This window comes from Oryctolagus cuniculus, chromosome 9, assembly GCF_051225735.1.
Source record: "Oryctolagus cuniculus isolate XC-2025 breed Fujian yellow rabbit chromosome 9, ASM5122573v1, whole genome shotgun sequence".
NCBI classification, from domain to species: domain Eukaryota; kingdom Metazoa; phylum Chordata; class Mammalia; order Lagomorpha; family Leporidae; genus Oryctolagus; species Oryctolagus cuniculus.
In genome coordinates, this window is record NC_142875.1 from 137643924 (window position 1) to 137706835 (window position 62912).

Consider the following 62912-nt stretch of genomic DNA (forward strand, 5'->3'; position numbering starts at 1 on the left):
AGGTGCAGTCCCAGGTGCTGCCTCCCCCACAGGAGTGCTGACCCTCAGGAAGCAGCTGACAGGCGTCCACCACCTGGGGTGGAGCAGCCTTGGCTCTGCCTGCAGGAGGGGGCTCCTCCCTCAGAAGCCCCCTCCCGCAGGCCATGGGGGAGGGGGTAGGGGCATAGAGGGGACGCCCTAACCAACTGCTGACCAGCTCTGCTGGCAGCAGGTGCCCGCGACTGCAGAGCGGAGGGAAGAGGGGCCCAGCCCCATGCCGCAGACCCTGCAGGGGTCTCTCTACCCCTCTCCTCCCTCCCTCAGACTGCTCAGCTCAGGGGTGGGCTGGGGGGAGTGGGCAGGGGCTTGCCCTGGGGCCCTGGCTTGCTCCCAAGACTGCTTGTCACTGAGCCTGTGGGTGCCCTGTCCCAGAACACAGGGCCCAGCCTTCTCGGCCACACCTCCACAACACCGGCCTCAGAAGAAACAAGAAAGACCCCCAGGGACCGCCCCTCCCAGACGGAGCCCTGCCCACAACTGCTGCTCCTCACCGAGGACCCAACCAGGCCACACACACGCAGTCTCAGTGCACGACAGAGCAGAGGCAGAGTCCGGAGTGCGCCAGGTGCGTACAGCTCTATTGGACGGCCCCGGACCCGCCAGCCCCGCCCATGCCAGGGTCTCTCCGTCCCCCACTCCGCGGTTCCACTCGGAAGTCCTCCTCAGCCACCAGTCATCACAGGGGACAGCAGCTCCACGCTGCCCACACCAGGGCCTCCAGTCCACTCCACTGGGAGCCCTGCCCAGCCTGCGGGAGCCTCTGCCCCGGCCTGCCCTGGTCTCCCCGTGGGAAGTGCCTGCTCCAGCCCCTGCTCGCGTCATGGCTCCAGCTCCCGAGACAGGCGGGATAGCTCCCGCTGGTTGTCGATGACCTTCAGCTGCTGGACGTACGCCCAGGTGCTGGCCGGACTCCGGGTGCTCAGGGACTGCTCCGAGCCTGGCAGGGAAGAGTGGTCAGCAAGGCACTATGCCACGTGATGGCGACCGCCCCCCCTCCCCCAGCAATCTCCCCCTCCCAGGACCAGGGGCAGTAGAACACCGTGCCTAGGAGACGGGGTCTGGGGGCCGGCACTATGGCACAGTGGGTTAAGCCGCTGCCTGTGATGCCAGCATCCCAAACAACGCCGGTTCGGGGCCTGGCTGACCCACTTCCAATCCAGCTCCCTGCTAACGCACCTGGGAAGGCAGAAGATGGCCCGGGTACTTGGACCCTTGCCACCCTCGTCGGAGACCCGGATTAAGCTGCTGCCTTTGGCCTGGCCCAGCCCAGCCATTGCAGCTGTTTGGGGAGTCAACCAGCAGGTGAAGACTGATTTTTCTACCTCCCTCTCCCTCTCTAACTCTGCCTTTCAAATAAAATCAAATCTTTAAAAAAACCAAAATAAAGGCAGGGTGTGAAGAGAGCAGATCTCGGGCTGCAAACATCAACCTCACCGGGGTCAGAAAGAGCCAAAGCCAGAAGCACTTGCTGTCTTTACACGTTTAACCCATGAGAGGGGTCCTGAGGAGGAGGGGTGTGTGTGAGCGACGCCGTGATTTCAAAAAACAAACAGGAGCCACTCAGAATTCAGGGAGTGGCTGCCCGGCTGGGAGGGGCAATGACTGGCTCCAGAGAGGCATGCGCTATTGGGACAGACGCAGACTGGGGGCGAGGGCTGAACCCTATCACACAGCGTGGCAGTTACGGACCTGGCGGGGTACCCTGCTCGGGTTTCAGTTCTGGTCCTGCTTCCAACTCCAGCTCCCTGCTGATGCGCACCCTGGCAGGCAGCAGTGATGGCCTAAGTATCTGGGCCCCTGCCACACACCTGGGAGACCCGGATGGAGCTCCTGGCTCCCGGCTTCAGCCTGGCGCAGCCCTGACTGTTGTGGCCCTTTGGGGAATGAACCTGCAGACAAAAGACCTGCCCCCCACCAGCCCCCGACCCCATGTGTCTGCGTCTGTGTGTCACTTTGCCTTTAAAATAAATAGATAAATCTTTAAAAAGGAGAGCAGAGACTAAACTGAATTAAGAACTGAGCAGGCCAGAGAAGGGTGGCCCTGGCTTCCTCGCCAGGCCGCAGGCAGCAGCAGGTACTTCCATATTCTGAGCCGGCTCGGAGGCCGCCGGGAAGGCAGAGCCTGGCACACCCAGGCACCGGGGCGCCCGCCCGGCCCCACTCACACGTGGAAATCCGCGACGCCTGGCTGTCCTCGTGCACGTGGGAAGCTCGGGTCCTGAGTGGGGAGAGGGGTGCTGGTGGGTGAGAGGGGGGAGTCAGGGGCACGGCTGAGCCAGGGGATGCTGGGGTGGGGGGCTCTGCCCAGGGCCCCAGCCCTCTCACCATGGCCGTGGCCTCGGCAGTGCTGCAGCACGCGCACGGCTCGGGCCATCATCCGCTGTGGGCAACACGGGGGTGTGAGCTGGGCCTGGGCTGGGAGTGTGGAGCAGGGAGCCCCGGCCAGGCCCCGGCCACACCCCCACGCTCACCATCTTCTCGAAGTTGATGAGGTTCTCCACCAGTGTGCGGTTGCCCTCGTGGATGAAGGTCATGTCTGCAAGGGGGGTCTGCTCACAGCCATACCCTGCCCTGCAGGCCCAGGCCCCCGCCCCAGCTCTCACACCTCCTGCAGGGGCTCCGGGAACCCAGGAGGCTCCAAAGGGGGCCTCACGGGCTGCCTCTTGGGCTCTACTCTTCCTCTGTCCCTGGGCCCCACCCAGCACTGGCGGCAGGAGGGGAGAGCTTGGCCTTTACCTTTGAGGAGGAGGGGCATGAAGGGGATGATGGGAGGGGAGAGCTTGGCCAGGGCCACACGGTAGGCTCGGTGGTTCCAGGAGGGGTCCTGTGGGGGGGGAGGGGCCGCAGTGGGGGGTCCTGCCCACCACAAGCACAGGACTCCCACCCCACCCCTCCCACTGAAGGCCCAAGGCCGCACTAAGCCACAAGGTTAGCCTCAGGGTCCAGCCTCACAGAGGGCTCAGCCCAGGCCAGGGGCTGCAGCCGTGGCTTCCGGATCTCCCACCAGCCCTGAAGACGCTCCACAGCGGGGGCCACAGGCGCCAGGCTCCTGGGGCACTCCTGTGTCTGCCCCCTCGGGGTCTCTGTCTCTGGTACGTAAGGCCCTGTGAGCCCAAGAGGCCAGCTTCCTTCTCAAAGGCTCCAGGGCTAAGCGGACCAGCACCAGCTCTGCTCTGTTCTGCCCACAGCTCTACGGAGACACAGAGCCTCCAAAATCCCCCCCACCCCGAGGCGGCTCCAGCCCCCAGCTCGGGCCTGCAGAGCGGGTATGCTCAGGGCAGCCGGAACCACCATTCCCCTGATACCGTCCACTCGGATCAAGGAGCAGACAGCCCTGCCACCTGCCCCAAGTGACCAGGACTCCACTGTGGCCACCGCGTGACCTGTCCACACACGCTGAGGCTGGGACTCCATGCTCTCTCCGGCGTCCAGCACCCTGCCAGGAGCCTGAGGGACCTCACAGAGGGGGAGGCGCCTGGGAATCCTCCCGCAGGGTTCCGGGGGCGGAGCCGACAGCGGCACTCACCAGCAGCCTCTCGAGGGCAGAGTGCAGCTTCCGCACCTTCTGGGGCAACCGCTGGAAGACAGCGAGACGGGAGGGGCCCTGTGGCGTCCACACAGAGCGGCCCCCTCCCCACACCCGCCAGGGCTCGAGGCCTCGCCAGGACTGTGCCTCCAGGGGCACCTACCTCCCAGGTGTGGGCCAGGCGGCTGATGGCCGAGTTGCTGAGACCAAACATCACGGCAAAGAAAGAATTGAGGTTCTTCTGCTCCTTGAGGCTGTGAGCAGAGGAGCAGAGACCTAGACACAGGGTCCCGGGCTGGACGGGCGGGGAGCCAGATTTCAGGACAAGGAGGCCGCAGGCCCCGGCACTCACTGGGCAGCCAGCTTGATGAACTTCCTGAGCAGCTGAGCCCGCGGGCCGGGCAGGAGGCAGAGGCACAGCTCCGTGGCCACCCAGTACTGCAGCTCGTTGAAGCGGCGCATGAAGCGCTCCAGGTTGGCAGTGGTGACGTCACGCAGGTGCTGGGGGCCCAGCACGTAGTGGATCAGCTCCACCTGGGGGGGAGGCGTGGTCAGAGCCACCTGGGTGGGGGAGGCATGGATCACCTCCACGTGGGCAGGGGGGGGCATGGGCGTGGCCAGAGCCACCTGGGCAGGAGAGGTGTGGATCAGCTCCACGTAGGTGGGGGGGAGGCGTGGATCAGCTCCCCGTGGGCAGGGGATGCATGGTCAGCCACCTGGGGCCACCTGCTGCCCCCCCCACCAGCATAGTGGATCAGCTCCTCATGGGCGGGGGGAGGCGTGGATCAGCTCCCCGTGGGTGGGGGGGGGGGGAGGCGTGGATCAGCTCCACGTGGGCAGGGGATGCATGGTCGGAGCCACCTGGGGCCACCTGCTGCCCCCCCCCTTAGAGGATCAGCTCCACCTGGGCAGAGGGAGGTGTGGATCAACACCCCGTGGGCGGGAGAGGCGTGGATCAGCTCCACGTGGGCCCGAGGTGGGGGAAGCGTGGTCAGAGCCACCCATGGCCACCTCAGCTGGCCCCACACCTGGTGGACGCTGTAGAAGAGGTCCCTGTCCTGCTCGGTCAGCTGACTGGCCAGGTCCTTGGCGCTCACTAGCTCCAGCGCCTCAGCTGAGCCCACCGTGGGCCCCAGCTGTTCAGGGTGTGGACTCTGCAAGCGAGAGCACAGGGTGGGACGAGGGTGCTGGGGAAGGTGAGCAGGCCACGGGGCAGAGGAGCCCTTAGGCTTCCTGACAGCTCCCTGATGCTGGGAATCCCCCGTCCCCACCCCCCACCCCCAACAGGGCTCCTGTCTCCCGGAGAGTCCTCTACCCAGCAAATCCCATTAGTCCTCACCACCAACATGCAGGGCCAGCAGCAGCCAGAGCCAGACCCCTCCCCTGACCGCCACCCACACCCCGTCCCGGTGCTTACCAGCTCATGCACTTGCTGTGGGTCGACCACAAAGAGCCGCTCATTGAGCCCCAGGGATGTGGCCACACCGCGGGCATCTGGCTGCAAGCCCACAGCATCTGCAGAGAGAGCAGGGGCTGAGCTGGGTGGGGAGGGGCCCATACTCACACTGCCCAGGCAGGAAGGGGACTCCATGAGCCAGGGAGGCCCCTGGGCAAGTGTGGCTCTCCAAATCTGAGCTTCCGAATGCAGAGTGGAGATGGCCAGACCTGCCTGACCACACAGGAGCACTTGGTAGGCCTGGAGTCCCTGATGTACGTGGAAGCCCCTGCAGGCTGGGAGCCGTGCTCAGGGCGTCCTGATGCTGCCCCCCAGCCCAGCACTGCAGGCTGTGGTCTTAGTCCCTGGGGGTAAGGCAGCTGCTTTGCAATTGTATTTCATGTACAGCTTGATGGTGGCACAACAGCAGTTCTTCAGCGTTATGAGTCACACACACACTCACTCGGGGGTTTGTAATAAAATATCAGCCACTGAAGTCTGTCCGTCATCACGGTCTGAACACTGGCACCGCCAAAGCTCCAGGTGCGCAATAGAACCCCAATGACAGGGTCCTGGGCAACTGCAACTCAACAGGTGGCCACTAGGGGGCAGTGCCCCACAGGAGGGAGCCCGCAGGTGGCCTCATCACCTGCAGGGAGAGGCTGTTGTCCCCTGCACCTCCCATTCTGCCCGGGCCCATACCCACTCGTCGTGCAGCCACAGCCTGTGCCCTGGCCTTGTGCCAGGCCTGTGTGCTGAGGGCTGGACACGTGCTCTGCCTGCTAGGTACACTCAGGCTCGGCAGCGTGCCTGGGACACAGCTCTGCTGTGGCCATGGGGCTGACTGTCCGGCCAGGGCACGTCTGCCCTCCCTAACATGCTGTGGGTCCACAGTGCCCGAGGGAACAAGGACCCCACGAGGCAGCTGCACACTCTGACCCGAGTCCCGGCTTCCTGTCCACAAGCCTCCCGGGCAGTCACCAGGGTCAAATGAGAGCAGTGCCCACGCAGGAGGTGCAGGCCCACCCGAGGACACCTGGGGTAAAGCATGCTCCCTGCACATCGCGGCCCTCAGCACAGACTCGGTCTGGTGCCCGCTCTCCCCCAGGGCTGGCCCACAACTCACCTCCTGCAGAGTTGACCTTCACCAACACCTGCCCCCTGGTCCCGCCGTCCTCCTGAGCCAAGGCCACCAGCACCTCTCGCACAGAGGCCGTCACGGGCAGCTGCAGGGTCAGCCCCGAGTGGTCGGGCCGGTAGATGTCGTAGGGGACTGGAGAGGAGGCCGAGGCTGAGCCGGAGGGGTCACCCGGCCTCCCCATCCCTGGAGGGTCAGGCGGCGGGGAAGGGGCCTGGGGTGCACTGTGGGGCGGAGAGGCCCTGAGCCCAGACACACCAGGCACACGCACTCGGCGATGACAGCAGGGAGTGCACGTCCCCTAGCCCCGTGGCCGAGCACCCACCTTTGTCCCCAGCCCGGATGGCACAGTTGCTGCTGGCCAGGAGCTCGTCATGGCCGGGGAGCCAGACAGGTGCGTTCCGGGCCTGAGAGGGAGAGAAAGCCTGAGGGGCGGACACCGAGGGTGCCTGGGGAGGGGAGGGGCCGGGTACAGGGGCCGCGCTGCACGCACACCTGGCGGCTCTGCCTATGTGTTAGCACCCGGACCCCTGCCCAGGAAGGCTGGCGCAGGCCCCAGGGTAGGGCGGGTGTGTGGCGCGTGTTCTTTCCCCCTGCCAAATCAGTGCTGCACACAGGCCATGGATAGGCCGACCTGCCGAGAAACCAACCCCGGGGGCGGAGCTCTGCAGGGGATGCACGGGGCTCGGCAGGGCTGGAACGAGGAGGCCCGCGTCAGGCAGAGCCAGTGGGGGACGCTCCCGGCTGAGTCAGGTGCAGAAGCCCTGAGGTGAGCCTGCGCCTGGCCCAGCAAGGGGCACGAGGCTGCACAAGCGCCGGCTGGGACGGGCAGGGCGGCCAGGTGGTGGCCACCCCAGACCCCTGTGTCTGCACCAGGGGGCTTGGCCATGGAGTGGCACAGAGCAAGGCCCGGGGCACCTGTCACGGCCCAGAGCATCCCCGGCAGCGCCGACGGCAGGCCCAGGCCAGTACCTTCGTCTGAGGAGAGGCGTTCCCGCAGCCGTTTTCCAGCCTGTGGGGCAGGAGAGGAGGTGAGAGGAGGAAGCCAGGCTCCCACGGCAGCAACGGCAGGCCCTGGCCCTGGAGCCACCCGCCCACCCTCACGGAGGCACACAGGCTAGAAACCAGGCCCAGGGCTCCCCGGATGTTCCAAGGAGGCAGGGGAGTGGATGGCGGGCAGAGACCCGGGGAGGCAGACGGACTGGTTCAGGGGAGCTCTGGACCCCCAAGCCCCATCCCCAGCCTCAGCCGCCCCCACAGGAATGTCTGGGAAGGCGGGGGTAACATCAGGGACTGTGGCACGGACTGGCACCGAGGGTTTCCAGCAGTAAGTGAGCTGGATGGGGCAAGTGAGGACAGCAGGTGTGCCGGGTAGAGAAGGAGCCAGTGGACGGCGTGGTGGTGAGAGGGGCTGGGGCACACAGTGGGAGGTGCCCAGCAGTGAGCACTCTCGTGCCCTTGTGCGGCTGGCGGGGGTGCCAGTCACTGGCTCAAGGGTCACCTGTGGTGTCGCCGCCTCTCTGGCCACTGCCCCCTCAGCAGGCTGCTCAACTGGACGTCCTCACTCACCAGCTCGGACAGTCTCTGTGAAGAGCAAGAGCAGTCACTGAGCCGCCTGCAGCCCCAGGGGGCCCAGCCAGACCCCTCGCGCCCAGGCACCTGGAGGAAGCTGGAGGCCACGGGGTCTGCGTGGAGCATGGGGCCGTACAGGGCCACCCACTGGCTGACCAGCCGTAGGATCTGCTGCCTCTTGTTGCACACGTAGGAGCTGCGTTCCTGCTCACTGCTGCCCGCAGGCTCCGCGTGGAAGGTGGCACCCGTCAGGAAAACCACGGCCCAGCCAAGGAAGGAGGCAGTGCCCCCAGAGCCCCCACCCAGCCAGGGAAGGAGGCAGCCCCCAGAGCCCCCACCCAGCCAGGGAAGGAGGCAGCCCCCCAGAGCCCCCAGTCCAGCGGGGGAAGGAGGCAGCCCCTGCAAAGCCTCTGGCCCAGGAGGGGAAGGAGGCAGCCCCCCCAGAGCCCCCACCCAGCCAAAGAAGGAGGCAGCCCCCCCCCAGAGCCCCTGGCCTAGCAGGGGAAGGAGGCAGCCCCCCAGAGCCCCCACCCAGTACACATGCACACACCCTGGTTGACGGGTGCCTTCTCCACGGCCTGCACCCCTCAGCAGGCTGCAAGGATATTGGTGCAGCAGCGCAGGGCAGAGCTGGGCGCTGGGCATGAAGACGCTGTGGGTCAGCAGGAAGTCGCTGAGGAAGGTCTCTGGGGGGGAGGGGTAGTGGCAGGAGGCTTCAGCGTCCAGCGCTGCGAGCGGGACGCCCTCCCCCAGCCCCCGTCTGGAGCTGAAGGTACCTGCAGGGCCTGGCTCTCTGGACCAGCCGAGGTCCCAGGTTCCCGTGCAGTGGCCTGGACCCAGGCTGCACCGATCACCCAGTGCTCCTACCTGTGGGGTCGTGGGTGCTGGAATCGGGCCGCATGGCCTCCAGTAGGAGCTCAAGGATCTTCTCTGGGGTGCCGGACATCACCGTGTACCTGGGGAAGGTGGGCCCTGCACTGACCATGTCCCACCTCCACTCCCCCACCCCAGGGCGGCAGACATCAACCATGCTGCCACCTGCCCCGCCCAAGTGTTCCAGCCTGGCCCCGGGGGTGGGGCGAGGCTGACTCAGGGGCACCTCCCTCACCGGGGAGGGGGGGGCAGCCTGTGTACCGGGTCCGGCCTGGGGTCGGGGGGCAAGCAGGGCCGGCGCCCTGGGAGGCTCTCTCCAGCACCAGCACCACCTTGCCGTGCTCTTCCAGCCGCATGGTCTTCGCTTCCACGTCCTGGAGAACAGAGCCACTCCGCCCTGTCCTCCCGGCCCTAGCTGCCCGGCCCGGCCTATGCCTCGCCCAGCACCAGGCCCCAGGCCCGGCTGGGCTTCTCCCCTGCTCCGCCACTCCATGGGCAGGCACCCAGGGCAGGAGGCACCTTGATGATGCGATTGAAGTCCTGCTTGTCCACGCGCAGGAAGTGACAGCTGTCCTCCCGCAGGACGATGGTGGCCGCGCGGGGGGCGTCGTTTACCAGGGCCAGCTGTCCAAAGTCGTCTCCCTCGTGCAGGGTAGTCACCAGCCCCTGCAGCCAGGACACACGGGAAGGGTGGGGGGCAGCAGCCTCGGGGCCCGCAGAGGCCCTGCTGGGGAGGACGAAGCCGGAGCTCACCTTGCCATGGGTGACCACGTTGACAGACCCCTTCCAGATGATGTACCACGAGGTGCCCTTGTCCCCCTGGCTGAACACTGCAAGAGGCACGGGTCAGCACGGGCCACCCGCCACCCCCCAGGCCCCAGGGCCCAGCCCCACTTACACACAGTGCCCGCCTTGCTGTGCGGCTCAAACAGCAGCACGGCCGCCAGCTCGCGCTTCACCTGTGGGCGGGGACGGGGCGGTCAGTGTGGCCAGCCCAGGCGAGGCTGCCGGGGACAGAGACCGACGGGGGCAGGGCGGCACTGACCGAGTTGGACAGGTGAGCCACAGCCTTGATGTGCAGCAGCTCCTCGAAGATGAGCTCCAGCTCCTCATGCGTGCGCTGAGCCGGGCTGTGGCACAGCACGGGAAGCGAGGGTGACGCGAGCCAGCCAGCGCCTCCGCTGACCTTTCCCGGCGCCAGGGGCCTTCACGCATCGCCTCGCTGCTCTCCCGCCAGCCTTCTGAGCCCCGCCCACTCCACAGGGGAGGAAGCTGGCCCTGCCGGAATCTGACCTGCCCGGGCTCCAAAGCCCACCCCCTCACGACCACACAGTGGGCAGGCCCCTCCGAGACCCCAGCTCCTTCCCCTCGGCAGCAAGGGGGCTCTCCCCAGGGGCCGCGGTAAGGGATCCCCACTCACGGCTTCCGAAGGGCCACGGTGAGCAGGGCGTCGGGCCCCCGCTGGGCCAGCAGAGCCACAGCCTCCAGCAGATCCTCCTCCACCTCGGGCCTGCCGGCGGGCTCCGGCTCCGGCCCAGGGAAGCGGTAGAACTGAGCATCGCGGTCCTGGAAGGCCCAGTCGTGTCTCACTAGGGACAGAGGCCCAGGCGAGAGGAGGAGAGGGTGTTGAGGCTGTGTGGGCCTCGGGCCCCCTGCACTGCCAGCCCCGCCCCCGCCAGCGCTCACCGTGGCACAAGGCGCCTTCATCGAGCAGCACCTGGCACACGCCCACAGCCTGGCTCCGTGAGTGCACCGCCAGCCCCAGAGCCAGGATCCCGTCCACCAGCTCCCGGCCGGAGCAGCACTGCCTGAGGAACGAGGCCCGTCAGAGGGGCCGCAGCCAAGCAAGGCCCACAGCCGGGTCTGCCTCCGGCCGCTGGCCGGCCCCCAGGCCTCTCCAGCCTGGGCAGGGGCAGCAGGAAGCCCGCTCACCGGTAGAGCCTCAGGTGGTGCTTCCTGTCACGGATGAGGCCCGGACAGGCGGCCAGGAGGTGCCGGTGCAGCTGCTTCCCAGCCCTGAGGACTCGCTCCGTGGAGGCCTTGGAGGGGGGCACAGCTGGCTCAGGCCTGCGCCCCTCCTGCGGCCCCCACCCCCCACCCGTGCTCCTACCTGCTCCAGGCTCCCGCTGAAATCCAGGGACTCCTGGCTGGTGGTGAGCGGCGTCTGAGGGCAGAGGGTGGGCATCGGTGCGCGGCCTCACCCCACTGCTGGACCTGCCTCTCGTCCCGTCCGCCTCAGCCGTGCCCAGCCCCCAGCCCAAGGCGTCCACGTGGCACTCACAGGGTGCCTCCCCAGCACCCACAGAAAGACTCCTGCAGCCAGGGCTCTTGCAGGAGGAAGCAACGGAGCTGCTGTGGGCAGCAGCAGAGAACTGGAAACCAGCTCCTGCGCTGGGGTCCCGGGCCTGATCCCCACCCTGACAGGCAGCTTGCATCCTCATCTACAAAACCTGCAAGAACCCCGTGACACTGACAGCGGGCTTTGGGGAGGGCCAGAGTGCGTTGCTGTTGCCGGAGGCTGTGCCGCGAGCAGGCAGCGCCCCCCTCTGGGGGACAGGGCCCCCCAAGGCCCCTCTTTCCTAGGCTGCCACACTCAGAGCACTTGACCAGCAGATGTGAAGCAGGCTCACGGGGAAACGGAGGTGGGGGTGAGGGGCCCGAGTAACTGCACCACCCACCGGGACCACAATGGAGTCTGCCTGCAGGTGCCCAGCGCACCTGCGCCTTCCTCTTCCTCCCATTCCTCTCACTACCTGAGAAGGACGCGGCTGGGAGCTGGGGGCACAGCAAGGCTCTGACTATAAGCACAGGGCCGCTGACGGCCCAGGCAGGGGCCCGAGGCCTGGCGTGCGCAGGCGCCTGGCCAGAGGCTGGGCGGAAGTCACTAGGTGTCCCCAGGGTATCCCTGCCGGGGTCACGGGGCCCAGGCCAGTGCCAGACACAAAGCCCTAGAGACTCAAGGACAGGAAACGAGGAGGAGGAGGAGTCGGGGGAGGGAGGAAGGGCAGGAATGCTGCCCGGCCTGTGCCCAAGAGCTAATGACTCCTTGTTGTCCGGGACGAAATGACCAGGTGCCCACAGCCCAGGTGCCGGCAGCAGCCGCCTTGTTGGCACTGTTCTGAGCCAGGAGGGCACTGGAGCAGAGGAGCCAGGTCATGCGCTTGGGGGGAGACGACGGGGCCTTAAGGCACCCCTCCCACTCCGCCGCATGGAGCTGAAGCCACAGGCAGTCACTCGGACTCCCCAGAAATCAGGTCCTCCTGCCCAACAAGGTCTCTGACACTGCCTGGGGGCAGGTGTCTGTCCCCAGTTCCACAGCTGTGGAAAGGAACCTGGGGCTGTGCCCCTCCTCCAGCCTCAGGAGAGCCAGGCGTCACAGCCTTCCCCTGCCCGTGGTGCCCACCTCCTCCCTCCACGGAGCAGGTGCGTCCCGTGGGAAGCAAGTGTGGAAAGCCATGAGCTACACCATGCAAGACTGCCTGGCATCAGACCCTGTGGGCCCCCAGGACGTCCAGGCACTTGGGAACATTCTAGGATGTGGAGGGGGGCCGCTTGTGGGAGCAGTGGTCCCATGTGTGGCTCCGGGGCCAGACGCTAGGGTTGAATCCCCTCTCCCACACAGCTCCCTGCCCACCTGACCAGGTGGCTGTGGGCTGCTCATTTAAGCTCTTGGAGCTGCAGGGTGTGGGAAGCGTGCCTGGTGCCCATGCCACGGGGTCATCCTAAGCATCAGATGAGGCAAGGATCTCAAGTGCACGGAGCCGCGCCTGCACATAGCAACCGCGCACAGGTGCTCAGGGACGCCATCACCCTTCCTTATCTCACAAGGGGCATTGCTAACTCCACACAGCACGGGATGCTACACCACGGCTGCCCCGACGCACTGGCCCTGCGTGCCGACTCAGGGTCCGCAGTCACAGAGAAGCAGCTGGCATGGCTGAGGGGAAGGCCCTCGCCCACCTGCCCCTCTCATTCCCAGACATGGAGGATTTGGGCACTCCTGCGCACCGGCAGGGCCGCTGGCCACCCCCACCCCTGCTCTCCTTGTCACTAGCACAGCTGCTTGGTGTGGGGACCCCGCAGACCAGCTCCCTCCCGCTGGTCAGACCCCAGGCTGATGGGGAAGGCAGCGAGGGGCAGGGGCGCCTTGGGCCAGTCTTGCTGTGCGGCAGGAGCAGCTCGGTGTGGTGGATCCTGCAGCCAGGCCGCCAGGACCGAGGTGCAGCTCTGCAGCCACGGCCCTGCCACCTCTGTGCCTCCACCTTCCCACCCACTACACGGGGACAATCTGATGGGGCTGTTGGGAGGACTTGCGAGGGGGCCCGGGATGCAATCCCACCCCCGTAACTCTGAGGACGGCTGGATGAAGCTGGGGTTTGAGTTGGAGAACAGGGCCACTCCCCCAGAAGTCACTCAAGGGCAGCGTACTGGGCTCCCCTCAGCTGGCGGCTCCACAGAGGGCACCCTGACCTTGCCTGCCCCCACATGGCTGGCAGGACCTTCCACGCTGTTCTGCACCCTTCCCCGTCACCTTTGCCATCCAGGGTCCCTTCTGCAGCTGCTCTCCGGCCTCTGCCAGGCCTGCCTCAACCCCTCTCACCCTGGTCTCGGCAGGAGCAGAAAGCCACCTGCAGGCCTCCCGCCCCTGCCTGGGCACTGCCCTCCTGAGCTGCACCTCACCCCGGCCCCACAGAACTGAAGGCATCAGCCGGCTGTGAGAGGTGCGGACACTGGGGACTGACCCAGCCCAGCCCGCTGCTCAGGGGCGTCTCTGGACACAGGGCGGTCAGTGCTTCTGCCCTCAACCTCTGAGCTCCCTCCAGTCCCAGCACCTGGCAGGGAAGGGCCTCATTTCTGTGCCTCTGACCCCATTCACAGCCCAGCAGCCTGCACCCCACCCTTCCGGCCACCCCACGCACGGGCCGGTGGAGGGGGGGCTCCAACTCCAGGGCTAGCAGTCAGGAGGCAGCCTGGCAGCCTCCTCCAGCCCCTCCCAGGCTCTGGGTCCCAGGAGGCTAGCCGCTGACCTCACAGTCCCCCGCACCTGACCTGCCCCCACCCTACCTTGAGTCCATGGCTGGAAAGGGGACAGGAAATGCACAAGTAATTATAGCCTGGGCGGGACAGAGGGCAGCAGGGTTCCAGCCCAGTGGCTCCAGGCCTAGAAGCTCCTGCCAGGCCCGGAGCCGGGCTGGGGACCCCTCTGCCTGAGCCTCATGGTATGGCACACGGAGGGCGGGGGGGGGGGGCCCTCCACTCAGGGGGCTGCGGGAGGCAGTGCCCTCCGATTCCTCTGCTCCCACCCCCATCCCCACTGCAAGGCAGCTTCAGGGCCCCTCCTTCCCCGGCCGCTGGCTCCTTCCTTCCTGCAGCTCCAGGGAACTTTTCCACAGCCTCAGAGGCTCCACACGTCTCAGATTCCGCCCCAGCCCCCAAAGCCAGGACCCCAGTGGACCACTTCACCTCAAAGATAGAGCCCGGTGGTGCGGGGCTCGTGGGGGAGATCGGCTGCAGTTTAGCTCACCTACCCCACCTGGCCCCGGCCGGCCCACACCTCCGTGCACCTGAGCCCCGCGCAGTGGCAGATGGGGCCCCGAGGAACACCCGGGCGCACGTGCACTCAGCAGGCACTCCCCCAGCAGGCCAGGGACCGCCCGGCCGCTCTAGCCCCGGCCCTCCAGCCCCGGTCCCGCCGTGCTCACCCAGCGAAGCCCTTGCACGCGTCCGGGGCGCCCGTGCGCCAGCAGCAGCTGGTAGGAGCAGCTCCGGGGCCGGCGCATCCTCCGCACCGCGTCGAGCAGCTACGCCCCCGGCGCCAGGTCAGCGAGGCCGCCCACCTGCGCCGCGGGCTCGGCCCACTTGCAGGCGGCTCTCACCTGAGCAGCCCACCTGTGACTTGAGAAGGAAGGTGGACAGCCATGGACAGCAGCGGCGGGACCGCGGCCTCACCGCCCAGCAGAACCACCTCCTCCAAGCGCTGGGCGGGTCAGCAGGAGGCACCGCCCCTGCGCGCGCGGGGTGCAGGCGGGCTCCTCCGGTCCCCGTCGCCGGAACGCCGCGGATCTCCAGCCCCGGGACTGCCGGACGCTCGGGACCCGGCGGCCCCGGCTCGCGGCTGCGGGCGTCCGCTGCGCCCGCCCCTCGGCTCCTCCCCGTCCGGCCCCCTTCCACCTTCAGGGACCTCCGGGTGGGCGCTTGGCGCAGCTGGGTCAGGTCCTGCCGGCGCCGCGGAGCCATCCGGGCCCAGGAGCCCAGAGCTTGGGCCCCTCTCCGGGGGCGGGCGGAGGCGCCCCGCCCAGGTGGGAGGGGGCATGAGAGGGGGCGGCCGGGCAGGGTGCGGGGTGCTATCCCGGCCGCCACGTGGCCTGGAGGAGAAACGCAAACAAGGAAACGGGGCGGGGGTGAGTCACGGCGGCCCCACCCGCGGGAAATCCGGGCCGGGGGCCGCTTCCCGTCCTCAGACGCGCGCCTGGCGCAGCGGGGAGCTGGAGAGGAAGGCGGCGCTCCGAGCTGCTGGGCAGGGGGAGGGCTCCGCACCCCGCAGGTGCCGGCCGCGGGCCACGGCTGGCGTTGCTGCCAGGGGGCCCGGCGCCGACCTCGCCCCACTCCTGCTTGCCCGAACCGTGCTCCGTTCAGGAAAAGCGCGCCCGCAGCCGCCCCTGCCCCGGGATGCTTGCTCTCCTTAGTTGGGGTTGGAATCTCCGTCTTGATGTGTACCGTGCAGCGCGCCTGTCCAGGTGCGGGCTCCATCCTCACACGTCCAGGTGCGATCCTGCTGGCGAGGACGGGGAATCCGACTCGTGCAGACACCGCTGGGAAGAAGCCAGCCGAGGCTGAACAAGAACAAGAACAGCCGAGGGTGGGGTGCGGGCTGCTGGGCTGTGAATGGGGTCAGAGGCACAGAAATGAGGCCCTTCCCTGCCAGGTGCTGGGACTGGAGGGGGGGCCTGGAGGGAGCTCAGAGGTTGAGGGCAGAAGCACTGACCGTCCTGTGTGCAGATCCAAACCCAGGGCCGAGCTCTGGGAATCTGCAGAGGAGCGTGGGTCCCGGTGGGAGCAGGAGTGGGCGGGCCAGCTGCCTGGGCAGGAGGTCTTGCAGGCGAGGGCCCCGGCTCCTGTCCCTGCTGGCCCTGCCACAGCATTGTGGAAGATGACGGGCAGTGAGGCCAGGCACCAGCGTGCTTCCCTGTGGCCCCTCTGCTGAGCTGCAGGGCAGGCTGCGTCCCTGGCACTGTGCCCAGAGCGTCCACACATTTAACCCTGCCACAGCCCGTTTACATGTGGGGACACTGAGGCTCCAGAGTCACCTTCCAAGGTCAGCTGGCCAGTGGACATGGGGTTGGGTGGAGCTGGGGCGAGAACCCAGGCGGCCCCAGGCAGCAGGCGCCCAGTACACGCCTTCTTCCCCCGGCCTGTTCAGAGGAGCAGGTTTGGAGGCTGCTGCCGCGGCCGGCCAGGCCCCCGGTCTGGTGGATGCCACTGCCTGCTGCAGCTACCTGTGATGCTCCACACACATCTTGGCGTCCTCAAAGCAGCTGCTGGGACGAGGGTGAAATCGAGGGTGAAATGGGCACAAGGTGCGGCGCCTCACCTGAGGTCACACAGCGGCGAGAAGAGCCAGCCTGCGGCCATCTGACGGTCCTGCCCTGGCTCTGCGGGCAGCCTCAGCCCATCTTTTCTGTGCAGTGTGTGGGAGCCAGGAAGGGATCTGCTTCATTCGGCAGCACTGTGGGTGAGGGAGCTTCTGGGCCCACCTGAAACCCAGCCTACCAGAGTCTGCATCACACGGGAACTACACTTGAGCCCAAACCTGTGTCTGCATCACATGGGAACTACACCTGAGCCCACACCTGTGTCTGCATCACACGGGAACTACACCTGCCTGACCCTACACCAAAACCCAGGATCTGCATCACACGGGAATTACACCTGAGCCCACACCAAACCCAGGGTCTGCATCACACGGGAACTACACCTGAGCCCACACCAAAACCCAGGGTCTGCATCACACGGGAACTACACCTGAGCCCACACCAAACCCAGGGTCTGCATCACACGGGAACTACACCTGAGCCCACACCAAACCCAGGGTCTGCATCACACGGGAACTACACCTGAGCCCACACCAAACCCAGGGTCTGCATCACACGGGAACTACACCTGAGCCCACACCTGTGCCTGTGCCTGTGCCTGCATCACACAGGAGAGCACACCTGAGCCCACACCTGTGCCTGCATCACACAGGAAAGCACACCTGAGCCCACACCTGTGCCTGCATCACACAGGAGAGCACACTGAGCCCACACCTGTGCCTGCATCACACAGGAAAGCACACTGAGCCCACACCTGTGCCTGCATCACACAGGAGAGCACACTGAGCCCACACCTGTGCCTGTATCACACAGGAGAGCACACTGAGCCCACACCTGTGCCTGCATCACACAGGAGAGCATACCTGAGCCCACACCTGTGCCTGCATCACACAGGAGAGCACACCTGAGCCCACACCTGTGCCTGCATCACACAGGAGAGCACACCTGAACCCACACCTGTGCCTGCATCACACAGGAAAGCACACCTGAGCCCACACCTGTGCCTGCATCACACAGGAGAGCACACTGAGCCCACACCTGTGCCTGCATCACACAGGAGAGCACACCTGAGCCCACACCTGTGCCTGCATCACACAGGAGAGCACACTGAGCCCACACCTGTGCCTGCATCACACAGGAAAGCACACTGAGCCCACACCTGTGCCTGCATCACACAGGAGAGCACACCTGAGCCCACACCTGTGCCTGCATCACACAGGAGAGCACACTGAGCCCACACCTGTGCCTGCATCACACAGGAGAGCACACTGAGCCCACACCTGTGCCTGCATCACACAGGAAAGCACACTGAGCCCACACCTGTGCCTGCATCACACAGGAGAGCACACCTGAGCCCACACCTGTGCCTGAGTCACACAGGAGAGCACACTGAGCCCACACCTGTGCCTGTGCCTGTGCCTGTATCACACAGGAGAGCACACTGAGCCCACACCTGTGCCTGCATCACACAGGAGAGCACACCTGAGCCCACACCTGTGCCTGCATCACACAGGAAAGCACACCTGAGCCCACACCTGTGCCTGCATCACACAGGAAAGCACACTGAGCCCACACCTGTGCCTGCATCACACAGGAGAGCACACTGAGCCCACACCTGTGCCTGCATCACACAGGAGAGCACACTGAGCCCACACCTGTGCCTGCATCACACAGGAGAGCACACTGAGCCCACACCTGTGCCTGCATCACACAGGAGAGCACACTGAGCCCACACCTGTGCCTGCATCACACAGGAAAGCACACCTGAACCCACACCTGTGCCTGCATCACACAGGAAAGCACACCTGAGCCCACACCTGTGCCTGCATCACACAGGAAAGCACACTGAGCCCACACCTGTGCCTGCATCACACAGGAGAGCACACTGAGCCCACACCTGTGCCTGCATCACACAGGAGAGCACACTGAGCCCACACCTGTGCCTGCATCACACAGGAGAGCACACTGAGCCCACACCTGTGCCTGCATCACACAGGAAAGCACACCTGAGCCCACACCTGTGCCTGCATCACACAGGAGAGCACACCTGAGCGCACACCTGTGCCTGCATCACACAGGAAAGCACACTGAGCCCACACCTGTGCCTGTGCCTGCATCACACAGGAAAGCACACCTGAGCCCACACCTGTGCCTGCATCACACAGGAGAGCACACTGAGCCCACACCTGTGCCTGCATCACACAGGAGAGCACACTGAGCCCACACCTGTGCCTGCATCACACAGGAGAGCACACTGAGCCCACACCTGTGCCTGCATCACACAGGAAAGCACACCTGAGCCCACACCTGTGCCTGCATCACACAGGAAAGCACACCTGAGCCCACACCTGTGCCTGCATCACACAGGAGAGCACACCTGATCCCACACCTGTGCCTGCATCACACAGGAGAGCACACCTGAGCCCACACCTGTGCCTAGAGTCTTTTTCAAGGCAAAGTGGACAGTGGGGAGTTGGCTGCTGCCAGCTAGGCCCACACCCAGCGATAGCTCTTGTTCCTGGTCACCTCCTGCTCTGTCCCATTTTGGGCAGCAGGCCTTGCTCACCGGCCCTGCCGTGCATCTGAGCTCGGCTGGGATGGTCAGTGGGCTTGAAGTGAGACTAGAAGTAGAGGCCAACGAGGAACCACAAAAGAGGGCACTCAGACACTGGCTCTGAGACCCAGCTGAAGGGGTGGGAGGGCTCGGCGAGCCCTTCCCGGGGCCGGGGCTCCTATCTGCTGGGCTTGGTCGACAGAGGCCAGGGGCTGAGGTGACGGTGCAGGGATCCTCGTCTGGACTCTGCTTTGGCTGTGTCTGGCAGAAGGCTAGTTCTCCTGTGCATGGTTCCAGTTCAGTTCCCCCATCCCCTCCCTGCCCATTCCTGGGGTGGGGGGCAGAGGCGGGTGCTGGAATGTCCATGGGCACAGCCAGCTCTCCCCAGGACAAACAGGCCACAGCCAGCGCCCCGTGCCACTCCTGCCAGGGCTGTGGGGCCATAGCTGGGGGTGGACTGTAGGCCAGGGCAACAGAGAACAGTCCATCATGCTGAGCACGGCAGGGCCACCACCGGGCAGTGTCACCTGCCATGAGCTTCTGCTTCTCCAGGGTGGGCCTGAGTGTGGCTGTGTGGGCGCCAGCACCCAGGGAGCCCGGCCTCCCACCCCGAGTGGCCACTTTGCCTTATGCTTACCCTGGTACCAGACCCACTGCCCATCTCCTCCCTCCTGATAGGACCTGGTCAAAGACCTGGGGAGGCCCAGAGGTGGGGGCTGCGCCTCCAGTGGGGTGCAGAACACTTTGTGGGGTGGCCTGAACCCTGAAATGAACTCTCCTGGCTAGGCCTGCCCCCCCCTCTGCACCCCAAAGTTCACTGCCTGCTCCTCCCTCAGGGCCCCTGGGCCACTGCACCCTCAGAGCCTTCATGGTGAATCCATAAACCCAGCCCTCAGGCCCCCACACAAAGGGCAGGTACCGCTGGCCCCAGGCTCAAGTCCATCTTAGGTGCTCTGCACGTCTTCCCGCCCCTGCCCACCCAGCAGCAGCGCTCAGGCTGGGGGGCTCAGGGCAGGGGTCGGAGGTTGCCAGGGCTCAGCAGGCCCCAGGCAGGCCTGGCGCCTCCTGACTCCTTGTGCCCCTGGAGCTCCCGGAGCTCTTGGGAGCTAAGCTGCAGCTTGCACTGGGCTTCTTTGCTGCCTCGAGGGCCCCCAGGCTGTGCAGAGAGCGCCCTCTGGGGGCAGAAGGCTGCAGCTCTGGGGAAAAGGCTCCTCAGGCCAGGGCTGGAGCCCTGGAGGGAGGGGCTCACCCGGCAGCCAGCTGCCCTGCTCCCTAGGGCAATGTTTCTCTTCTGTGGTCCACAGGCCAGCCTCAGGAGGGGCGCAAAGTGGCCAAGTGGGCTGGGGAGGGGCAGGGATCCCACCTGCGTCAGGCATGGCCTCGGGACCTGGCCAGGGCCCTCAGCGTGGAGCTCTGGAGGGCCCTGGGGCAGGGGTCTGCACAAGGGCTGGGAGCCCTGTGGACCTCGGCTGCTGAATGCACACGTACCAGGGTTCAGCCGCGGCACGGCTGAGGAAGGCTGCCTGTGGGGCCAGCTCGGGGGTTCCTGGACAACAGTGACCCGTGGGAGGCCCTGCCTCAGGGCCAGGGAATGCAGGCTGAGGCAGCTACCGGGCGACCGCCAGCCCGGCTCACCCTGGATGGAGCAGCCTCCTGGTGGGTGGCACTTTGAGGGGTGAACCTGCAAATGCCCCAGGGCAATCAGGGCAGGGTGACTGCCCTGAGAGGCGGGCTCCCGGGCGGCAGGTGATGTGGGGGAGACCCTTCCCAGACAGAGTACAAAACCCCAGGGCGGGGTCAGGCACGGTGTACACAGTGCCAAGGCGATGTGAGCAGGGTCGGATTGCCCTAAGAGCTTCCGGAAGCCGTGGAGGGACTGAAGCAGGGACTGCTTGTCCAGGATGTTGTCTTCTGATCACTCCAGCTATGGGGTGCTGGGTAAAGCCATCATCTACAGTGCCGGCATCCCGTACGGGTACCAGTTCGTGTCCTGGCTGCTCCATTTCTGCTTTAGCTCCCTGCTGACGGCCCAAGTGTTTGGGTCCCTGCGCCCACGTGTGAGGCCTGGATGAAGCTCCTGGCTCCAGTCTGGCCCAGGCCCAGCTCCGCAGTCCTGGGGGCCCGCCTGTCAGTGCTTGCACGGCAGGATCTCAGCACAGCTGTCTCTGGCACAGCCCTGTGGTATCTGAGCCTCATCTCTCCACAGCCACAAGAGTTACTCAGGTCAAAATCAAAATCAAGTACAATCAAAAACTCAGTGGTGCAGTCACGCCAGCCACACTCCATGCGCTCTGCAGCCACATGTGATGGGTCACCCCTGGGGCAGAACAGGTGCAGACTCCTTGGTGGCAGTTGTGTGGGCCCCTCTGAGTGGAGGGAACCTGCCCAGGACTGCACCTGGCCCCCAGCTCAGCCTGAAGCCGACTAAGAAAGGGGTCGGCCTGGCCTCCACCCTGTGCCACCCTGGCCCCCGCTGCTGTGGCCTGCTCACTTCCCAGTGCCACATGCAGGGCCCTTCACGGTGGCCTTGCTGCCCTCCTTCGGGTCTGCCCAGCAGGGGCCAAATCACCTGAGTCTCCATTCCCAAGGCCTGCACCAACAGAGAGAAACCACTCGCCAAGTGCGCTCGTCAGAGCCGCAGCCAGGAACCCGAGTGCAACCCAGGTCTCCCCTACGGGGGGTGGGGGTGGGGGTGGGGCCAACGTGTGGACTCGCCCTGGGAGGCCCGCATGTCGGAACGGTGGGGCGACGGCGTTCTCCCACAAGAAGCACCAGAGACGAGTTTCGGCGAACAAGTCCGTTTAGCAACAATCAAGCACACCTTTTCAGGGGCACGCAGAGGGGGCGTAGCTAATTCGGGGCAGCACTCCAGGATAGAGCCCATACTGTGCTTCTCCAGTCAGCTTGAAGGTCAGTGGCCTAGTAGCCTCCCAGGTGGCCCTGATGGGCCTGGGCCACACCGGGGGCTGTGGCACAGGATCACCTGAGCCATCCCTGGTGCTTCACAGGGTCTGCACCCGGGCACCTGTCTGTGACACGAGGCCCTGAAGGCATGGGAACACCTGGGCTACTCCCCGGCGCCCTCTCATGGCCACAGCACTGTGGGGCAGGCGCCCTGGCAGCAGCACACTGGGGACTGGTAATCTGAGCCCAGGAACTGTGTCTGTTCATGGGCAGCTCCCGCCATGTCTTCACCCCAGCCCACGTCCTCAGGGTGCAGCCTTGGCATCCCTGCTGGGCATCGTGGGGAGCACGGCCTTCCCAGAGCTCACAATGCCATCCCAGTCCCCCACCAGCACTGCAGCCTCAAGCCACCCGGTGTCTGAACCTGTCACGCCCTGTGGGCCACTGACCACTGCTGGCAGTGCCAGGGGTGTCGCCAGGCACCGACTCTCCCCCAGCAGCCCCTGCAGAAGGGCTGGCTGGGGGCTGAGCTCATGGTGTTAAGATCCCTTCTTCAGGTCAGTGTCAAGGCATAGCAGGTGAAGCCACCACCTGCAGTGCCGGCATCCCATATGGGTGCTGGTTCGAGTCTCAGCTGCTCCACTTCTGATCTAGCTTTTCCCAGCTATGGCCTGGGAAAGCAGTGGAAGATGGCCCAAGTTCCTGGGCCCCTGCACCTGCGTGGGAGACCTGGACGAACCTCCTGGCTTCGGCCTGGCCCAGTGCTGGCCATTGTGACCGTCTGGGGAATGAACCAGCAGATGCAAGACTTCTCTATCTGTCTCTCCCTCTGTCTCTCCCTCTGTCCTTAACTCTTTCAAATAAATAATCTTGAACACAAAAATCCCTTCTCATTACAACTCTCCAAAACTCAAAATGTGGTGGGGTGGTTAGGTGAGTGAGGTAGGACATGCCCTGCACACTCTGCTTCTGTCCCTGTGTGCAGCCCCTGACCTCACACACACTCACCTGCGCCACCAGGATTTACCACAGTGCCAGACTCTCTGAGCTGCTGTGGACAGGCCTGGCCCACACCGCACAGCACCGGCATTCCAGGTAAGGTAAGGGGCAGAGGGAGGAAGAGGGCACAGGTGGAGAAGCAGGGGCCCCTGAGTGTCCAGGGCTGCAGGGCTGCAGCCATCAGTCTGTGTGCAGTCAGCTGAACCCGCGGTGGTTTCCCTCCACAAGGCCAGTGCGGGTCCTGTGGCCAGCAGTCCGGGGGCCTGGGACCCGCCTCCGCAGCTCTCATTTCCCGCCCGGGGCCGCACAGGGGCGCCACGCGTTGCACTGTAGGACCCTCGGGTGCTGAGGGCGGCTGGGGCTCAGTGCTGAAGTCAGGAGCCCACAGCGGTGTGCGGAGGACTCTCCGGGTGCGGGAGCCCGCGTGAGGGATCCAGGTGGAACCTATTCAGCTCGCCCGTGGGAGGCCGCATCCCGTCAGAGCGCTTGCGCGTCCGTCCGTGCCAGCTGCACACCCCGGAGGCGGTGGTGTCGGCCCAGGGACTTGGCTCCTGCCGCTCACGTGGGAGACCTGGGAGGAGCTCCCAGCTCCTGGCTTTGGCCAGGTGCAGCCCCAGCACTTGCCAGGATTTAGTGAGTGACCCAGTGGGGCTCTCCCCTTCTCTCTGCCTCTCAGATAAATGAAAGCAGTTAATAGAGCAACACTCACCACCGAGCTGGCTTATACCTCGGGGACTCAAAGTTCATTTAAATGGAATACAGGCCGGCGCTGCGGCCAGCAGGTTCAAGTCCCGGCCTGAAGTCCGGTTCTAGTCCCGGCTGCTCCTCTTCCGATCCAGCTCTCTGCTATGGCCTGGGAAACAGTGGAGGATGGCCCAAGTCCTTGGGCCCCTGCACCCGCATGGGAGACCCGGAGGAAGCTCCTGGCTTCAGACCTGCTCAGCTCCGGCCGTTGCGGCCATCTGGGGAGTGAACCAGTGGATGGAAGACTTTCTCTCTGTCTCTACCTCTCTCTGTAACTCTTTCAAATAAATAAAAATAAACCTTTAAAAAAAAAAAAACAGAGGCCGGTGCCGCGGCTCACTAGGCTAATCCTCCGCCTTGCGGCGCCGGCACACCGGGTTCTAGTCCCGGTCGGGGCACCGGATTCTGTCCCGGTTGCCCCTCTTCCAGGCCAGCTCTCTGCTGTGGCCAGGGAGTGCAGTGGAGGATGGCCCAAGTACTTGGGCCCTGCACCCCATGGGAGACCAGGAGAAGCACCTGTCTCCTGGCTTCGGATCAGTGCGATGCGCTGGCCGCGGCGGCCATTGGAGGGTGAACCAACGGCAAAAAGGAAGACCTTTCTCTCTGTCTCTCTCTCTCTCACTGTCCACTCTCTGCCTGTCAAAAAAAAAAAAAAAAGAAAGAAAGAAAAAGAAAGACTCTTAAAAAAAAAAACAGAATACAAGGTAAGTTTATTTCGCTGCAAAAATTTGTGAAACTTAATGCATGGTTTTTTCATAACACGCATTTTCCAAGAAAGCACAGCTGTCCTGAGGCGGGGTGAAGGAGCCCCCAAAAGACCACGCTCCGCCAAGCTGAGGCTGGGCGCGGCGGGGGCGGGTCAGGGGGTGGGGCCCGGGAGGGCGGGGCGGGGCCGGAGCCAGGCAGGGCGGGCCGGTCCTGGAGGGGCGTGTCTGCGATTACGAGGCGGGGCGGGGCTCCGCTGACGGGGCGGGGAGGGGCAGGGCCATCGGGCCCGGCAGGGCCTGCACCTGCGCCCGCAGCGCTCGCCTCCGCACGCCGCGCCGCAGCCCATGGCCCCTACGCGGCTGCAGCTGGGCCTCCGCGCCGCCTACGCCGGCGTCAGCTCGGTAGCCGGCTTCTCCATCTTCCTCGTCTGGACCGTGGTCTACAGACAGCCGGCGACCGCGGCCATGGGCGGGCTCGCAGGTACCCCGGGGCGCTGGGGACACGGGGCGGGCTCCGTCTGCGGTTCCGGGAGCGACGGGAGTGGGAAGGGTTGGGGGCTGCGGCCGAACACGCGCAATGGCAGCGCAGGCCCCGAGGGGCCAGGGTCTGGGCGTCCCCGGTGCCGTCCGGATCAGCTGCGCGCCCAGGGCGCCCTGCCCGCTGGCCTCCCGGGCGCGCCCCTCCGGACCCCTCTGCTTCCGCCGCGCTCACTTCAGCCTGCCCTCAGCGGGGCGCCCCTCCACGCTCAGGCCTGGGCGGCCCCCGCCCCTCCAGCGCCCCTTGCACCTAGTGCGGGGTGCTGGGGAAGGGAGAGGGCTGGGGGACCCTCGGGAGTCGTTCCGCCTGCCTGCCGGCGCAGACACAGCGCCAGCGGAGTCCGGCAGGGAGCCGAAGGGCTTAGGAGCCATCGCCGGCTGCGGCTCCGAGCGAGGCCTGTTGCTGTGCACCTTGGCGCTCGCGGTGGAGCTGCTCTGTGTGGCCTGCAGTGCCTGCGTCCCTACTCGGGAGCCCCTCCAGGTGGGTGTCATCAGTGAGCCGGCCTCACGGGTCCGGGGGCGGAGACGGAGTCAGTGAACAGCTTGCCCAGGGCTGCACGCTTGTGCAGGAGAAGTGTGGTGAGGGGATACTTTGACACCCGCTGACCCGATCCCCCCTCCCCAGAACCTTCAGCCCAAAGGGCCTGCAGTGGAAACCCTCATCTCCTCATGGCCCTCGCAGGTCGCAGCAGGAACTGGTGGGGGGGGTCCCCACCTTACAGGAGCCTGTACAGGCCCAGGCCAAGCAATTCCAAGAGAAACACGGGGTGCCCTGGGGCTGCTCACTCCCATGGAGCCTAGCTCCCTTCCCCTCCCCCTCTGCACCCTGTGCACCACCGGGGTCCTATAGGTGCTGGGACCTGTGAGAAGGGGGACAGTTAGGGGCCCACCCAGGGGAGGTTGGGGGGGGGGGCTGCCGGGCATGTGGGTGCCTCCTGGGCCTGTTTCCTCCGCTGCGTAAGTGGCGTGGGGAGAAGCCACCGAGAGCTTGGGTTCCCTCCAGGGCTGAGGTGTGGTCCCTCCCTGTGCCCGCCCTGCCTGGCCAGGCCCTGCCCTCTCTGGGTGCTGAGGCAGGCCGGCGGGGGAGCGTCCTTGCACAGAGCCTTTGAGGTGGCCCGGGAGAGCCAGACCACGCGGCGGCGGGCAGATGGGGTCTGCAGCCAGCCGGGCTTCCTCTTTGGGGACGAGGAGTCAGCAGGTTCGCCGGCTCGTGAGCGCTGCACGGACAGGCACTTCCCTAGGCAGAAGCTGCTGAGTCACCGGGAGCAGCTCTGGGGCTGTGTCAGGTCCGCCCTGGAGCCCTGCGGGCAGAGCCCTCCTGGCTGGGGACAGGGGGACGTGACTCCTGCCCAGGGTCTCCGTTGCTCTGAGAGCTGTCGGCAGGGAGCCCTGGGCCTCTCCTCCCACCGGAGGAGCTGGGCTGTACCTGACCCAGGCACCGTCCTGCTTCTCTGTGGTTTCCTTTGGGCTCCCCGCTGCACCTAACCCTTCCTCACCTCGGCCGGGCTCCCAGCTGGCTGGCCAAGGGCACAGTGGTCCAGACATCCCTGGGAGCCCTTGGCCAGCCGGCTGGGAGCCCAGAGCTCAGCAGGGCCCCTGAAGTGGGTGAGGGGGAGGCAGCACGAGGGCTGGCATGGACTGGTAGCCAGGGGGTCCTGGGCACCCATCTGCTTCACCCAGGTTGTGCAAACCGGGCTTCCTGGAGTCCCAGGGCATCTTACTCGGTGGGGGGACAGGGATGGGAGTTTGGGGCATGGCCGGTGGGCTGAGCTGGGGAGACCAGTTAGTGGAGGAGGGGGCGTAGGAAGGGGCTGGGCAGGGCTGAGGGTGGAGGGAGGCAAGTGAAGTAGCCCCAGACAGCCACCCTCAGCTCTGTTGGGGGTAAGCATGTTGCTGGGGATGGCATTTGGGGCATGGCCAGTGGGCTGAGCTGGCGTCCTCGGGGGCCCCATCTCAGCATTTCCTAACCCAGAAACTGCTGAGTCACAGAGGAGTACTCTGACCTCATTTGTCTCTGAGGCTGGCTCCCAGAATCTTCTGGGGGAAAGCTCCCCGACTCCAGCCCCTGTGGCAGGAGGAGACAGGGCGGGGAGGAGCTGGTGGGCCTGTCCCAGATGGCCCGGTGCCCGGTGGCACTCAGTCTCATCCCCAGGACCTTTGAGAACGAGCCGGGTACCCCCATCTTGGCACCGGGAGAGACTTCTGGGGACGGAGGCCACAGGTGCTCGCAGAAGCCTGGGCTGGTGTTTCCCTCGTGGTCAGCCATGAAAAGATGCCCGAGTGGCCCTCCCTGACCTGCGGGGTGGCAGGACCCACGTGCCAAGCCCCCAGCCCCAAGGCAGGTTGGGAAGCAGCCCTCTTGGTGCAGAGCCCTGGGCCCACCCCCTTGGTGGCATGGGAGCGCCATGCCCAGGTTCTCGTGGGACCATGTCCCTCAAAGGCTGCCTGGTGTCATGCTGAGCTCCATGGTGACTGCTTTCCCCGACTTCTTAAGACCGTGGGCCATTTCAGGCATGTTAAGAGACAGCCAATTTGACCAATGCCCTTACCTTGGCTGCCTGGCCTAAGAGAGCAGGGCAGCAGATGGTGTCGGGCGCCTGTCTCACTGGCCCTCGCCAGAGACCACGCTGGCTGCGTGCATCTCGGAGGCTGCTGGGCCTACAGCCTGTGTGGCCCATGCCCAGGGCCAGCCGGGAGCCTGCAGCTGCCCTGCCCCAGGCCCTTGGCAATGGAGTCCACATTTGTTCCAGCCTTAGGGCTGTGCCACCAGGCACTGCCTGGCACCGAGGACTGAATGGTACCGGCTGAGTGGCAGCAGTGCTGGGGGAGGTGCCCACCCAGGCCCAGAGGGCAGGCCCAGGGGAGGCTGGGGGGTACCCGGCCGCCCTTGGCTGCAAACCGGGAACAGCGCGAGGTCAAGAAGGCCAGGCACCTGCCCGGTGGCCCTGGGAGCCTCCCGCCCTGGAGGAGCCTGCTGTGCAGGTGGGGACCCTGAGACTAGGCGGGGGGCTGGGGGCAGGAAGTCCCCAGGAAGCAGGTGGGGCCACCGCGGCCCCCCACACTTTCCCTCTCAGGACCCCTTTGCGGGCTGGACAAGTCGGGAAACTCAGCAGATTCCGCTCGCTTGGCGTTCGTCAGCACCCACCGAACGAGAGGACAGCAGGACGCTGACAAGCTGGAGGGTGGCGGTGCAGAGTGCCGGTGTAGGGACGTCTTAGGGAAGTCCACACTGTCCAGAACAGGAGACGGTGGGGGCTGGTGTCTGCGTGGACCCCGTTAGGAAGTGATGAGTGCCTGTGGCCCTGTGTGCACACTGCAACCAGTGACCAAGGCGTGCCCTCTCAGCGGCCTCTCCCAGATATGCCCGGCCCGGTGGACCTGGAGGGCTGGGGGCTGGGTGGTCTCCCAGTGTCCTACAGGTGTGCTGGCACTGTGGGTGCTGGGCGCTCTGACCGTGTCTCAGGTATATGTGCACTGTGGGCCCTGGTGGCCTGACCGTTTCTCTGGTGTGCTGGCGCTGTGGGTGCCGGGTGGTCTGCGTCTCAGGTATACATGCATGGTGGACCCTAGGTGGTCTCTCAGGGGTGCTGGCACTGTGGGCCCTGGGTGGTCTGATGCACCTGTCCCGCAGGGGTGCTGGCACTGTGGGCCCTGTGTGGCTGACGCGCCTGTCCCGCAGGGGTGCTGGCACTGTGGGCCCTGTGTGGCTGACGCGCCTGTCCCGCAGGGGTGCTGGCACTGTGGGCCCTGTGTGGCTGACGCGCCTGTCCCGCAGGGGTGCTGGCGCTCTGGGTGCTGGTGACGCATATCATGTACAAGCAGGACTACTGGAGGACCTGGCTCAAGGGGCTTCGTGGCTTCTTCTTCGTGGGTGTCCTCTTCGCCACCGTCTCCGTGGCCGCCTTCTGCACCTTCCTCGCGCTGGCCATCACCCAACACCAGAGTGAGGGCCGTCCCCGGGGCCGGGGGGAGCAGGGCAGGTGGAGGTGACCCTGGGGCTCTGGGGCCTCTTTGCACCCCATGCTGGGTTCCCTGGGTTGCTGCCGAGAGCAGTGGTCAGGGAGGTAAGAAGCGTGCAGCTGGGAGCCGCGCCCCCTGGTGGCAGCGGCAGAAAGTAGCCTGGCAGAGGTCAGAGACGGCATGGCCCCCTGCCCAGCGCTGCGCGCCCCCTGCACCCCTGCAGGCTCAGCCGCCTCCGCCACACCCCGGCGTGGCTCTGACGGGTGCTCCCCCCGCAGGCCTCACTGACCCCGGCGGCTACTACCTGTCGTGTGTGTGGAGCTGCATCTCCTTCAAGTGGGCCTTCCTGCTGGGCCTGTATGCCCACCGCTACCGGGCAGACTTCGCCGACATCAGCATCCTCAGCGACTTCTGACCTGGATGGGGCCGGGGGGCACCCAGGACTCTGGCAGGAAACAGGTCTCAGGACGAGGGGCGTGGGGGCGGGGTCCTGCCTCGGGGCCACCGGTGACACTGGTGAGGAAGCATCCTTGGTGACAGGTGGGGTGGGGATCCTGTGGCCTGCTGCCCCGGCCGCCGCCCAGGGGCTGTCAGCAGCCCCCTCCCGTTGTAAGGGTCGCCGAGGGCCAGAGTGCCACTCGCCTCACACGTGTGCTCGCACCCGCCTGCCCGGGGGGCACGGGGGGCCGTGCTGCTGCCCCACACCTGCCCCCACACCATGCCCCTCACTGCCCCCCACTACGGGCCTGCCCCGCCCCAGCTCTGCCTTATCTGTGGTCACTGCGTCGGCCCTTTGGATTGACCCTGGTTTCTCGCGGGGTGGAGACCTTCGGGAAGGGGCTGTCACGGGGGTCCCGCCAGCCCCGCCCGGCGGCCCTGGGTGCCGCTGTCCACCTCGAGGCCCTGCCCAGCTGCCGCAGGCTCAGGAGCAGGCCTGGAAAGGCCGGGCAGGCCCAGAGCCGCGAAGGCAGGGCTCCCTCCCTCGGTGCGCCTCCTGTCCTCGCGGGCGGGGCAGCAGGGCCAGGTAGGTGGAGAACGGGCTCCTCCCGCAGAGCTGAGCCCAGCCCCGCACGCGGCTCGGAACTGCACGGTCCTCTCACAGGCGTTTTTAAAGCAAATAAAACATTTATTGTTCAGATTTTTTTTCCATTTTTCCTTTTTTTTTACAAAAACATGCACAGGGTATAGTGGGGGAGACACCACACACAGACTCACTGTCTTACGCTCGGCGCCTGTGCACGCACATACACACACACACACACACTCACACTCACACTCCTTCCTTCCTGGACCCAGGCCTAGACCCCGAAAGCCTTGAAGATGGCAGGGAGGCCCCCTCGCCCTCAGCCGAGCCAGCCCCGTGGGGCAGGAGCGGCAGCTGGCAGGGGAGGCCCCGGATCACAGGGTCCCTGGGCTGCGCTGTGCTCCTGTGGGAGATGAAGGTTTGGCACCATTGGGTCAGGAAGCAGAGCTCCCAGGGCACCTGTGGGCTCCACGGCGCGGAGATGGGAGGGCTCTCCCCCAGGGACGGGGCCCTCAGGCTACAGAGCCTACAGGGGCTCCCGGCCGAGGCCAAGTTCACATTTGTGCGTGGGGCGTGGGGCTGTGTGCAGTCTGGGGCCTGCAGGGTGAGAACAGTGGTTATGGGTGGGCCCCAGCCCGTCCTCCGTCCCATCCTGAGGCGTGCTGGGGTCTGCTCTGCCCCCTCCTGGCCCAGGCCCTGCAGGGACCTGGGAGCAGAGGCTGGGAGAGGTCCCGGTCCCAAGGGCAGGGCAGGGCAGGGCAGGGCAGGCAGCAGAGCCGTTGGCGCCTCAGAGGTTCATGGGTTCTTCCTCTTCCGTCAGCTGCTCAGTAGGCCTGTGCAGGGGAGGGGAGGCGAGGCTGCAAGCCAGGGGCTACCACGCAGGGCTCGGGTCCTCAGGCTGGGAAGATCCTGGGGACGCAGGGCCAGGGTCTGTGTTACCTGTCTTCGGCCAGGATGCCCACAGAGAGGGATGCCAGTGCTGTCACAGCCTCCACTTCTGCGTCGGTCCCCGGGCCCCTGGGCACCCAGGAGCCAGGGCAGGCGGCCAGGCGCTGCATGCAGCCCCAGTACTTGCCTGGGATAGGAAGCGTATCAGGGGCTGGGGAGCAGGGGCCTGGGCCGGAGGAGTGGCAAGCATGTCCTCGGCTTGGGGTCAGCACTCCACCAGCCTCTATCCCCACCCCTACCCCCGCCCTGACCAGGGTGGCTGTGTTGGTGCCTCAGGGCCTTGCCTCTCCCTCACCACTTGGGCTGAAAGGCCACTGCTGGCCCCACAGAGGCAGGGCTCCTGAGTGCACAGGGTCTGCCTCCTGCAGCCTGGAGGGCCAGCCTCACCCCAGCCACTCTGCGTCCCCTGGGACCAGGGGACACTCATCTTGCCCACCACCGTGGACATCAACAGGAACAGTGCAAGGCCGGGCCAGCAGAGGGTCCAGTAAGAGTCATCAGCTGCTGAACCCGGATGGGGTACCCACTCCATTTCTGCACTCCTAGCACAGACCCTGGGTCTCTGCATCCGCTGCTCAGGACCTGGAGGTGCTGAGCTGAATTTGAATTTTAAGGCGCTTTCCAAACGGAGAGGTCACTCAACGACAGGCGGAGGCCTGGCCCCTCGCAGCCAGGGCTGAGCGGTGGGAGCTGGGCCTTGTAGCCAACAGGCCTGAGTGTAGCTATAGGCTGGCCCTGGCCCAGGACTGGTGAGAGCTGGGACAGCTTGCTCTCTGCCCCACAGAGGCCACCGCAGGCTCCATCTGGAGGGCTCGGAGGACACCCACGTGTGAGGGCCCTTGCAGAGTGACTCTGGGGCATAGCAGGCTCCCCCGGGTGTGGGCTCAGCAGGTGCCCTGGCCCCACTCACTGTGCACACGGATCACAGCCTCCAGGGAGCGGATGGCGTTGAGGTTGGGCTTCTGCGTCCAGCCCTCTTCTGCAAGCGGGTCCACCTGCATAGAGCAGCCCTTTAGCCGCCCTGCCCACCCCGTCCCTTCTGGGGACCTGGAGCGTGGATGGGGGCCGCCCACCTTGTTGCCCAGCAGGGCGGCCACGCAGGCCTCCGAGGCGTCACAGATGGCTGTGAGGTCATGGCCACCCTCCAGGGCCAGCACCACGGCGCCTCCTGCCAGGCTCATCAGCTGCTGCGTCATGCACCCGAAACCTGGGGAGGGAGAGGCAGGCAGGCAGGGTGGCGGGTGTGGCCGTTCTCTGCCTGTGCGGGCACCTGCAGACTCCCAGAGCTCCACCCAAGGCTCAGGGCACTGGGGGGCCGGAGCGAGGCCACACCATGTCCTCCCTGCTCTCCGGGGGCGGCCTCTGTTCTGAGAACCACCTCCCCTCTTCCCCTGGACCCCACACCCTGGGGCCGGAGCAGGAGCCACGGCAGGGCCAGCAGCACGCTCCAGCCCGCAAGCCCACCTGCTCCCAGCACCTAACCTTGGCCGGGCCCCTTACATTTGGCAGAGACTCGGTAGCCACCCAGGGGGGCAGGGTGGCCCTCGGCCGCATCAAACCCTGCCGACACCAGCACCAGGTCTGGAGAGAACTCCCGGGCGACGGGCATCACGACCGTCCTGTGAAGGTGAGGGGGGGGCCGGTGCACAGGGCTGCAGGCGTCCTGCTCCCAGCACCCCTGCTCCTCGCAGCTTCGGCGTGCCCTGTGCCCCCACTCAGCACCCACATCCCTGGCACACCCAGGGACTCGGCCACCCAGGGCAGTTAATGAGCAAGGGGGCAGAGAGGAGCCAAGCAGAGGGAGCCAGAGGAAACAGGAGGGCATATGCAGGGTGTGTGCCCAGTGTGCTCATGTGCAGGGGTGTGTGTGCGTGGTGTGGTGTGTTCCTGTGCAGGCGTGTGCATGCAGTGTGTTCATGTGCATGGTGTGTCCATGAGGGCATGTGCATGGCATGTGTGTATGGTGTATGCATGACATGGTCGTGTGTGGTGTGCTTGTGGTGTACGTGGTTTGCGTGTGCATGGCGTGTGTGTATGTGGTGTGTGCACAGCTGGGGAGGCCTGGGCAGGGCACTGGGTAGGGCAGCCTCACGCCAGCCGAGCTGGGCCCCTGGCACTGGGCCTCAGGGACTTCAAATGCTCTGAACCCTCGCTGGTAGTGACCTGAGAGCTGGCTGGTGCCCAGTCCCTTGGAGGTTCTGGTCAGCCTGTGCCCACAGGCTCCCCTGTGCCCACCAGCCCCAGCCCAAACCCGGGGCTCCTGCAGAGGACGCCCAGGGGAGTGTCTGGAGACGCGCTCCCCGGTCCTCCTCCCCAATGGCCTTTGCTGAGTCAGCCCAGGACCTGGCTGCCCCGTCCAGGCGGCAGTCGCTCACCACGCCCTGCCCACGGCCACGTGCACCCACACAGGCTCAGCGAAGTGACCTCGCAACGTGCCCCGGACCTCACTCTTGTCTCCCTGCAGGGCTGCCTGTGTCTGTGACGGGGTGGGGGGGCAGGCCGAGTGATGCTCGCTCCCCACCCGCCAGTCCACTGGGGAAAGCGGAGGCCCCGAGAGCGCTCACCTGAAGGCAGCCAGGTACTCGGGGTCCCCCATAGGGGGGTCCAGGCCTCCAGCCCAGGCCACGTTCACGTTGAAGCCCTCTCCGCTGCCAGCGCCCACCTGGAACACAGGACCCGGGTGAGGGAGGAAGGACTGCGACGCTCTGCACGCCGGGAGGGACGCGGCGGCGGCGGCGGCGGCGGCGGCGTGGCAGGGCCGGCCCTCGTGCGGTACCTCGTCCACGGCCCCGCTGCCCGGGAAGAAGTTGCCGCCGTCGTGGCGGTGCAGAGAGATGTAGAGCACGCTGGGGTCCTGGTAGAAGGTCTGCTGCGTGCCATTGCCGTGGTGCACGTCCTGCGCGGGAGGCCAGGGGTGAGGCAGCTGGCGGCAGCCGGCCGCCAGGCCCCTCTCTCCACACGCAGCCCCCCGCCCCCGTGCGCATGCAGGGGCAGAGAAACATCTCTGCAGTGTGAGCAGGCAGCCATGGACGCGCGCTGGGAGAGAACTGTCTGGATCTCGAGGTGTGCGCCGCAGTAAACACGTCTCACGTCTCCGCTCCGCTCCGCGCACGGCTGCGGGCCCCCCAGCCCGTCCGAGTGACGCACATTCTGTGCCCGCCCCCTCTGTGCAGACGATGGAGCAGTGACCACACGCAGCCCTGGGCGGGGCCAGGCCACCAGGAGAGCACGTGTGGGGTGGACGTGGCAGGAGCGGCACCCAGTCCCGCACGAGGTGCTGAGGTGGCCCCGCGAGCAGGCACCAGGGCAGCCGCGGTCCAGGGTCTCTCGGCCCCCGACGCAGAGATCCAAGTATCATCGTCGCCCAGACTTCCCACACGGGGAAACCGAGGCCTGGGGCCCTGGTGCAGAACAAGACAGCAGGCCACACCCCCAAGCCAGGCGTGGGCTCCTCCCTCTGGGCTGGGAGCCCCACTCACCCAGTCCACGATGAGGACCTTGCTCGCCTTGCCCTGCTGCTGCAGCTGCCGGCACGCGATGGCCACGGAATTGAAGAAGCAGAAGCCCCTGGTGGGGGGTGGGAGAGAGGTCTCATCGCCTATTCCCTCCCAGGACCCCCCTCTGGAAGCTCTCACCCCCCCCCCGCCTCCACCCTCAGGCCTCACATGGCCGTGGAGTGGTCCGCATGGTGTCCTGGGGGCCGCACCACAGCAAAACCATTCTGGAAAAAGAGGGAGCCTCGTGTGGGGACACCAGCTCCTCCTGGCACCACGGAGACCCTGCCTGCGTGTCCTGGCTGTCACCGCTCTGCAGCTGGCACCCGCCGGGACCTCCAGGACGCCGCTGTGGTTGTGGTGGGACTCCAGCCACACTGTCCCTGGCTCACCAGGGAGAGTGAGCACAAAGGCCCCTGGCCCCTGGGCGTGGCCTCGGGATGAGCTCCCATGGGGCGAGCAGCCCAGAGCAGTTCCGCGCTGGGCAGAAGCAGGCACGTGGCAGGCAGTGCCATGGCATCCTGGGCGATAGGACCCTGATCCCCTGGATGCCGAGGGGGCCAGGGTCATAGCTCCAGGGTGCCTGGAGAGCCCAGACCTCACCCTGGCCCTGAGCCCGCTGTGTCCCTGGCACCCCAGAGGCAGCATCCAGGATGGTGAGGGCTGGGGCCTGGGTCTCCTCCTGTACCCCAAGCCACCTACCTTCAGCTCCCGGGAAGCCACCTTGAAGGCCAGGTCAGTGACGCTGCCCGCGGCCCAGCGGGCCGCATTAGAGGAGTGCAGCTCATTCCAGATGGTGTCAGTGTCCACCTGCGGGGCCAGAGCCGGGGCCCGCATCATGCTGGGCTTCCTTCGGGGGCCAGGGTCCGGGACCCCAGGGGCAGGGAGCCGGGCAGACAGTGCTGCCTCCCCAGGGCCCCACCGCCCAAAGGCATGGCCTCCTGTGCCCCCAGCCCCAGCAGGGCCCCTTCCCAGCTGTCCGCCCAGCGTCAGTGGCAGCATCACACCAGCCTCCCCGAGGAGGGGAGAGGGGCGTGGCGTTACCTGGGCGGGACTTGGGGTTTGGGCCGGGCGGGGGGGTTTTAGGCCCCAGCTGACTCTGCTCAGGCCCTGCCGACGGTCGGAGCCGGAGGGGCCATCTGCACCACTGTCTTCCACTCGGGGCCCCTAGCCCAGGCCAGGAGGCCCCCAAACCCAGTCCCTGGGCCTCAAGGCTAGGGAGGGGCCGGGGGCATGGTGGGGAGATGGGGAGGGCGAGGCCGACCGAGAGAGGCCAGGAAGGCAGAGACAGTCGCAAGAGGCTGGAGGAAGAGAGACAGAGGGAGAGGGGGAGGGAGACAGAAGCACAACAGTTGGGAACCAGAAAGTGCGGGCAGGGGTGGGGGGTGAGCAGGACGCTCGGTGGCACCCGCTCCAGAGGGCTCCACCTCACAGGCCAGGCCGGGGCACCCCGGGGGCGAGGGGGAGGGGGCAAAGCCACCAGGGCCGAGACCTGGGGCGAGGGGGGCGTCTGCAGCACCCTCTGGGCACACCGCGGCCACGCCGGGCAGCCCACCGACCTGGGATCTTGTCTGGGCTCCTGGAGCCCCGTGAGGGGCACCTCCCAAACCCCTTTCTCGGGCGGGAAGGGAGCCGGGGCGGGTCAGAGGACACACGCTGGGCACACTTACCCCGACCCCGCCGCATGGCAGCATCACGAACATGCGCTGCTCCAGGAGCTCTGGGGGAGGGGCACTGTGGTGAGGAGGGGGCAGCGAGGGGGTCGGCGGGCAGGGGTGGCCGGGCGGGGGCGGCCAGGGCCCTACCTGCCAGCTTCCCGTTGTCCAGCTTCAGACGGCTCAGCGGGTTGGTGCCGTACAGCAGCACGTGCCGCTCCGAGTGCACCGACTGCAGCTCCTCCAGGGAGGCCTTGCGGCCCCGCAGACACTGCGGAAGGGCAGGCGCTGAGCCGGCTCCCCGCACCCCTGCCGCCAGTCCCAGGCCCACCCGCCTCACCTCAGACACTGCGGAAGGGCAGGCGCTGAGCCGGCTCCCCGCACCCCTGCCACCGGCCCCAGGCCCACCCACCTCACCTCAGACACTGCGGAAGGGCAGGCGCTGAGCCGGCTCCCCGCACCCCTGCCGCCGGCCCCAGGCCCACCCGCCTCACCTCAGACACTGCGGAAGGGCAGGCGCTGAGCCGGCTCCCCGCACCCCTGTCACCGGCCCCAGGCCCACCCGCCTCACCTCAGACACTGCGGAAGGGCAGGCGCTGAGCCCTGCTCCCCCACCCCTGCCGCCGGCCCCAGGCCCACCCGCCTCACCTCAGACACTGCGGAAGGGCAGGCGCTGAGCCGGCTCCCCGCACCCCTGTCACCGGCCCCAGGCCCACCCACCTCACCTCAGACACTGCGGAAGGGCAGGCGCTGAGCCCTGCTCCCCCACCCCTGCCGCCGGCCCCAGGCCCACCCGCCTCACCTCAGACACTGTGGAAGGGCAGGTGCTGAGCCTGCTCCCCCCACCCCTGCCGCCGGCCCCAGGCCCACCCGCCTCACCTGAGACACTGCGGAAGGGCAGGCGCAGAGCCCCGCTCCCCCACCCCTGCTGCCAGCCCCAGGCCCACCCGCCTCACCTCACACTGGCTCCGCAGCCCTCGCTCCTGCAGCCGGGACCAGATGCTCTGGATGCGGCCGGCGTGCTCGGGGTGCCGGCTGCTGTCCCCACAGGGACACTGGTGCTTCAGCATCACGGAGTCGTAGACCAGCCCTGCCGGGAGCACCCGCTGCAGCTGGCACGGCCGCAGCCCTGCCTGCCCAGCGCCCGGGGCGCAGGAGCCCCTAGGACGTCCCACACCTGGGGCTCAGAGCCACAGGACTTCTGGCCCAGGTCAGCTGGAGAGGAGGGCCCTGTGAGCACAGCCCAGAGGGGCCGGGGAACCCCCAAAACCCCGGCCACAGCCAAGGAGGCCACCGCAGGGTCTCCATCTGAGACCGGTGCCAGCAAGAAGCGTGTGCAGTGCGGGGCCAACAGGGCCTCCCAAGCACCTCCTCCACAGTTCTGGCACGTGGACGTGGGCCCAAGTGTGGCAGAATTCAGGAGGCAGCTGTTTGTGCCATCTTTTGCCTTCCTGCGTTTTTCAAAATCCCTGGCACACTGCGGCCCGGCAGCGCCACGCTTTCCCACTGGGCTGCTCACGCTGGCCCGAGGCGCCACCCCCGCCCTCTGGTCCCCCCTACGAGCCAGCAAAGTCCCGCTGCACCCCCAGGAGTGCACCCGAGCCCCTCCCTCTCACCTGTGGTGAAGGGCACAGTCCGGGCAGGGGGCTCTGAGCTAGACAGCAGGCGGGCCTGGCTGGCGGGCTCCGGGGTTGGCAGCGAGGCAGGCGCCGCTGGTGAGGACTGAGCTCTGGACAACGGCCGGTGCCCGCCCTGGGCCCGAGGAAGCAGCACACAGTCCCCCGTGCCTCCCCGGGGCGGTGGTCCAGGCAGGTGCTTCTGTTCCCAGAGCAGCACCTGAGGGAAGGGGACTCAGCACCTGTGGCACCTGCTACTGTAGGATGTGGCCTGCGGGGCTGGCAGACGGCCCTGTGTGGGGGCGCTGTGCACACTGGTGCCCTCCCCCCCATTCCAAGCTGGTCAGACATGACCCTACCTGCGGGGGGCGTGCAGGTGCGACAGGGCCTCTGGCCTCCGGCTGCCCGTGGCTCGGCTCCCTGTGTTCAAGGCCATTATCCACGCCCTGCCGCACCCCACCGCTGTCTGGCCCGGGGCCCTCAGCGGAGGGCATCTGCCGGAGCCGGGGCTTCTCGCTGGGCTTGGCCGGCCTCTGGGAGGGAAGAATGGGGTGAGCAGCTGGTGTGGGGAGGCCCTCTTCTGCCCCCAGACCAGGTAGGCACACCCTCCACATCACCTGCTGCGCTCACCTCGGCCAGCGGCAGGTGAGGCCTGAGCTGCTCCAGGTGTGGCTGCAGGGGCTCTGAGCGGGTCCAGCTCAGTGGCCAGTGGAGGCCTGACCCGGAGAGCCGCTCGGGGGTCAGCAAGGACTGAGCAAACTGGAAGGGCAGGGGCCCGAGGCCGGGCACTGGAAAGAACAGGGTGGGGCATAAGGGGCAAGCGTGGGGCAGGGAGGAAGCCGGGATAATGGGGTGCGGGAAGCAGGGCCCTCCCCAGGGTGGGCAGGGGACTCACCTGTCAGCAGGGGGCCACGAGACGCTGAGGGGTCCAGGAGGAGAACCGGCTGCAGGCCAGAGGACAGGGTGCTCCCAGCCTCAGGCTCCAGGCCCTGGGGCAGGTAGAGGGGAACGTGGGGGCTCCCCAGGACAGGCCCCCGAGGGCCCAGAGCCGGATGGGCTCTGCGGTCACTGTCGGCCTGGGGGAGAGCAGAGGTCCTGGGGGAGCTGGCAGACAGCAGGGGGGTCTTGGGGGGTTGAGGTGGGGGGGCCGCCACTCACCCTGGCAGGGGCCGGCAGCCCCAGTGTGATGGCGGGCAGCAGGGACACGGTCGGCAAGGCAAACGGCGCCAGAGAGGCCTCCTGCAGCCGCAGGCGCTGGCCCAGGAGTGCCTGCCACGGGGAGCAGGATAAGAGCCCTGGCACTGCTCCCCAGGGGGACAGCACGGCCCCAGAACTGTCCTCCGGGGAAGGGGCCACGCGGGCCTTACCTCGGAGCCCAGGACAGGGCTGGGGCCGTGCTCGCTGTCGTTGGGGGAGCTACAGCCGGACGCAGGCGTGCTGCTGCTGCTGGGGGAAGAGTCTGGGGGTCAGGGAGAAAGGGCGGCGCGGTCAGAGGCCGGTGTGGGCACGCCGGGGAGCCGTCCGACCCCGGCAGGCAGCCTCTGCAGCCAGGACTTGCCCCACAGAGGGGATGAGGGTGCCCCACTGGCCCACAGCATCTCAGCAGATGTCACTCAGCCCGACGCACACCCCCGCCCATGGGAGTGGCAGGGAGCAAGGACAAGGCCAGCCCCAGCCCGGCGGCCCTCACCTCCCAGGGTCTCGGCCGGCCTCCGCCGCAGGCTGGGGGGGGCGCTCTCCTTCCTGAGCAGGGGGTTCTTCCTGCGCTCCAGGGACTTCTTGGGCTTGTAGCGCAGCTTCAGGTTGGGCTCAGAGACTGCGGGGTGGGTGGGGGCACACAGCTGCTCAGCGCCCCCGGCCCAGCTCCCCGGCCTCTGCCCCCACAGGCCCTGTGGTCTGCCCAGCTCACCTGTCTTGCGCAGGGGGAAGTGCTCGGGGGTGTCACTGGGCAGGCCGGGAACAGGGGGCAGAAAGCGCCCGAGCGGGCAGCGGGCGGCTCCGTCAGTCTCCAAGGGCTCCAGCGTCCTGCGGAGAGCAGCACAGCTGTGTCGGAGGCGGAGGCGCAGCCCCTGGCTCTGCACAGCAAGCTCCGGAGCAGGGCCCCAGCAGGGCTGGGCCGCGCAGCACGGGCAGAGGCCAGCGCGGGCCCCTGGGGATGCTGTCTGTCCCCTGCAGCAGACGCAGAGAAGGGGCTCCACGTGCAGAAGCAAGCTGGGGGCGGGGTAAGGGGCCACCGTGGAGGAGAAGGGGACGGCACGGCCGGGAGCGCCAGGAGCCGAGGCCGGCGGGACGCGGTCACCTGTAGGCGGTGCTGGGGCCGTTGGGGTGGGCCGTCCTCTCCAGCGCCGCCTGCTGCTTCTTCAGGATCACTTCTGCCAACTTCTGCTTCACCACACTGCTGGCCACGGCACCTGCAGGCCCGAGGGCCACGAGAGGGCTGGGCTGGGCGACAGGCGGCCACGCTGCCACTGCCCAGGCCAGAGCCGAGCCCCAGGCCCCCAGCCCCCAGCCCCAGCCCAGGCAGAGCCGGGAGCTCCCGCAGGCCCTCACGGCCGTGTCCGTCCTTACTGCGCCGGCTCTTGTCTTTGTTGAGAAGCTGCCGCAGCTCCTGCTCCTGCCGCAGCCCCTGTGACGCCGGCACCTGCGCATCCACGGAGAGCGGTGGGCGGGGCTGGCAGCTCGGGAGGGACAGGGGAGGGGACGGGAGGGGTGCGGTGGGGGGGCTCCATCTTTACCCTCATGGGCTCTGCCTCGCGCTGCTGCTGCAGGCCCGGGAGGAAGAGGTGGTGGCCCAGGCGCTGGGGGGGCGGCTGCAGGGCCAGCAGTGTAGGCTCCGGCGGGGGCTCCACGGGGGGCCGCTGGCCCACCCGCAGGTCCATGGGCTGCCGCTGAGGACCGGGCGTGTCCGTGCAGGGCGTGGGGCAGCCTGGGGACAGGGAAGGGGGGCCCTCAGGTGGGCCTGCGGGGCCCTCCAGGGCCTGCTCCGCTGGGTCTCCCCGGGGACCCACAAGGCAGGTGCTGTCCCCAAGGGCAGTCGCAAGCCAGAGCCGGCGGTATCTGAATCGAGACCCGAGCTACCCCCCTGCCCTGGGACTGCAGAATGTGCCAGGTAGCCAGGCAGGCCAGCGGCCCCACTCTGCTGCAGCGCACTCCCCTGCCCATCTATCCCGGGTCTCGGGAGGAAGGTGACAGCCCCGGCCACCCATAGGGCTGCAGAGCCCTGTTCCCAGCACAGGTCTCCTGGTCCCCTCGCCCAGGGGCTTGCCTGTGGGCACTTCCCACAGCAGCTCAGGGCTGGGCTCAGCTCCTGCCAAGGTACAGAGACTACTCATAAGCACCAGCAGGCCAGGTCCAGGCCAGCCCAGCAGCGACACTGCGGTCAGGGGCAGGCTGGACGCAGGACAGCACTAGTGGGCAGCCTTCAGAGAGGCTTTCCTCAGGGTCCCAACACCAGGCGCCCCCTAGCTGGGACAGCCAGACCAGCTGGCCAGGGCCAGCAGCGAGGAGTGCAGGCACACAGCTCCGGGCCAGCCCACCTTCCCAGTCTCATTCTGCTAACCCAGATGCAACACCAAGGTCACCCAACAAGGGGTAGAGTGGGCATGGCTCCCAACCTGCCCAGGCCACACCCTGCTCTTGTGTCTTCTAGGGAGAGGAAGAGGGGAACCGCGAGAGCCACAGCAGAGGGCCTGAGCTGGGAGGGGCCCTGCGGGGTCCTGTGGCTGAGCCAGGGTCTCAGAGACCAGCACGCTCCTGCCCAGGAAAGACCCCCATCAGGCTGTGCTGTCCTGGCTTTCTGGGGTGATGCCCAGTGCTGCACAAGAGGCCAGGTGCAGCAGGGACCCCCGACACGCGCGGCCCCAGGCTCAGGCTCCTCTCCCTGGCCACCGCTGCCTTTCCCCTCTCACTCGTCACCTGACCCGCACCTGCCTGTAGGCCTCTGGCCAGCCCCGACGGGGGCAGAGGACACCTGCCTTCCATGCTCTCTGCCGCGTGGGGTCGCCGCACGCCAGGCTGGGATCTTGCACTGAGCAGGCCCCCGGGGGGACATGGACTGCAGTGAAGGCAAGGCGGGCCTTGTCCAGTGGAGACCTAGCCCCCTGGCATGTCCTGGGCCAGCAGGGAGGGAGTAGGGAGAAGAGGGAGCACCACGTCACCAGGAGGAGTCGTTCCTTCCCACAGGGGCTGCCCCTGGAAGACTGCAGCTGTGGACAAACCGCACACCTGCTGCCCAGGGCTGGGGCGGACAGGGTCTGCGTACCATCCCCGGCGTCCTTTTCCTTCCTGCTTCCTGCCCCGCCAGGACAAGAGGACCCTGTCTGCCTTTCTCTGCTGGGCACTGGGCCGCCCCACCCAGCCTCCCAGCTCTGTGGCTTGTTAACAGCTCCCCCACTTCTCCAACCCACAGCTACTCCCACTCTCCTGGCTCCCACATATACCCAGCTCCCTCCTTCCCCTGCCCCCCCCACCCCCCATCCCTGGCTCCCCGATCCCTCCCCAACTCCTCCCTTCCCCCAGCTCCTCTCCTCCCCTGGGCTCCCTCCTTCCTCTGGCTCCCCAACCCCTGCTTCTCTGACTCCTGGCTCCTCCCCTCCCCCAACTTCTTGCCACTGCACCCCTACACCCCTCCTCTTCATCTCCCACCTCGGGCTCCCTCAGACTGCCTCTTACCTGTGCTGGGGGGCACTGGAGTAGCGGGCCCTGGCTCACTTGGCTCCCATCTGCAGAGAGAAGACAGAGTGAGAGGCAGGGACGGGGTGGGGGTGCAAAGCCTGCATCCCTTGTGGGCCCCACCACTTGGAGAGGGCTCCCCTTCCTTTCTTCAAATCTCATTGGCTGTGAGGGACCCCTGGGCCCTCCCCGTCCTGATCCACCTGCAGAATCAGGCTCACACATCAGCGGCCCCAGTGTGGTCAGATACCGTCACCCTTGGGGGCCAAGCCAGGCCCCCACAGCCTGCAGGAAAGAGGCAGGGCCTGAGGGAGAGGCCAGGAGGGAGAGGGGCTGGGCAGGGCCTGGTGGTCAGGGCAGAGCTGCTGGGAGCCAGAATGCACAGTACAGGCCGAGGACCCTCCTAGGCTGCCACCCACAATCCTCTCCCCTGCACCAGAGACCACGAGCCCCCCCCCCCACCCCGTGAGATGCAACACTTGCTTTTCATGACCACAAGCCCCTCCCCGCACCCCCAGAGGCAATCTTCCTCTGCGAGAGACCACCCAGCTCCCCCTGCACCCCTGAGACGCAACCTTTCTCTGTGCAGCAGCCCCTCCCAGACCCCTGACCCAGAAGTCACCGCAGGGACACAGCGGTGGCTGCACTGTGGATCTGAGCCACAGAAGCCAGGGAGACCCCTGTGGGCAGTGCTAGACACGGAGACGCTGACCACCTGCAGACACCACTGCTCCTCTTCTACTCTGCCCACCTGAGGCCCACCGACAGCACCCACCTTTACCTCACACCCTTCTGGACATGAGATCGACACAGTCTCTCCTGGCTACCCCCAAGATGTAGTACCAAGGTGTCTTGGGGTCGGTGAGCCCCAAGAACACTGTGCCAGAGGTAGGCAGCCACCTGGATGGGCACCCTCACCGGGGAGAAGCACCCTCACTGGGGACAGGTACCCACCTGGGACAGGGACCCACCTGGGACAGGCACCCTCACTGGGACGGGCACCCTCACCTGGGACAGGCACCCACATGGGACAGGCACCCTCACTGGGACGGGCACCCTCACCTGGGACAGGGACCCACCTGGGACAGGCACCCTCACCTGGGACAGGCACCCACATGGGTTCCCCCAGAAACTCCTCTTTGTCCTGCAGGGTCTGCTCACCCAGCACAGGTTGCTGGACTGGACTCCTGGGTACGTCCCAAGGGGCCACGCCAGGCGTCAGTCCCCTGCCCAGGCTGGCCAGCAGCACTGACACAGAGAACAGGCCCAGGTTCTCCACGCCTCGCCCCTGGCGGCCACTGGTGCTGGACACTGTGCACTGCACAGAAGGGGTAATGGCTCTGAACTGTGTGGAGCTCCTTGCCAGGCCCCAGAGGGAGGACTGGTGGGGAGGATCTGTGCCGTACCCGTCGGAAAGCTGCAGGCTTCCACAGCCACTCCTGGCAGGGTTACACTCCTGCACCCGCCCTGGCTCCCTGCCGAGGGCCAGCGCGTTCTACGGAGCCTGGGGCAGGTGTCGGTGTGTCCCGTGCAGGTGACAGCACCCGCCGGCCCTGCACCCACTCCCCTCCCCAGCTGGTGAAGGCAGCTGCCCGAGGAGGAAACGGATCGAGGAGCCTTTGCACTCTGCAGGCTGGGGAGCAGTCCCATTTCTGCCATTTTTCCAAACAGCTACAGCATAGCAAGAAGCAGTTTACCTGGCCCCGGGTACCTGGCCCCGCCCGGCCTGCTCCACAACCAGACCCCCCAGAAATTCTGCCCAGGGGTCTGCCCCACCCTTGGCACTTGCGCCACCGTCACAGACGCCACAGATCTGCCAGAGCTCTGGGCTGGACAGGCTCCCCAAGGCTCCCCGTGCAGCCCTCCCCCTGCGCCCGGCATCCCCCTCCCTTCCGAGAGCCTGAACAGAAGCAGACGGAGGGCCTGGGTCCTTCATGGCAAGTCCCAGCCCCAGACCCGTCCCAGCCCCTGCACGGGGCCAGCAGGAAACTCAAGAATAAACCAAGAACGTGGGGGGTGGCAGACGAGGCTGGGAGAGGGCAGAGGGCTGGTGAGGGGCTCTTCCTCCAGGTGTCTGGTCACACACTCTGCTGAGGGGGCTTCAGAGGGAAGGTGCGGGCAGGAGCTGGTCACAGCCACCCAGCAGGCTGGCACCAGCCCAGGCAGGCCGGGCCAGGCCAGTGGGGACAAGACCAAGAGGCTGACAGCAAGCACAGGCAGACAGGACCTCCGTGGACAGCCAGAGCAGGGGCTGAAGGGACAGGGAAACCAATGAAACTGGCTCTCCCTCCCAAGGAGTTTCGAATACGGCCCGCATCTCGAAGGGAAAGTTAAGAGCTACACAGGTGCAGACATGACAAGAACTCCAAGAGCCCACAGAGCACAAAGCACAGGGCCCTCTCCCGCCTGGGCTCCCGGCTCCAGCCCTTTCAACCGCTCCCCGTGCACCTCCCAGGGGTTCTCTCACCGCTCAGCAGCCTGCACGGAGCCCCGCGGGCGGGGCTGCCCAGAGGAGGGCTGGGGTTGGCAGGACAGAGACCAGCAGGGCAGCGGTGAGGAGTCCCGGGAGCAGCTGAGGAGCACGGCGGGCCCCCCACTCTGCAGCACGCGCCTCTGTGCCTGCTCCCCACTCTACTCCCCTCAGCTGCGCCCGCACTTCTCTCCCCCGCCGCGCCCACCTCTGGGTTCCTCCCTTCTTCCATGTGAACACGTGTGGGCTCACACTTCCCGTGTGCGTTGCTCCAAGCTTCTCACACTTGCCAACTCACCTAACGCTGGTCATCAGCCTCTGAGCCAGCTCCTGTTTTCAAGCCCCCACGCAGGTGAGCGCACTGAGGTCCAGCGACCCTAGCTCGTCCAGGCTCACTGGAGAGGGGCTGAGCTGGGCTCTGTGCACAGCCACAGCCCACCTGTGCCCACCAAACATGGGCCCCACGAGGGCTCCGGCAAACACGGGGAACTCAGCCAGCCCCACGGAGGCCCTGCTGTGGCCGAGGGGCACCTGGGAGATCTGCCCCAAGCACCACTGAACGCAACGGCCCAGGTCACAGTGCCCACGCCGTGCACGGGCACGGGGCGGCCGCTTCAGGAGAGACCACGTCCGCCTGGCTCCGGGCACAAGCGCCCCCCGCCCCAGTCCACCCGCCGTGCACCGCCCGTCTGGCACAGGCAGAGGTCAGTGGTCAGGTGAGCAGCCGGCCATCTAACCAGGGCATCCACAGCGCCCAGAGCACTGAGGCAGAGGGCGGCTGTGCGCCCCAGAGCAGGAGGCCGTGGGCACGCCCCTGTCCCCGCCACCGCTGGGCAGCTATTTTTAGCTCCTGACACCTGGGTATTCTGCAGCCGCAGGACGTCCGGTTTGGAGTCTCTTTCTGGGAATCCCACACGCGGCTGCTGTAAACAGCTCCACGGAGTGGGGGCCGAGCCTGAGCTGCGCCTGCCTTCTGCTGAGATGAATCAAACAGGAAGCAGATGTAACCATGGCAGCGGCAGCTCGTGCTGGGCGGGGGGGGGGGGGGGAGGCCGTTCCCCGGCTCCCCAGAGCCGTGGGGGGCCGCCCTCATGGAAGGGGACATGGCTGGGGCCTGAGGCCATCGGCTCCCGGGCCTGCACTACCTGCCCAAGGATGCAGAGGGCACAGCTGGTTCTCGGTGGCACCCACAGAGCCCACGTCCACGCACCGGCTTCCTGCCCCCTCAGGCTGATGGGGCCCTGGGGTTCCTCAGGCCCTGGCAGCTCTGGGAGAGCCAAGTCCACATCTGTCCCCCAGCGTCTCCAATCCCTACCACAGGAAGTTCACCACGATGTCTCACTACCACCCTCTTTCCTGCCACATGAAAACATTCCAAGCAGGCAAGATTTGTGGCCCCAGTGGCAGCGTGGGGCGAGTCTGAGGTATGCCAGGCTCTGCCTGGGACGCCCTGCCCCCTCGAGCCAGCAACCCCTCTCTGCAGCCGGGCACAGCACCTGCCACCCAGGGCTGCCTCTGCAGGCTCCTCTCCCCTCGAGAGCCTCACAAGTCCGCCGGTTCCTCGTTGGGCCCTCGTCTGCTGGGCCTTGGCTCCCCACGCACCCAACTCCCACCAGTCCAAGCTTCCTCCTCGCAGCTGTGGGGTAAGCCAGGGATGTGCCACCCCCAAGGCTGCTCAGCCAGGCCGAGACAACGCTCACGAGGCCATGCTGTTAAGAGAGGAGTCAGCAACGGCACTGACCCAGGCTGCGCCGCACTGCCGGCTGCCACGGCCCGGGGACCGGCAGAGTTCACAGCAGCCGGCGACAGGCAGGGCAGGCGACATGGCAAGGTCACAGCCACGGAGTGGCCAGGACTCCAGAACCGAAGTTCACACTCAGCCTCCGAGTCTGGCCCTGCTCCTGCTTCCGCCAGCAGCTCCACAGGCAGGCTGGGCCCCGTCCAGAGATGGCCCGAAGCAGTGCCCACCTGGTCCCCAGCAGGCGGCCCCTACCTTCACTTCCTTTTTCTTCTTGCGTTCTCCCTCTTTTCAGATGTGCGTTCCAGCACACCACCGCTTCCTGTGAGCTGCCTCCAGCACAGTGCGACAGAACACACGGCCCTCCCTGGCTGTGCGTGAATGACACAGGCGAGAAGCCCTGTGCAGCCCGAGCAGGGGCAAGGCTGCAGGACACCAGACCTGCAGGACAGCGGCGGGGAGCGAGGCGGAGGCCACGCGAATGCTGGCACTCACTCGGGACAGAGACCCAGAGGATCTGCCCAACTGGTGTCACAGAGGGCAGCAGAACTCCGCAGCGCAGGGTCTCCAGGTGTTCTGACTCCCATCTGCACCCGGCAGGGGTCTCCCCAGCTTGGACACTAGGACAGCGCTAGGCGGGCGCTGGGTGAGACAGGAACCTGCAGGTGTGCAGGGGCCTCCATGGCGAGAGCAAGCGACCCTGTGGTGAGGGCGGACATGCTGCTCTCTGACCACCTGCAGCAGCCCACACACGACAGTCACAACCCGAGAGGCGGCAGAGAACCAGGCCACGCGACCCTCCAGCCACGTCCACCCACCCAGCACCCTGTGTCCCCTGGGTCCAGCTGAGGGCCTTGGACGGGCTAGACACCCAGCAGGACTGGCTCAGCAAATGCCTGTCCACTGTGTATGGAGACGCCATGCTGGCAGTGCCCACCTCCCGCCCCTCCCCGGCTGGCGAGGGTCCCCTTGCCCGGCCTCCCTGGGAAGCGAGGGTGTGGAGGAGCAGGCGCCCACCCGCCGCGCCGGGCTCTCGTGGGTGCAGGAATCTGGAGCAGGGAATGCGGCCTGTTTTCTTTCTGAGAACTGGGGCCGGGCCCAGCGTCTGCTCTCCGTGTCCTCAGCATTCCCTACTCCTGTCTCAGAACTACAATCGGCAACACCGACCGCAGGGACGGGCCCAGCGTGCACTCACTCCCGCCAGGCTGGGAGCTGGCCTGGCCGACGTCATCTCCTCCAGTCTTCCCCACGTGGCGGCTGGGGACACTGAGGCACAGAGGGCAGTGTGCCTGCCCCCGGCCCCTCAGCCTCTGCAGGACAGACAGGGGCCTGCCAAGGCCTCAGGGCTGGGGGAGGCTCCTGACATTCTGCAGTGGGCACAGCTTTAGCGGCCCCAGGGTCTGAGCAGAGGCCTCCCCACAGCCTGGGCGAGGGCTACAGAACAGTGGGCGCCCCTGTGACGGTTCACGGCCAGCAAACCCCGCTCACTGGCCCGGCAGGGCACGTGCCCCTCCACTCACCCCTCCCCCGTCACACGCCCCTGGACTGCTTGCTCCATGGGGCGGGGTGGGTGTGGGGTGCTGCCCTGGGTGACTCAGGGGACCGGGGAGGCAGACACCGCCCGCCCACCTCCACATTTGCCAACCGAAACCCGGCCGCTGCTATTTTTAACCCTCCACTCACCCCCACTCGCCTGGGGCTCCCCCCTTCAGCCCCCACCACTGCACCAACCGGGTGCCACCAGCCTGTCGTTCCGCACTTAGCGGATGCCCGGGCCGCGCAGGCCCCCGCCCGCCGCTCCCAGCCTGCCCTCTGTCCCTGCCACCTCAGGCTCCCGGGAACGGGCTGAGCTGAGAGCAGAGCTGACGAAAGGGGAACGGGGTTCCCCTCATCCTCCCCACGGCTGACGCAGGCCTCCAGGCCCATGGGCTCTGACCACCGGGGTTTCCAATCCCTGTGGGCAACAGGGGAAAGGAAGTGGTGTGCAGACAGGGTGGGGGCCCCTGCGGGAGCCCCACTGCAGGGCTGGCAGCGGGAGCCGGGAAAGCGGGAGACGCAGGAGCCGGGGCAGGGGTGCGGATCAGCCAGCCTGCAGGCCTACAGGCCCCGCAGCGGAGGCAGGAGACGCAGGAGCCGGGGCAGGGGTGCGGATCAGCCAGCCTGCAGGCCTACAGGCCCCGCAGCGGAGGCAGGAGACGCAGGAGCCGGGGCAGGGGTGCGGATCAGCCAGCCTGCAGGCCTACAGGCCCCGCAGTGGAGGCAGGAGACGCAGGAGCCGGGGCAGGGGTGCGGATCAGCCAGCCTGCAGGCCTACAGGCCCCGCAGCGGAGGCAGGAGACACAGGAGCCGGGGCAGGGGTGCGGATCAGCCAGCCTGCAGGCCTACAGGGCCCCGCAGCGGAGGCAGGAGACACAGGAGCCGGGGCAGGGGTGCGGATCAGCCAGCCTGCAGGCCTACAGGGCCCCGCAGTGGAGGCAGGGCCACAGGTGGGCCTGAGGAAGCACTTCCTGCAGCTGAGTGCAGCCGGTGCCTTGAGTCAGACCCTGGTGCCCCTCTGATCTCAGTGTCACCCAGGGGAGGCTCAGCCCTCTCTGGCTCTGTCCCCTCTGCTAGGACCCACGGTGCCCCTAAGCCTTGATCCCCCCCGTCCTTGCCAGGCCAGTGCCAGAGCGGAGGGACTCGGCACAGGGCAGGAAGGGAATGGAGTGGGAGGGCAGTGAAGCCGAGGAGGGTCGCGCTGGGCCATACCGGGGACTCCGGAGGAAGGCACCTCCCTCCCGACACGCCACATGGCCACAGGGCCTGGAGCTCACTCCCCAGAGATACAGCAGGCTGGATTCTGGCCCATGGACAGGAGACCGCTGCCTTCCAGGCCAGGCAGGAGGCAGGCAACTCCGCCCCTCCCAGCCCAGGTCCCCCACCGGGGGCAGGTGGCTCCTGAGCACGGTTCCGAAGGCGGTGAGGGTCTGTCCCGGCCACCCTCTCCGCAAAGTGCATTTCTCCCAGGCCTTGTCACAGCGTGCAGCCACTCATCCCACCTGGCTCCTGCTGTCTGTGCACCAGCGTGGACGCGGCCGGGGCCAGCCAGGCCTCTCTGCCACCCGCCCGTCTGTGCATGGCTGCCTCAGGCACTGGGTCTCCCTGGCTGCCAGCACTGACCTTCAGGGTGAGGCTTGGCAGTTCCAGGATTTCCCGAGGAGGAAGAAGCAGAAAGAGCAAGGTCAGGGCGGCGGCCGAGACCCCTGTGCCAAGGTCAGCCCAGGGCTCTGCCCTCACGCTGAGCACACTCGGAGGGCGTGTGGGTGAGCACCGCATCCCGGCCAGGTCCTGGGAGACGTGAGTGCCGTCCTGCTCCTTCCTCTTCAAGCCCTGGGAGCTCCAGGAGGAACACAGAGGGGCAGGCCTAGATCCGTGGTCCTCCAAGACGCAGAGCCAGGGCGGGCCCTGTGCTACAGTGAAGACGCCACGTGGGATGCCCGCCTCCCGGCCACACAGCCTGGCTTTGAGTCCCCGCTCCGCTTCTGCTTCCAGCTCCCTGCTAACACACACCCCAGGAAGCAGCAGCCAATGGCTCAGGGACCGCGAGGGTCCCTGTCACCCTCGTGGGAGACCCAGCTGGAGTTCCCAGCGCCTCGTGTTGGCCTAGCCCAGCCCTGATTATTGAGGGCAAAAACAAGTGGATGGAAGAGCACTCGCTTGCTCTCTCTCTCTGCCCTTTAGTAAGAATTAATAAAAATGTAAAGCCCTGCAGACAAAGTGGGTCTGGACTGGGCGGCTGGGGCGGTAGGAGGTGGTTTCCAGCACGATCCCAGGAAATGCGCTGTCGGACCGCAGGTGACACGTGCTTTGAAAGCCACCATCTGGACCTCTACTAAGAAGCCGCTCCTGCACAGGTGCACACCTCCCGGAGCACGTACACGTTCCCCACACGCTGCAGGTGACACGCATGCCCATTCAGAACCCCCAAGCGTGTGGCCACAGCCCAGGGCCCAGCACACGGAAGCCCACACTACACAGGATCTCCTGCCTGTGCTGTCCTCTAGCGCTGCCGCCAGCAGCCCTTGTCCACCTCCCCTTGGGCAGCAGACTGAGGCCAGCGGCCAGCTGTCCCACAGTTGGCACCGCCTCCCTGCCCCTGCTCCCCTGAAGTCAGGGCCTACTCAGGCCCTGGTCCCTGGGAGCCACAAGGGTCAGGGAGGGGTCAGGTCTGGGGACCTCTGAGGAAAGGGCCGTCTGGGGGCACCTTCCTGCAGCCCCAAGGCCCGGCCCCCAGGGAAGGTTACCACAGCAACGGGGGAAATAGCACAAGGAGACACAATACCCGGCAGGGTCACCTGCGGACCAGGCTTCCTGCTGGGTTGCCCGCCACCCCCACCCCCAGCACAGCCTGAGCCCTCCACTCGGCCTCCTTCCTGTCTCCTGGGCAGGAACTGCCCACTGTTTGCAAACCACTCAGGGATGGCCCAGAGCTGAGCCCCCCACCTCTAATCCCCACTGCCCCCCACACACAGGAAATCCAAGCTTCCTGCCCAGAGGAAGTGCCCATGTCGTGAAACGAGTCCAGCACGCACACAGCACAGAGGGCCCTGCCCCAGGCCCAGTGGAGGTGGGAGGCCTGGGCCCTGCTGGGTGACCCTGGGCCCTGCATGAGGTCATCGCTCAGGCCTCTGCCAGCCTCAAGATGACCAGCTCTTCAGAAGGCAGGCACGCCCACGGCAAGAGGGGCCTCGCCCCAGACAGGAGCTGCCCACCTGCCCAGGGGACCCTCACTCAGATGCCACCGAGGGTCCCCACTCCCCCAGCGATGGTCAGCCCCCCTCCCCCTGAGCACCAGGGTCAGAGGGAGCCGCTGGGCCAGAAGGCAGCTTCCCTGCCCAGGGGTGCAGCAGGACACCTGGAGGCCACTGGCCCAGGACAGGGACAGGAACCAGAGGCCCAGGAGCTGGCTGCAGTCTGGCCCCCTGGATACTCAGCTGCCCTCAGAAGTAACTGGAAAGTTCCCCAGCACAGGGGGACTGGACGGGGCGGGATGTCCAGGCCTCGGGCTCCTGCTGGAAACTGGGGGTGGGGGAGGGACTCGAAGGGCCCCAGGGGTCAGGGCAAGTGGAAGCCACACTGGAAGAGTCCAGATGTTGCTCCCAGAGGGTGCCAAAGCCAATACGCGGCTCTCACCCAAACGCCAGCAGGCAGAGTCCAACCTGCAGCAGATGCAGAGGCTGGGAGGCCCCTGGCGTAGGCAACCGCAGGGAGGGGAATGGGGAGCAATGGCTGGCCAGCTCAGGCCAAGCAGCGGCCGCGGGGAAGCCAACAGGGCTGCTGGAGGCCTCCAGGCCCTACCGGGCTCCGTCCCAGCCCCAGGCCTAGCAACCCGACGGAGAGAACCCAGCTGCCAGATCCGCACCCGCCCTCACTCTCCCCAGCACCCACAGACCCTGCGGTGTGTGGGGGGGCGCTTCCTGTCCCCACCCCTCAGTCCACAGCCTGGGCCGCACCTTCCTGCGCTCCTGCACCGCCTTCCTCAGCTCACCTGGACACAGGTGTCTCTTCAGGCCAGTGGGCGAGCAAGAGCGCGGGCCCACGCCCCAGAGCCCTCCCCGCCCCCAGCCCGGGACCCTCTGGGGCACGGCTCTCCCCACCCAAGGATGCGAGCAGGCCCCGCCCGGCTCCGCGGGATGCGGCACTGGGCTCCGGCCCCAGCTCGGCGGGTCCTGCCCTGAACCCGCGCGCTGCCCACCTCCCGCCACGGCACCGCCCTCCGGGAACCGCGGCCCGCGGCGCGAGCTCGCAGCCCCTCCCTCGGCCGCCGCCGCCGCCGCCGCCGCCGCCGCCGCCAGGGCGGGCGGATGTGGGTGCCGGGGAGGCCTGCGTCCCGGGGACGCAGCACCGGCCCGGCGGCAGCAGCCGGAGCCCGGCGGGGTGCGGGCCGGGGGCGCAGTCGCGGGAGCGCCGGGCCCGGTACTCACCCGCGGGCCGTGCGTCGGGCCAGGCGCTCAGAGCGGGGGGCGCATGGCGGGCGGGGCCAGACGCCGAGGCCGCGGCGACGGGAGGCGCGAGCAGGGAGGGCGCCGGCGGGCGGGCCCTGGCAGCCGGCGGCCGGGCGCGGTGACAATGGAAGGAAGCGCTTTATCTGCGGCTGCGAGCGCGAGGGGAGGGGCGGCCCGGGACGCTCCGGCCCGCGCGGTCCCGGAAACCCGCGCCCGCGCGGCGCCGCCCCACGCGCCCTGCACCCTGGGCCCGCGCGCCGGTCACGCGCGCCCCCTGCGCCCTGGGCCTCGCGTCCCGTGCACCCCGGCCCGCGCGCCCCCTGCGGGTTGCCTACCCCGCGGGTCTCTCCGTGCAGGGCTGGCGGCGCGCGCGGAGCCCATGGCCGGGCGCGGGGTCCACCGGGCTCCCACGCGCGCGCCCGGCCTCGGAAGAGTGGCCTGGGCAGATCTGAATCACTGCCCAGCTTCCCCACCGCCACGGCACCCCAGCCTGCTAAGGAGAGCAAGGGCCCATCCTGTTCCCATTAGAAGGGGTGGGGGTGGTTCGCGCTCTGAAAGTTTCCTTTTTTTTTTTTTTTTTTTTTTTTTTTTAAGGAAATTTCTCCAGGGATTTCCTTGCCTCCCCCTCGCCCGCCCTCCCCTCCCGGTCCCTATGAGTCAAACTCCAGCAATGCGCCCAGTGTCCCCCAGTGCATTACAGCGGATCACAGAAATGTTCCAGTCTGATGGTCGGAATGCAGCCGCCTCCAGCCCTCCCTGGCTAATAAACTCGGCCCTTCCCGCCTCCCCCACGCTCCTCCCTGCTACAGAGAAGTCAGATCCAGGGGTCAAGGGCTAGGGAACTGCCACTGCCCCTCCTGGGGCAGGCTGACAGCCTGGTCAGCTGTCAGTCATCAGTGGGGGTCCTGGGGACCCCCGCCCTCCTATGGCCAGAGACGCCACCCCCTGGAAGGCAGGGAGCAGCCTCCAGGGACCCTATTCTGCCTCCCAGCCAATGTCTCTAGGAGAGACTGAGGCGGATCCGATGGCAAGCGTCCTCCCCAGTGGGCTAGGAGGGCAAGGCCGGCCGAGAGCGCTCGGACACCTGGCCCCGGCCTCACCATCTGCCACTCCCTGGGTACTTCTTGGGTACCCTCTTCAGTTCCCTCCCTGGTGCCTCTGCAGCTAACAGGGTCCACAGCCTCCTCTCCCAGCTCTGAGGCCTTCCTCCCACACAGGCCGGTGCAGGGCCCTGCCCACAGCCCACGCCCACCCCCACGCCCACATGGGCTCGCTCAGCAGCTCCCAGTCCCCCTCGGATCTCCCCCAGAGGCTGGGCCTACACCAGGATGCTTTTCTGGCTCCCGGGCCAGAACACTCATGGGAGAACCTCACACCACAGGTCACACACTCCATGTGGGCTATGAGGGTCACGGACCTCCTGGTTGGCCCCACTGCCCCAAGAAGTGACCTCAGAGCAGGTCACCCCTTCCCAAAAGCTGCTAGGTTACTGCAGCCTCTCGCCGGCTGCCCACCACCCCGGCACTCCCGTGCTGTGTCCACACCGTGCCCAGCCTCCGTGTGCATCTCCTTTTTCCTCTGAACCTGGGCAGTGAGGGGCCCCGGGGGCCTGTTGGACTCGCTGCCCCTGTACAGACAGAGAGAAGTGCATACGGGCCTGCAGCCAGGAACCCCCGTCCACCGCAGGTCCTCCACGAGTCTGCAGGCCACAGGCTCCCTGCTAGAGACACGGAGTGCGGGCCACCTCTCCTGCCTGCACCCTGGGTACCTGGGGAGCCCCGCTGGACACCCTGCCAAGAGCTGGGCCCAAGGGACCTGCCCCAGCTTCGAGAGCCCGCCCGGAAAAGGCGCCAGGGCACCCCTAGGAGTTCCAGGCCCGCCTGACTTCCACTGCCTCCTTTGCCTCTTCCTCCTGCAGCTGGCTGCCCAGTACCCAGTGTGTATGTCCCACTGCCCTGCGCTGTCCCCTGGACACACAGAGCTCATCTGCTCCTAACAACGTCCCTTGTCATGCCCGTGAGCACTAGTGACGATTGAGAACTGGCCACAGCTGCACACCTGACCAGTGGCACTCTGCACCCCAGGGCTGCCCCAGCCTGTACTTGGTCTCACGAACTCCCCGCAGGGTCAGACAGAAGCTGCTCACTGTCCAAGGCCGGGGTGACAGCTCCGTGGGGTCAATGCCGATTCCCAGGACTCGGGTGTGCCGGTACCGGGATTTCCAAAGGCTTCCAGGGTACCTGGCAGAAGTAGAGTAAGGAGGGCAGTTAGGCTTCTCGGTGCCCCCCACGCTTTCCAAGGCCTTTTCACCGCCTCTCACTGACCCCCTGCATCACTGATTTGTCCCTGGCCACCCAGCCCGTAGGCAACTTCACCCGGGTGTCTGATGGGAGCCCACGTGGGTCGTCCCCACGGGCCCAGACGCTGGGGGGCCCTGCCACTGCGAAGCTGGGTCCCTGGCGGTCCTGCCAGCCTCGGTGTGTGGTCCCCACTCAGTTTCTTGCACCGCACAGAGCAGCATGGTCCACAGAGCTGTGCCCTTGCTCTGGGAGCAGCTGGAGGGCCCCGGGGCGCAGGCAAGCAGACCCACACCTAGCGTCTCAGAGCCAAAATGTGCCACAGCCTTCTGGGCTGGGCAGCCGACCCAGGTGGGAGGGGGTGGCCGTGGGGCAGGGGCAGGTGGGGAGCAAGTACCTTCCCTGCCCCCCCGCCCCAGGCAGCCGAGCTGGCGTGGTTTCCCTTGTGGTCGGCTGCCCTAGACACCTGCAGCCCTGAGCGTCTGTGGTGGGGGCGTGCAGAGAACCACCGTGCCAGGATGGAGGGTAGGAAGCCCAAGACAGGGTCTCCTCGGCCTAAGGACAAAGACGCCAGGAGTCGTCCCCTCTGCTCCTGCAGGCCCATCCCGAGCTGGGTGCCCACCTCAGGTTCCAGGCCCGTGCTCTCCTGGCCTTCTGGGTCACCGTTGATGTGTTTCCTGCCCCATAAAGGAGCAACCTCGGCTCCCTCCCTCCTAGCACTGGCGCAGAATTACCGTCCTGAGGAGTACTGCAGCTGCAGACAGCGGGCCTGTGCGCAGGAACACACACACGTGCACACGCACATGCACACATGTCCCCATGCACACACATGCCCCCCACATGCACACATGGGTGCACACACAAAAACACACGTGCCCACCACATGCACACATAGGTAAACACACAAAAATACACATGCCCCCACATGCACATGCTCCCCCACATGCACACGCACACACGTGTCCCCATGTGCACACACACGCCCCCCCACATGCACATGCACACACATGCCCCCCACATGCACATGCAACACATGCCCCTACACATACGCACACACACATGCCCCACACACATGCACATGCACACACATGCCCCACACACATGCACATGCACAAACACACATGCCCCCAGGTGCACACATACACACACACGCCCCCCACCACATGCACACACACACACACGCCCCCCCACATGCACACGCACACACACGCCCCCCCACATGCACACACACACATGCCCCCCACATTCACATGCACACACATGCCCCCCACATGCACATGCACAAACACATATGCCCCCCACGTGCACACACACACACACGCCTCCACCACCACATGCACACGCACACACACATGCCCCCCCACATTCACATGCACACACACGCCCCCACACACATGCACACACATGCCCCCCACCACATGCACACACACACATGCCCCCCACATTCACATGCACACACATGCCCCCCAGGTGCACACACACGCCCCCCACATGCACACATGGGTGCACACACACACAATCCCAGCCCCTGCCCAGGTGGGCCACCAGGCATCGGGGAAGCAAAGCCACCGCTGAGAGCCCCTGCGCGGGTGGCCCTCAGATGCAGTCCGAGCCCTACGAGGCTGCTGCTCCTGAGAGCTGACACACAGGGCAGAACGTGCAGGGTGGAACAGCACAGCTGGGCCATGCAGGAGCCCTGAAATGTGACGGGGGGGGGGGGCATTCCAGGTGGGCAGGGCGTGGCAGAGTGGGGGGGCGGGCAGGCGGGGCTGGGGGAGGGAAGGGCCTCAGCCCCACCCCTTCCAACCCCAAGGTAAGCGCGGAGCCCCTTAGGCCGTGAGGGAGACCCCAGGCACTCTCGCCTCCTGTTCTGCCCCGCCCGCTGAGGTCCCTCATGGCCTGCCGACCCCCAGAGCGGCAAGAGTCCCTCGTCCACAGGGTCCCCCACACCTGCCCCGGTCCCTGTCACCCGCAGGCCTCTCAGTCCCACCATCAGACCCCTTTCACTACTTGCTTGTGGCTATCCTGTGACGCAGCTTCCAGGCCAGCTGAGGGTGGGAGGCCACCTGCTCATCCTCAATGAGTACCGGTTCCCCTGGGTTGCAAAGCGCCTCTCTAGGGGCTCGCACTGCCCCGCTCCGCTGGCCCCTGCAGGGACGCTGTGTCCACGCTGGCTTCAGGCCCGGCCTGGGCACGCCAGCAGCACAGACACGGCCTGCCCCGGCCGCCTTGCCTGCAGGCGGGACCCTGCCCTGTGCGCAGGCACTTCCAGGAGCTCCTGAGCTCCCCTGGGGAGGCCGGGGTGCGGCGAGCCGGGCCGAGGGCAGTGGCTGAGTGGGGGTCGCTGCTGGGGCCCGAGGCGCCCGGCTGCACCCTGGCTTCATCAGCTCGTCCTCGCTGGCACAACCACGGCCCGCCGGCAGCTCTGGCAGCAGGGTGCCGCCTGCCACACAGGTCAGGGCCTGGCGTGGAGGAGACAGCCGAGCGGACAGCTGCCCTGCCCTGGGAAGCAGTGCCGGCTCTCACGGGAAGTGCCCGACAGACGGAGCCTCCGTGTGGGAGAGGGGCAAGAAAACGCGAATTTTTCGGCAAGCTGACTTCTGGGATGAAGGCGCGAGGACGAGGACACAAGCCCAGAAAGCAGAGCGGCGCGGGCAGCTGTGGCCTCTGCTCTGCTCAGTGACCCTGGAGGAGGGGCCCCAGGCCTCAGGGAGCGCCCCGCCCAGCACCGAGGGGGCTGCTAGGTCCCATAACGCTCTTCTCATAAGGAACTCCACATCCAGAAACCCCCTCCCACGATTTCCCAAAAGAGGGAGGAGGGAGGAGAAACGGGGCCCCACACTCCCGTCCAGAGCGACCCCAGTCTGGATGCAGACGGCACTCGGTTCTCTCCTGAGATGCCCGCCTGGCCCGGCAGGTGTCCCTCGTCACCACACCTTGCTGCCTGCCCGAGCCCACGGAAGTGTCTCGCAGCCTGACGGGGGGGGGGGGGGGGGGGGGGCCTGGGCCGACCCCGGGAATGCACATCTGCCGTGAGCCACATCTGGCTGCATCCCTGAGCGATGGCCGCAGCTGTGACATTAGAGGGAGGAGAGGGCTTGGGCCATAAATAACGGGGGAGTGTGACCTCTGGGGAGGGCGGGGCTTCCCCCAGTGTCCCCTCCCTGTTGGGTGCAGAGCCAGAGTTTCAGCAAAACAGGAAGAGGCAGTGGCAGCGGCTGGGAAAGTAGGAGAGGCCCCTCCCCTTGTGCCTAGGGCTTAGGGATCCCAGCCAAAACCTGGAGAGGTGGAGCCAGCTGGGCCAGGACAGGGAGGGGCAGGCCAGGCCCTGCTCTGTGGCCCCTCAAGGGCCAGCTGGGATTCAGAAGTGCCCTCTGCGGCTGTGCCTGCCACCCCCGGCCCTTCCTGTTCCTCTCCCAGGCAGGATCAGGAGGGAACCCAGGCCCAGACTGATTCCCCCACGGCCTGCAGGTGGAGGATGGAGGGGCCTGGTGGGCCTACCAGGGCTGGTACGGGACCCCTCTGCCAGGCAGCTGGACAGCATCCAGGGCCAGCTGGGCGGAGTTAAGAGCAGCTCAGCGGCCTAGGGGAGTCCAGGCAGCTGGGGATGGACCTGGGCAGGGCTGTGCCGGGCTGTGCTGCACTTGCTGGCTGCGTCGGCCGGGTGGGCGGCACCTGCGCTGTCCGACAGAAGCCACTTTAAATTTTCTAGTTCCAACACTAACGACAGCCCAAATAGAGGAAACTCATTTTCACAGTGTGTTGGTTTAACCTGATCTATCTAAAATATCGTCTCAGCATGTTACCGAGACAATCTTGTACGCGCTCCTTTCACACTAAGTCTCTGAGGCCCGGTGAGGGCAGCTTTGGTTCTGGTCAGCCAGGTTCTGGCCCCATGGGCTTGAGACTGACCCCGCCCCGCCCCCTGCTGGACAGGCTCTGCAGCTGGAGGGGCCCCGGTGAGGGTGCTGCCACACAGACTGGCAAGGAAAGAGTCGGGGCTCCCTTGAGAACTGGCCTTCTCCTCCCTCCTCTCTTTGCCCACCCCAGAGGCATTCAGTTAGGGAGTGTGGGGCGCAGTGGACAGGTGTGGTCTGAGGCCCACGGCGGGGGGCAGGGCGGGGCCGCAGGTGCAGAGAGGCTCCTCTGCTCTTGCCGCAGGGGCAGTGCTTGGCAGCTGCCAGCCCACACGGGCAGCCTCCGGGCGCCGCTGGCCATCTGGTCGGAGCACTCCCGAAACCAGGGGCCCCGGCCCTAGGAGGCTCCGTCCTGTCCCTTGGCTTTGTCCGACGCCTTGCTCCGCGCACTCTGACCTGGATGTGTCACCTACAGCCAGGACGGACACCAGCTTGAGCGCCTGCAGGCGCAGCCTCATCGTGAGAATCGGGCTCCTGCACACAGACCCCCTGCAGCTGGCAGAAACATGCAGACAGCTGTGCGCGTGCCCCGGGACGCCATGCGCAGTGGGGGGCCAGACAGGAAGCAGCCAGGCAGGTAACGGCTGTGACCAGTCAAGGAGCCTCCACTGCTCGCGTGCAGGGCCCAGAGCTGAGGCCCTCCACAGCTGAGGGACGCGCTCCCCCCAGGGTCCCTGTCTGGATTGCTGGTGCTCCCCTCTGCTTCTCTGAGGTCCAGGTTGTGGCCTGGCCTGGAAGGACAGTCCAGAGAACCGACGCTGGTGAGAGTGGCCACAGTGAGGTCACCAGGGAGCCCAGGGGACATGCAGACGGCTCAGCTGCCTGTCACCCCTCCACCACCCCTACGGGGACCCAGCCCTGTGTGGACCCCACGTCCAGGCAGCCCGCAGCTGGGGTGTGGGCATCGCACAGAAGCCATGGTTTCATCACTGGCCTGCAATTCAGTGGTTGTCAAGAGGTGCTGGACTCTCTGCTCCAGCTGCCAGGGGTCCCCCAGTGCCTCCCCCCAGCCAGTGTCCCACCTGCCCCCACACCAACTCCTTCAATGGTTCTGGGGGAGTGGCTGGGACGGGCTGGTCCACGTTGCACCCAGCCACTGCCCAGCCCAGACCTCAGCCTCTGGGGGGCTGTCAGCCTCAGGGGGCGCAGTGACCTCACAGAGCAGGAAGCTCCAGAGCCCTCAGCCCCACAGGCTGTCCCTCCCTGTAGCCCCCACCACCTGGATGCACGCATGCACGTGTGAGCATGCGAGTACATGTGGATGCATGACAGCACTGTGGGGGTGTGTATGGTCACATGTGAGAGCATATGTGTATGTGAACACACATGTGTTGCACGTGACCATGTACATGCAAGCATGCATGTGCTTGTGTGTATGAGTGTGTGAGCACGTGTGTTAGTCTGTGAGCATGTCACGTGTGAGCGTGTGCGTGTACCTGTGTGGGGCTAGGCATTGCCCAGTCATCCTCAGGGCTCTCCAGCCGCTGTGGTCAGGTTACCTGAGGTGAGGGCCCAGAGCAGCCGGGACCTGGAGCCCGGTGGAGACAGAGGTGGGGGAGGAGCCACGATACTGCTGCCTTCCTGGGGCCGGCACTGTGGCGTAGCAGGCAAAGCCGCTGCCTGCAGTGCCAGCTTCCCATATGGGCACCAGTTCAAGTCCCAGCTGCTCCACTTCTGATCCAGCTTCCTGCTGTGGCCTGGGAAGGTGGTGGAGGATGGCCCGGGTCCTTGGACCCCTGCACCCACATGGGAAACCCAAAAGAAGCTCCTGGCTCCTGGCTGCGTATCGGCTCAGCTCCAGCCATTGCAGGCCAATTGGGGCGTGAACCAGTGGATGGAAGACTCGTCTCTCTCTGCCTCTCCTTCTCTCTCTGTGTAACTCTTTCAAATAAAATAAATAAATCTAAAAAAAAAAGGATATACCACCCCTAAACATACCACTCTGACAACAAGGATTATGAGAGAAAGAAAGAGAGAGAGAGAGAGAGAGAGAGAGAGAGAGAGAAAGGAAGAAAGGAAGAAAGAAAGAAACTAACTGCTGGCTTCCCACTCCAGAGGCCACCCTGCATCCTGCGGTCTTTGGTGGCCGGGCCTCGGGACACCCCTACCAGGGGAGCAGGCAGCCTGCCCTGGGCACTGGGCGCCGTGGGACAGGCCCAGCCTTCTCCCTGAATCCCAGCGGTTGGAGACATTTGCGGGTCTGTAATCTCAGAGGGGTTGCCGGGCACGGGAGGTTCCTGGGGAGGAGATAAGCCGGCAGAACAGTGCTGCAGCCACACCTCGGCCACCACGGGTCCTCCTGCCAGGGGCTCACCACGCGGGTGTGGCCACTCTCACAGGGGCTGCTCCAGCAGGGTGCCCGCCGTGAGCCTGCATGGCACCTGCCTCCCCCTTGCCTGGTGGGGGTGCAGTATGGGGAGGAAGCTGCACACACAGGGCACAGTTCTCATCCTGGCTGCCCAACACTGAGGCTGCGCTCTCCAGGGCGGGGGGGGGGGGGCTCGTGGGGGCTGAGGCCCTCCGGCTAAGTGGGCACCCTGCCCTGCGTGAGGCTGAGCCAGCACAGCCCTTCTGTCCAGTCACCTCCTCACACGCACACCAGGTCCCCCAGGGTCGCAGTCAGTGAGAGCCGGCACAGCCCTTCTGTCCAGTCACCTCCTCACACGCACACCAGGTCCCCCAGGGTCGCAGTCAGTGAGAGCCGAGGAGCCCCCAGGACTCTGGGTGACTGATAGAGGAGGAGGTGTGGGCGGAGCAGGAGGCGGGAGAGCAACTTGCATGGCTGGGCTTGCACGGGGAGCTGAGGCCAGTGTTGGCCAAGTGAGCGAGCGGCAAGGGACCAAGGACAAACAGTCATATTCAAGAAAAGAGCGGCAGAAGCCATCAGTATCTTGCCCCGCTGTACCCATCTGCCCCTCCACGGCCTCGAGTCCTTCCTGTAAACACAGCAGAGGGCGGGAGCCCCTTGGGGTGGGGTCCCTATCAGGGAGGAAGTGCAGCCGGCTGGGCCCCATCCCATTTATCTCTTCTCCTCCATCCCCTCTTTATCACCAGGGGTGCTGCCCGGGCGCTGACCTTGTGCCAGAGGGCCTGGTGGAAGGCTGAGGAGGGCAGGGAGCAGGCAGGGCTCACAGGGTCCCACGGCCCTGGCGGGCAGCCACCTGGCCCCGGCCCAGGGGCCCAGCATGGCTGCAGGTGTTCTCTGGGTCATGGGAGGGGACTCTGAGGGCGAGAGAGGACAGCAGGGGCAGGGCTGCCACCACGCCTTGTACGACACCCCCATACGCAAGGCCTGCAGGCCCTGGGGCTGACCAGCATAGAGCCTTGCTCAGACGGGGTTCCCAGGGCAGTGCAGATCCCCTCCTGCCTGCTCTGGATTAGGTGACCGGGGCTGGCCTAGCTCCACCTCACCTGTCCTGTCCCCGCCCCACTGTCTGCAGCCCTCCGCCCTCAGGCACCCCTCCCCTCCTTACCAGCAAGCTCAGGAGATCCTGCTGATGTGCTCAGTTCACCTGCAGGAGGCACAGCCTTAAGCTCGGCTGACTCTGAACGTGGACCATGGACCCAGGTTTGGGAAGCCAAGGCCGGGAAGGGTGCTCAGGCCATCGAATGACATCCAGAGAATCCAAAAGACTTGGGCTGCGATGCAGGACAAAGCAAATCAGACAAGCGAGGACGAGGACAATGCTACATTTTGCATTTCTCTTCAGAAAACTGGTTGGCCCAGTACAGAATAAGGGAGGCTCAGCAGGCGCTTCAGAGAGAGGGGCTGGGGGTGGGCGTGAGGCCACAGGGACCAGTCAGGAGGCCACAGGGCCCACTCTCCCAGGGGCTGCTCCAGCAGGGTGCCCGCCGTGAGCCTGCATGGCACCTGCCTCCCTCCTGCAGCATTTACTGACTGGTCTCTTTCTTGACTCCCACTCTCACACGTGTGCAGGAGGCAGTGTGAGCCCCCGCACGGGTGATGCCACACCAGGCCAGGTGCCTGTGCTTGTGTTAGTGTGACTTCTGTCCATCAAGTCAGATATTGAAGAAGTTTGCAAAATAAAACAAGACTATCATGTTACTAAACGAGCTTTGCTTTGCAAAATGGTTATGCTGAAAAAAAATTGTGCTCCTTTTGTGAACTTCTATTAGATTCATTATTGTTATTTTTAAAGACAAACAGGAACGCTCTGTTCCTGCTAGTGTGGTAAGCACAGACAGACACACTCTCTAAGTCACCATTCTTCGGGTCCTTGCCTCTAGGCAGGTGCAGAGGCAGCCCTGCAAGGCTGGTCCCCACAGACGCTGGCTGAGTGGAGGCGGGCGGACCACACAGTCAGCACCACACACCCGGGCTCTGGGCTCTGCCCACAGCCTGCGGCACACAGGTGGTGAAGTCGGCGGAAGGTGCACTCGGAAGTCGGGGCAGCAGCAGCCAGAGCGCGGGGCTTGGATGCCCCCATCTCCCGCTCCCGGATCAGCAGCTGGGGCCTGCGGGTCCCCGGGGAGGTGCTGGTCTCAGGGCTTTAGGTC

The 62912-nt window shown here is 66.4% G+C and overlaps 3 protein-coding genes across 33 annotated transcripts; 1 reads left to right on the forward strand and 2 right to left on the reverse strand.

The window, feature by feature from the left end:
* Positions 1–441: 441 nt before the first annotated feature.
* Positions 442–14855, reverse strand: RAPGEF3 (Rap guanine nucleotide exchange factor 3). Of its 10 annotated transcripts, none has more exons than XM_070049735.2 (27): positions 14286–14855; positions 10694–10747; positions 10516–10622; positions 10270–10391; positions 10004–10172; positions 9629–9713; positions 9482–9542; positions 9337–9413; positions 9103–9249; positions 8845–8957; positions 8578–8666; positions 8318–8396; positions 7798–7948; positions 7640–7722; positions 7111–7150; positions 6464–6545; positions 6127–6273; positions 4983–5080; positions 4594–4719; positions 3918–4099; positions 3729–3841; positions 3566–3616; positions 2776–2863; positions 2511–2575; positions 2365–2419; positions 2205–2276; positions 442–976 (listed from the first exon to the last, which is right to left on the reverse strand). In XM_070049735.2, the coding sequence occupies exons 1-27, from the start codon at positions 14361–14363 to the stop codon at positions 457–459; spliced, it is 3054 nt and encodes a 1017-aa protein (XP_069905836.2). In that variant the 5' UTR covers positions 14364–14855; the 3' UTR covers positions 442–456. The 10 variants fall into 10 exon arrangements, with proteins under 10 accessions (XP_069905836.2, XP_069905835.2, XP_069905837.2 ...); XM_070049734.2 differs by having other exon boundaries at positions 4594–4752; XM_070049736.2 differs by having other exon boundaries at positions 4594–4752; positions 10004–10149; positions 14286–14700.
* A 9468-nt stretch (positions 14856–24323) lies between these two features.
* Positions 24324–29718, forward strand: SLC48A1 (solute carrier family 48 member 1). Of its 8 annotated transcripts, none has more exons than XM_070049746.2 (4): positions 24338–24564; positions 26773–26841; positions 28396–28563; positions 28859–29718. In XM_070049746.2, exons 1-4 carry the CDS (start codon positions 24429–24431, stop codon positions 28993–28995), a joined length of 510 nt encoding a protein of 169 aa, XP_069905847.1. In that variant the 5' UTR covers positions 24338–24428; the 3' UTR covers positions 28996–29718. The 8 variants fall into 8 exon arrangements, with proteins under 8 accessions (XP_002712714.2, XP_089160210.1, XP_069905847.1 ...); XM_089304083.1 differs by lacking the exon at positions 24338–24564 and adding an exon at positions 24611–25101; XM_089304088.1 differs by lacking the exon at positions 24338–24564 and adding an exon at positions 25698–25818.
* HDAC7 (histone deacetylase 7) lies at positions 29686–54351 on the reverse strand. 15 transcript variants are annotated; one of them, XM_089304077.1, is made up of 27 exons: positions 54327–54351; positions 41989–42038; positions 41248–41427; positions 40053–40243; positions 39886–39958; positions 39617–39728; positions 39227–39342; positions 39008–39133; positions 38685–38776; positions 38476–38586; positions 38213–38393; positions 37948–38105; positions 37677–37850; positions 37318–37537; positions 36658–36791; positions 35852–35972; positions 35717–35766; positions 34749–34856; positions 34218–34273; positions 34032–34119; positions 33329–33448; positions 33117–33214; positions 32053–32171; positions 31626–31759; positions 31463–31547; positions 30544–30679; positions 29686–30461 (listed from the first exon to the last, which is right to left on the reverse strand). In XM_089304077.1, exons 3-27 carry the CDS (start codon positions 41366–41368, stop codon positions 30392–30394), a joined length of 2994 nt encoding a protein of 997 aa, XP_089160203.1. In that variant the 5' UTR covers positions 41369–41427; positions 41989–42038; positions 54327–54351; the 3' UTR covers positions 29686–30391. The 15 variants fall into 15 exon arrangements, with proteins under 15 accessions (XP_089160203.1, XP_051706378.1, XP_051706373.2 ...); XM_051850418.3 differs by lacking the exon at positions 54327–54351 and adding an exon at positions 52160–52730; XM_051850413.3 differs by lacking the exon at positions 54327–54351 and adding an exon at positions 52516–52608.
* Positions 54352–62912: the final 8561 nt, after the last annotated feature.

What these genes read in the sequence shown, in the direction of transcription:
- SLC48A1 (XM_070049746.2), top strand. Translation starts at nt 24,429, where the DNA reads ATGGCCCCTACGCGGCTGCAGCTGGGCCTCCGCGCCGCCTACGCCGGC. An exon ending in GGCCATGGGCGGGCTCGCAG is followed by an intron (nt 24,565 to 26,772) that starts GTACCCCGGGGC and finishes TCTCATCCCCAG; the next exon opens with GACCTTTGAGAACGAGCCGG. An exon ending in TCTGGGGACGGAGGCCACAG is followed by an intron (nt 26,842 to 28,395) that starts GTGCTCGCAGAA and finishes CCTGTCCCGCAG; the next exon opens with GGGTGCTGGCGCTCTGGGTG.
- HDAC7 (XM_089304077.1), bottom strand. Translation starts at nt 41,368, where the DNA reads ATGTCCCCCCGGGGGCCTGCTCAGTGCAAGATCCCAGCCTGGCGTGCG. An exon ending in TGGCTTCCCGGGAGCTGAAG is followed by an intron (nt 34,274 to 34,748) that starts GTAGGTGGCTTG and finishes CTCTTTTTCCAG; the next exon opens with AATGGTTTTGCTGTGGTGCG. An exon ending in GGCATCCTGGCCGAAGACAG is followed by an intron (nt 30,462 to 30,543) that starts GTAACACAGACC and finishes CCTGGCTTGCAG; the next exon opens with CCTCGCCTCCCCTCCCCTGC.
- RAPGEF3 (XM_070049734.2), bottom strand. Translation starts at nt 14,363, where the DNA reads ATGCGCCGGCCCCGGAGCTGCTCCTACCAGCTGCTGCTGGCGCACGGG. An exon ending in TCAGCGGGAGCCTGGAGCAG is followed by an intron (nt 10,623 to 10,693) that starts GTAGGAGCACGG and finishes CCCCCCTCCAAG; the next exon opens with GCCTCCACGGAGCGAGTCCT. An exon ending in CATGCCCCTCCTCCTCAAAG is followed by an intron (nt 2,576 to 2,775) that starts GTAAAGGCCAAG and finishes CCCCCCTTGCAG; the next exon opens with ACATGACCTTCATCCACGAG.